Here is a 72,089-nt window from a genome sequence, read left to right as displayed (position 1 = left end):
TTTAGAGAGATTTTCGTAATTTTCTTCAATCTTTGTACAAATTCTTGCAAGACTCAATGGATTTCTTGAAGATTTTGCCACTTTATGAGTAGGTAAGTTCTTTTATCTTAGGGATTATTTTAGGTTAGCCAATTATTGAGATTTTTCTTTAAATATCTTCTTATAATTTGTTTTTCTTGAATGTTGTCAATAAATCTGATAAAAATGAGTTGACACGTCAATTTTGTTAGATTTTTGTATGCAAGCATAATTGTAATTACGTTGCAAGAACTAGTAATTTTGATGGAAAATTTGGACTTGTTTTCTTATTTTCTTGAAAAGATTTACTAGTTTAGAACATTCATATTAATCATGCTTGTTTTAGTCTTTTTAATTTCAAGAATGTCATAGTTGAGAAAACCCAAGAAATGCATGCAATTTATGAATTAAATGTGGAATGTATTTAGGAAACGTTTATGAACTAAATTAGGGTTAATTGACCCATTTGGTTAATTGGCTAATTAGGGTATTAATTCTTAGCCTTAATGAACTATGGAACAATTAAAATTTCTTGAAATCAATTAAGTCTATGATAGAATTAGGTTAATCTACATAAAACCCCCAAGATCCTTTTTCCATTGAATTTCTTACATAATTTCTTTCATACTCTCTCTCATTAATCTCATTATCAAAATTTCATATCAATTATTGTTTTACTTTTACTTTGTTTCTTAAAACCAACAAGCCCCCCTCAATTTGGATTTCAAAACTCAATTTTGCCGATTAATAGAGGTTCTTTGTGGATTGACCTCGTGCTTCTACTCTTACTATGTGTTAGTATTACTAGTTGTACACGTTTTAAAAATTTTATTTGTTTTGGGTTAAGTTGAACTAACGACATCATTTTTAGCTCGAACAATACCTCTGTGATTTATGCATTTTCCTTTGTTGAGTTTATAGATAAGTATCATTAAGTTAAATTGGCCACTTAGGTAAGCAATCTAGTAGAGTTTTAATATTGAGAAAGCTAGGATATAAATAGATATTCACATAGCCTTAGGAATAAGGGACACCACGGGATAAATAAATTGCATGTAATTAATCTAAGGTCTAGCTAACTATAGAAATATAGCCGTTAGCTGCTTAGCTCCTAAAGGAACTTGATACAAGACCGAATAGGAGGAGTTTTCTGTCCATGACTAAGTCAGTGTTCAGATATGATGTAGCTGCATTGCCCAATGCACACTACTTTTTTGGTTAAAACATAATTGAAGCCCTGTTCAACAGTAATCAATTTTCATGTTCCAAAATCAATTAATTAAACTCTCTTTAATCAATAAATTTTCATTCATTAACTATAAGTCACTCCATTATAGATCTATAGATGCACTCTTATGCATTGTGGAACAAGTTTTGTCCATGGATATAATCATTACAAGTAAATCGATCCTTCATGAGTTGTTTGTGATTATAGCTGGGTCAAATGTCCGTCGGTGTCTTACTATTGATACTACCTAGTAGTTGAAGTTCATGATCGAGATTATAAATGTCATTTGATTGCAAGGGCCCTCGATAAGTTCTTTCCATTAGAGAGCTTTCATATTTATACACTCTTTGCAACCTTTAAACTTCCAATGTAAGACAAAGGAAACTATCCCAAGTGTGAGCTTGCTACGGGCCATGGGCCTAGGCAGTTGACTTTCTAAAGGAAATATTTAGCTTATGCTTGAGGACAAGCATTGTTTAAATTTGGGGGTGTGATAACGGACAGAAATGCACGTTATTACAACGCAAAGTTATAAAACAATGCAGGATTGCATTGATAAAAATATACAATATTGCGTCCAAAAGCATTAAGTTCATAACATTGCGATCGCATGCGTCCATCTCATTAAAATAGCTAGCTTATGTATTTTTGTGCAGAAAATGCGTTGACGTAAGGCAGAAATGCGATCCAAAGAAATTAACGTCCGAGCGCATTAAGAGATTGCATTGACACAAGGCTATGTGATCATTTGCGCTTGCAAATATCTGCTCAAGAAAGTTGCCGCATAGAGCCGGCGCATCATGGTGGGCGCATCTGGTGAAAAGCATAATAAATCACGATGGGACAGAAAGCTGATGACGGTCGATTTCGAATTAAGTCGACAAACCGTTAATGATCTACTGGAGCAAGTACACTCAACTTTTCGGTGAAAAATATTCAGCGCATCAGATAGAGAATTAATGCCATCCCATTAGTGCAATCATAAGAGAGAAGAAGCCTTTCATCCCAAAGATCTATAAATACCAAAGGCCATCTTCAGTGAAGGAGTTCGTTCAGCTCGATAATTTTCCCTATAGATAGAAGTAGCCTTGTTCTTAGTTTTTTTATACTTAGAAGGCAGAGCGAGAGAAGGGAAGAGATGCCAGAAGGTCGCCCTGGTCAGCTCGAGAGAGAACCCAGGAGGCGTGGAAAAAAAGAGAGAGGGCCGACTCTTGTGAGAGCAAGATTATCTTCTGAGCAGAGTAGAGAAGAAAAGTGTAAAAGCCTTAGGAAGCAAGAAATTGCTACCAGGCTTTTTATTCTTATTCCGCATTGTCATTCTGTATTTCGATTATATATCTATAAAATGGAACTTGATTATCTACATATGTTCACTCTCTTTAAAGAGCGCATGAGTAGCTAAATCTATCGAATGGGTTGAGAAGAACTTAGCTAACATGACCTAGGATCTTCATTGCATGCGATCATCTTGTCTTATGTTGTGCCCAACACCCTTTAGAGCTACTCGAGAGAGAGTCTAAAGAAATAACCTAATACTTGAGAGAGCTAGATTAGAATCTACTCGAAGAATCTAGACTCGAGAGAGAAAGATTAGATGTGCATAAGCAAGAGATAGAGACTTAGAGATAAGCTCTGTTTGTCAACATGCATCGCATGCACCCTAGAGATAGGTTAAGGTATTATGCGGTCGCCTTGTATGTGTGTGTGTCCATCGCCATCGCATAGACAAGAATAGAGGCTTATGTGTAAGTCCTATAGACATCATCGCATATATCGCATGCGTTCTAAAACTAGAAGCCGTAGGATTTGCATTGAGAGATGATTTGCTATTGTATGCATGTAGCATGACCGCATAACATTAACGCAATCCTAGGAAGTATTAGTTAAACCACTTCTCAACCTGTTGCCCCCATATTCATTGCATCTTCCGTAACATTAACTCTTTTCTTAACTCCGCAGCATACATTTTATACTGTAAACAACAAACCAACCTACTCTTTGATTTATTGTTACCGCAAAGTGATCTAAAAATTACTACCGCATATTGTTTTTTTTGGTCCCTGAGTTGGACCCTGGGCTTACCAGGAAACTCAGTAGGATTTATACTTGGGTCTTGCTAAGAAAACTTGTTTGCACAACGCATTTTCCACCAACGAATTCCACACCATTATTTCATTGCATAAAATAATGCACCAAGTTTTTGGCATCGTTGCCAGGGATTTCGGCAATATAGTGTGCTAATGATAATTTTTCTGATTTCTTTGCAGCTTTCAATCTCTGGCGAATTACAACTCAAAGATTGAAAGAACGTTCCGATGAAGATTGAGAGATAGCCGCCAACAACAACAACAAGAGAAAGATAACATGGCGAAACAACCTGGAACTAGAGCACCAAATGAGAATAATATCATGGCGAATCCCATCCTATTGGCGAACGACCGCAATAGGCCCATTCGGGACTATGCATCGCCCAACCTCTACGATTGCTCCCCAGGAATCATGAGGCCCGCTCTTGATGGATCGAGATTCGAAATGAAGCCGGTGATGCTGCAGATGATCTAGACTGTCGGACAGTTTGGTGGAAGGCGTGGCGAGGACCCGCACGCCCACCTCTGGAGTTTCATAGAGATCTGCAACACTTTTGTGTTCCCAAATATCTCAATCGAGGAAGTTCAACTAACTTTGTTTCCATTGTCATTGTGTGACCAGGCACGAAAATGGGCATACTCTCTCGAACCAGGGGAGATTACTTTGTAGGAGCAAGTAGTAGAGAAGTTTATGAAGAAATACTTCCCTCCAACGGAAAATGCCAGAAGAAGGAAGTTGATAACCAATTTTGAACAAGATATTGACGAATCGCTTAGCGATACTTGGGCGAGGTTTAAGAGGCTGGTAAGAGATTGCCCGCTAACGGCTTACCAGACTGGTTATAGATGGAGATTTTTTATCACGGATTAAACCCTACTTTGCAGACCGCTGCCAATGCGGCAGCCATTGGAGGTCTGCTAGATAAAACTTGTGATGAGGCCAAAAACATCCTTGATCCCATTTCTAAAAACCATGAAGACTAGAGAGAAAGCGATCAAAGATTGAGAATCAAGGACAGTGACACGAACAAGGTGCCATCGCATCCCTTCAGAGTCAATTGATTGCGATGATGAACTTGATACAGGGAATCGCAATCAACAGCCCAACAACGCATAGTGGGCAAGTGAACGCAATCAACTAGACGACCGCAAGGTGTGCTACTTACAGTGAAGGACATGCAATGGAGGAATGCCTGCAAAACCCACAGTCAATTTATTTTGTGAAGAATAATCCGTTCTCTAACATGTACAACCCTGGGTGGAGAAACCACCCCAATTTTGCGTGGAAAAATTAGCAGCAAAATTTCCAATCAGTGGTGTAGAAAGAAGGGCCACTTAGATTTTTCACGCGAACCAACGGTCAAACGAGTTATCAAGCCAGCAGTTCGCAGACGCCGCAATCTTCCTCTTTGGAAAGTTTGTTGAGGAAATATATTGAAAAGAACGAAACTGTGCTTCAAAACCAAGCGACATCCATTCGTAATCTGGAAATTCAGATAGGCCAGATTGCAGGCGAACTTAAGAACAAACTGCAAGGGGCTCGACCGAGTTCAACAGAACTCCCACGCAACCCAGGGGGTATGGGTAAAGAGCAATGTCAAGTCGTGACGTTGTGGAGTGGAAAGACTGTGGCAGGGGAGAAAAAGGAGCCTAGCCGGACTACTTCAATTGCGCTGGAACCAGAGATTGCGGTGACTTGAGAAGAAGCAGGAGAAAAAGAGGCGATGGAGCCAGAAATTGCGTTCTCCTCAGAGCCAAAAGAACAGGGGACCGTAAGAATACAACTACCACCATTCCCAAGAGACTCAGAAAGAAGAAAAATGATGAGGTACAGTACCAACGTTTCATGACTATATTAAAACAATTGCATATTAATATTCCGTTCTCTAAAGCAATTGAGGAGATGCCTGCATATGTGAAGTTTCTAAAGGATATGGTGACAAAGAAGAGAGGCACTGGTAAGTTCGCCACAGTGGCTTTGACACAGAGTTCAAAATCTATAATCCCACTAAAAACTCGCGACCCTAGGAGTTTCACTATACCTTGCTCCATTGGAGGATTATACATCGGGCAAGCGCTATACGATCTCGGGGCCAGCATTAACTTGATGCCCCTATCAATTTTCAAGCAGTTGAATGTGGGGCAACTTGCACCCACAACAGTGACTCTCCAATTAGCAGATAGATCTCTGGTGCATCTAGAGGGGAAGGTGAAGGACGTACTGGTTACAATCGACAAATTTATATTACCAGCAGACTTCATCATCTTGGACTACGAAGCAGACAAAGATGTGACCATCATTCTGGGGCGGCCATTTTTATCGACCGATCGTGCCCAGATTGATGTGCATAAAGAAGAGATCACCTTGAGTGTGAATGGATAGAAGCTCAGGTTTGACATTATCCGAGCCATGAAATATCCTGATGAAGAAGAGCTTAATCAATCGACGATGAATAGAGTTTGAATAAAGAAGAGAAGCCTGAAGATGAAAACGAATATGAGGATGCGATCACATCCATTGTAGCATGCAATGCGATCACAGCAAAAAAACAAACAAGAAAGTAGGTGATCGCATCCCAAGAAGTTAATCTGATAGTGAATGAAGAAAGAAAAACAACAAAACCATTTTTAGAACAACCACCAACAATAGAGCTGAAGACCCTTCCTAACCACCTGAAGTATGCGTTTCTAAGGAAGAATGAAAAGCTACCGGTAATCATTTCCTCTACACTTAATGAAGACCAAGAAAATGCGCTGCTGAGCATTCTGAGTGGACACTCGTAGACATTAGAGGAATCGGCCCCGCATACTGTATGCATAGAATTCATCTCGAAGAGAATCACAAAGGATCGATCGAACTTTAGCGTAGACTTAACCGTATGATGAAGAAGGTTGTAAAGAAAGAGATAATCAAGTGGTTAGATGTGGGCATCATCTATCCAATAGCAGTCAGCACGTGGGTCAGCCCTGTGCAATGCGTGTTGAAGAAAGGAGGGATGATGGTAGTCCCTAACACAAATAATGAGCTGATACTGCAAAGGACCGTCACCGGATGGTAGATTTGCATAGACTACCGCAAACTAAATGTGGCAACAAAGAAGGATCATTTCCCTTTACCTTTTATTGACCAAATGTTGGATCGTCTAGCTGGAAATGACTTCTACTGCTTCTTGGATGGGCATGCCGGTTATAACCAAATCATGATCGCTCTTGAAGATCAAGGAAAAACCACATTCACCTGCCCGTATGGAACATTTGCATTTCGACGCATGCCGTTCGGTCTCTGCAATGTGCCGAGCACTTTCTAAAGGTGTTTGATGGCCATCTTTTCAAAATATCTTGAAGACTCTGTAGAAATATTCATGGACAACTTCTTTATATATGGGAAAACGTACGAAGTCTGTCTTAACAACTTGGAGAAGATAAAAAAGATGTGAGGAGACGAACCTTGTGCTTAATTGGGAAAAATGCCATTTCATGGTAAAGGAAGGCATTGTGCTTGGGCACAAGGTCTCTAGGGACGGGTTGGAGGTGGACAAGGCAAAAATTGAAGCAATTGAAAAGCTCCCACCTCCAACGAGTGTAAAGGCTGTCAGGAGCTTCTTTGGACATGCTGGATTTTATAGATGTTTTGTTAAAGACTTCTCAAGGATTGCACGACCGCTGAGTGCGTTGATGGAGGCAGATAGAAAGTTTGACTTTGATGAAAAATGCCTCAATGCATTCATGATTTTGAAGAATGCATTAACGATCGTGCCTGTGTTGATCGCACCAGATTGGACATTGCCCTTTGAATTAATGTGCGACGCGAGCAGCTATGCGATGGGAGCAGTGCTGACGCAGAAGAGAAAAACAATGATACATCCCATCGTATATGCGAGTAAGACTTTGAATCCTACTCAAACTAACTACACCACCACATAAAAAGAATTGCTTTCGGTAATATTTGTGTTGGAGAAATTCAGAGCATATTTGCTAGGAACAAAAGTACTCATCCACATTAATGACTCAGAGATAAAATATTTGATGACAAAGAAGGATGCGAAGCTGAGGTTGATTAGATGGGTTCTCCTCCTCCAGGAATTCGATATGGAAATAATTGATCACAAGGGGACGAAGAACCAACTTATGGATCATTTATCTAGATTAGAAAATCCAGAAGTTGACCGCAATCAGTCAGAGGTGAGCACAACGTTCCCAGATGAGCAGTTATTTCAGATTGAAGAATTTCCATGGTACACAGATGTGGTAAATTATCTGGTTTGCGAGTAATTTGCTTAAGATTATATCGACCACCAAAATAGGCAGCTTAGACATGAATACAGATCATATTATTGGGATGAGCCAAATCTTTATAAGAGGGGGTCAGACCAGATTCTGCGACTGTGTGTACCGGATGCTGCTCACTAATGCATATTATCACAATGTCATGACTCGCCTTAGTTCCTAGCCTTAGTCCCCAAGACTTGGAAGGGAGCGTGAGGGTACACCAGTAGTATTCCAAGATAACATTTAAATTTAACATTTCCCCCCTTATCAATTAAAGACTTCAACATGTTTACAACACTTTATCTAACTTTCATACACATAGTTCAATTTCCTATATTCTTTATTACATGATCCGAGCCGTGTCCTGAGAATTTACCAAGTCCTAGTGTGTTGGTGGTTAGTAGACTCCTTCCTGAACGCTCCGCTTTGCTACCATGGGGTGGGGGGATATAAGAAAACATTTGGAAGAGTGTGAGCTACTAAGCCCAGTGAGTGGTGCTTTTAAAATAATAATCACTTTGCAAAACATATTTTTGGGAAGTCAATCACATAATCACAATTCCAGTATAATTTATGCATGATCATTTGTACATTCATTCAATTATCATTCTCCAGTTCCATGCTATACGTGGCATGTTCATATCATGGACACATTATCAATCACAACAACTTTTTATGGAAACTTTCATATAACCCACTTTTCCCGCCAATGTGCACATCGACAATTCTTTCCCGCTAGTCATGCTTAGGTAACTTGAGTATATTTCCCGTCGGTCGTCATTGACTATTATTTTTCGCCGACTGAGGCTGACTATATTTTCCCGTCAAGCACCTTTTATTAAGCATGCTAACTTATGTAGTCCGGGTATAATCTCAGTTTCCATAGAAATTCCACAAACAATATCATGGTAACAACATAACATCATAAGCCTGCATTTTGCACTTACATATGCATTTATCCTCATATCAATGCATAAAACTACGTAAACACTCACCGCAAGCAAGTTTTTCCACTAAAATCACCTTGAGAATACCTTCCTGAGAATTCCTCCATATCAATGGAAATTCCTCAATTTATACTTGTTATATCAATACAAAATGTCAAAATAGCCAAAATACCATTATATAATGAAAATACCAGCTTACCCTACTCCAAGTTAGCCAAAATCCCAAAATTAGCCTATTTAGAGGTTATTTGGACCATGGTAGGCAGTTGGATGTTGAGCAGTAGGCAGGGTGGGCATGCTGTGCTGCACAGGGGGCTGGTGCATTTAGGCGTGCGTTGTGTTGCACAGTGGGGCTGCTGCGCTGGGCGTGATACGTCGCGGGGGGGGGGGGGGGCAGCTACGCTGGGCTAGCGCGCGGGATGCGTCGAGCGAGGCGCGCGGATGGGCGGACGCAGTGCTGCAAGACATGCGCGTAGGGTGTGGGCTGGCTGTGCGTCCGACTGACTCAATGCCTCACCAACGCAACCTTTGTTTCTTTTGATCTCCAATCAATTTGGCAGCCTAATAACTCAAACGTAACTCTCTAAATATGCTCTCAACACAAGATTTAGGTGATGGTATGAATAAATTACTCTTGCCCAACCCCTCTATTTATAGCCATTCCAAACTCACCCCCTTGTGACAACTCAACTCCCATTTGTCTCACTTTAGAGCTACCAACACTTAGTCTACTTAGCCTAGCCTTAAGCTATTCTCATCTTAGCATGCCAGCCAAAATCTCCTTTTTTGCATGAAATCTCCTTCACCCACCTCCTGCATGGGGTGATAAGACTTCCATTGCATGAAATCTCCTTTGTCCACCTCCTGCTAGAACTTTGTGTGATCCTCTTTTTGCCACCTAAATCACTTAAATACTTAACATATTTCTCTATTTAAATTGTTTAAGACTTATGCTTGTATACCATTGGCATCTTCCCTTGAAGTTTTCCACCAATTAGCCTTACCTTTTATCCTTAATGCATAGCAACTCACCTTTCCTTCATCAAAGTCCCACTTAGCCATCGCATGAGTCGGCCATCACCAACGCATAGGGTGGCCGCTCACCTTCGACGAATGGCTTGCTAGGTGTGCTTGCTCAGCCTACTAAGCATGGATGCATGGTGCTGACCATCGACGCATGGGCGTGCTGCCTAGGCGTTTGCGCACTTGCCGCATAAGCGCGCTCGGTCACATAGGCACGCTCGGCCGCGTGGGCGTGCCTCGCTGCATAGGCGTGCTCTTTGCATAAGGCATTGACGCATGGCTGCTCGGCAGACTTGACAGTGTTCGACGCATAGGATGGCTTGCCTGGCTTGCCTGTTCGATACATAGGCAGGGCGCTCGACATACACCATCGACGCATGGACTGCGCGCTTGACGCACGGTCTGTGCGCTTGTCCTTGATGCATGGGCTACGCGCTTGGTGCATGGCCTGTGTGCTTGGCTTCAATGCATGGCCTGCGCACCTAGCATGCTCACTCGACGCATGCTTTCTGCCCGTGTCCGCATGGCTCATGTATGCCTTTGCATTGGTTGTATGCAACCCTTAGCCATTTTCCAAGTCTTCTTGCTTCCATCCTCCATGCATTCTTACGTCCAACATGTTTAAGCCCTTCATAGGCGTTTGAACTTTTGGTCACCTTTTTGGATAATTTAAATGTTTTCCAAGTTTTGGCCATTTTCCAAGTTTGAACTTTTGATGCGTTATTTTATGTGATGAAATTATGGAAGGGAATGAGGTGATGGAAATGCGTTGAACAACAAGTTATCTTAGTGGAATCCAAGTATAAACCCTGCTGAATTTCCTGGTAAGTCCAGAGTCGAACTCAGGGACTAGGGAAAATGGTATGCGATGATAATTTTTCAGAAGACTTTGCGGTAAGTAGTAAATCAAATAGTTGTTTGAGTTGTTGTTTGCGGTATAAAATAAATGTATGCGACAGATTTGAGAAAAGATCGATTATACAGTAGATGCACTGAGTATGCGGTGGAATAGGTTGAGAAGGTCTTTAGCTAGCGTTTCCCGGGAATGCATCAAACTATACGATCATGCTACACTCATGCGACAACAAATCATTTTCCAATGCAAATGCAGTGCTCTTAGTTCTAGGACGTATGTGTTGAATGCAATAATGTCCATAGAGCTTATTCCTAAGTCTCTAATCTTTTCCTATGCGATGATGCAAGATGCATACAAAGACAAGGTGACCGCATACAATCATATCCTATCTCTAGGATGCATGCGATGCGTTAATAGCAAACAGTGCTTATTCCTAATCCCCTATCTCTTGATTATGCATTCTGATCTGTGACTTTCCCGAGCCTAGATTCTATCCTGACTTTTCCAAGCCTAGATTTTGTCCTTAGACTACCCTCCCGAGTATCCCTAATGGACGAATGATGCATACATAATACAAGATAATCACTTAGAGTGAAGATCCCCAGTTATGCTAGCTAAGTGCTTCTCAACCCATTCGATAGATTTAGCTATTCATGTGCAATAAACAGAGAATGAATAGATATAAAGAAGTAAATTCCATTTCTATAGATATGTTTAAGTACAAAATAACGATGGAAGATAAGGATAGGGAGCCTGGTAGCAATCCCTTGCTTCCCAAGGCTTTTACACTGTCAACTCTATTCTGTTTAAAAGATATTCCTACTTTCGCAGGAGCTGGCCCTCTCTTTGATCTTGACGCTTCTGGCACTCTTCCAAATTCACCGGAATGATCTCTCGGCACAATCTCGCTTCTCTCCCTTCTGCCTTAAATAAAAGAAAAACTAAGAACAAGGCTATTCTATCTAAGGGAAAATTCTCTAACTATCCGAACTCTTTTTCTAAAGGTTGCCTTCACTATTTATAGAGCTTCGAGGTGAAAAGCGTCTTCTCTCTTATGATCGCACTGATGGGATGACTTTAATTCTCTGTCTGATGCGTCAAATATTTGTCACCGAAAAGTTGAGTGTACTTGCTACAGTACATCATTAGCGGCTTGTCAACTTAATTCGGACTCGACCGTCATCAACTTTCTGTCCCATTGTGATTAATTATATTTTTCACCTAGATGCGCCCACCAAGTTGTGCCAGCTCTATGCGGCAATCCTTCTTGAGCAGATGTTTTCGAGCATAAATCACCGCAAGGCCTTGCTGTAACGTTGCGTTTGATGGTTGATTTCTTGTGATCGTATTTTACACTTTGCATCAATATATATTCTGCACAAAAATACAAAAGTTAACTGTTTTTATGTGAAGAACGCATGCGACTGCAATGTTACAAACTTAATGCTTTTTGGACACAATCTTATATATTTTATCAACGCAAACCTGCATTGTTTAATAATTTAGCACTGTAATAACGTGCAATTTTGCCCGTTATCAGCGACAACACAAATTTGGGGGGTGTATCTTTCCTTGACTTTATTCCAAATTTTGCACTATTGCATCGCATTTTAATTTTGAAAATTTGATCACTGCATCCTCTTTGGTTGGTGCAATCATTTAACATCGATCAATTTAGTAAGTCACCGCATGATTTCTCTTTGCCAATTATGATTTCAATGATGAAACACATGCTTCTATTTTTACGTATATACTAGAGTCAACTTAATTGTAGGACAGTCACCTCATGAAATATTTCTAGAAGTTAATGGTCTACTAGTTTTCTTTCAAACTGACCCTTTACGAGACTTCTTAAGAGTATCACATAACTTCTTTCAATCTTTTAGCAATGAGGACATTACCGCATTTTAAATTTGGGGGTGTGGTATTCATTTTTCGACCTTGCTATTTTTATCCTTATAAAAAAAGAATTCATAACGTTGCGATCGGATCCTACTTGTAGTTGGATGTCTGCATGACATACATGGGGGTAATCCAAAACGAAGGTAGGAATTGTGATCAACACATAAATAAATGATCGCAACTTTGCTGCCAAATAGGCATGAGTTTAGACTGAGAAAGAGCGCCTTGCTCGTAGTTGGATGTCCGCATGACACACGTGGGGACAAGCCAAAATGAAGGCTAGGCACTTGGATTAGCAAAAGGTCATAGAAAAAAATTTATTATATGTCTAAAATACGCAAGGATAAAAATCATTTGAAAACACCCTAGTAAAAATGTTTTTTTTATGAAATAAATCATGCGATGCCCTGGAATCTAGTAAAGTCTTTTTGAAGGTTAAAATTGCAGTCCCTAAATTTTAGAAATATTGTAAGAAGAGACATGGATGAGAATTAAGTAGATTTTGGTGTATAGGATTTGAATAAGGTATCCTTGAGAAATCTAGGAAAGAGAAGGCAATCGACTTTCTAAAGGAAATCCTTAGCTTATGCTTGAGGACAACATTGTTTAAATTTGGGGGTGTGATAACGGGTAGAAATGCACGTTATTACAGCCAAAGTTATAAAACAATGCAGGATTGCATTGATAAAAATATACAATATTGCGTCCAAAAGCATTAAGTTCACAACATTGTGATCGCATGCATCCATCGCATTAAAACAGCTAACTTATGTATTTTTGTGCAGAAAATGCGTTGACGCAAGGCAGAAATGCGATCCAAAGAAATTAACGTCCGAGCGCATTAAGAGATTGCGTTGACGCAAGGCTATGCGATCATTTGCGCTTGCGAATATTTGCTCAAGAAAGTTATCGCAAAGAGCCGGCGCATCATGGTGGGTGCATCTGATGAAAAGCGTAATAAATCACGATGGGATAGAAAGCTGATGACGGTCGATTTCGAATTAAGTTGACAAGCCGTTAACGATCTACTATAGCAAGTACACTCAACTTTTCGGTGAAAAATATTCGGCGCATTAGATAGAGAATTAATGCCATCTCATCAGTGCAATCATAAGAGAGAAGAAGCCTTTCACCCCAAAGCTCTATAAATACCAAAGGCCACCTTCAGTGAAGGAGTTCGTTCAGTTCGATAACTTTCTCGATAGATAGAAGTAGCCTTATTCTTAGTTTTTTTATACTTAGAAGGCGGAGCGAGAGAAGGGAAGAGAAGCCGGAAGATTGCCCTGGTTAGCTCGAGAGAGAACCCAGGAGGCGTGGAAAAAAAGAGAGAGGATCGACTCTTGCGAGAGAAAGATTATCTTTTGAGCAGAGTAGAGAAGAACAATGTAAAAGCCTTGGGTAGCAAGAAATTGCTACCAGGCTCTTTATTCTTATTCCGCATTGTCATTCTATATTTTGATTATATATCTATAAAATGGAACTTACTTATCTACATCTGTTCACTCTCTTTAAAGCACGCATGAGTAGCTAAATCTATCGAATGGGTTGAGAAGAACTTAGCTAACATGACCTAGGATCTTCATTGCATGCAATCATCTTGTCTTATGTTGTACCCAACACCCTTTAGAGCTACTCGAGAGAGAGTCTAAAGAAAGAACCTAAGACTTGAGAGAGCTAGGTTAGAATCTAGACTCGAGAGAGAAAGATTAGATCTGCATAAGCAAGAGATAGAGACTTAGAGATAAGCTCTGTTTGTCAACATGCATCGCATGCACCCTAGAGATAGGTTATGGTATTATGTGGTCGCCTTGTATGTGTGTGTGTCCATTGTCATTGCATAGATAAGAATAAAGGCTTATGTGTAAGTCCTATAGACATCATCGCATATATCGCGCGTTCTAAAACTTGAAGCCATAGCATTTGCATTGAAAGATGATTTGTTGTTGTATGCATGTAGCATGACCGCATAATATGAATGCAATCCTAGGAAGTGTTAGCTAAACCCCTTCTCAACCCGTTCCCCCGCATATTCATCGCGTCTTCCGTAATATTAACTCTTTTCTTAACTCTGCCTCATACATTTTATACTGTAGACAACAAACCAACCAACTCTTTGATTTATTGTTACCACAAAGTGATCTAAAAATTACTACCGCATATTGTTTTTCTTAGTCCCTGAGTTTGACCCTGGGTTTACCAGGAAACTCAGTAGGATTTATACTTGGATCCTACTGAGAAAACTTGTTTGCACAACGCATTTTCCACCAACGCATACCACACCATTATTTCATCGCATAAAATAACGCACCAGATGAATTTCCAAACTATCCATCAAGTTTATCACAATGGACCACCCAAATAAAAGAGCTATGGATCACAATAAGGGTTTAAGTCTCATACTTTTTGAAGATTCTAAAATTACTCTCCGTGTTAGGCCTTTGGTGAGAAGATCTATTAAATTCCTCTCATACCTCATATACTCGAAGAAGATTGATCAAATCGTAGAATGGTCATCTAAACCACTCTCCGATAATCAAATAAAATTTAATCCATCGAAACTTGCAAGAAAGAGTGGAAATTCAAAGAAAAGGGTGCCTTTTATACTACTGAGTAGCATAAGCAGCAAGTCCGTGGTTGAACCACTGAGAACCTATTATAGAACTTCTCTAAGTTAAATCGATATATGTAAAGCAGTAAAAATGGGGGGGGGGGGTTGTTGATGACGGGCAGAAATGCACGTCATTATAGGCCTTTTATTTAGAATTATGAGGGCTGTTAAGTAGAATATGTGGCAAATATGTTAGGAATTCATGAGAAAACGAGTTTGCACCTATTGGCATTAAGAATCTCGGCTAACTCACTATTATGCGTTATTATGTATTCAATTGTCTATCTTTGTAGCTAACGTAGGAAGCGGTCGTATACACAGAAGCCTGGCTATCGGAAAGACGACCGCATGCGGGAATCTCTCCATCGCAAAGGCGAGCACATACGTTCGACGCATGGATGTTGTGGCCATTAACCGCATGCATCCATCGCATAGAAGTTGCGGCCATCAAGCGAATGTGGTCATCGCAGAGAAGATTGTGGCTACAGAATAATAACAATAATAGAGGGATGAACGCAAGGTTGGTGGAATGCAAACATGAACGCATACCTTGGGAGTATCAAAAGATGACGTTGACATTTCACCTACCACACCGTTAGCAGCAGAGATTCAGAAAAGGACCATCATGCCGTGAGTGTCAGATTCAGAGTAGGTCCATTAATGTTGTCGATGATCAAGCTTTATAAATAGAAGCCATGGAGCAGAATTTCAAATTATCCAAGTTTCTACCTTCGGGTGGATCCTTGTGATCCAGACGAAAGCGTGAGAAGATAGCTTGAGAGTTCTTCATCTCCTTCATCCATTTCGAGTGACGATCGGAGCCTTCGCTGGAGTTAGAGCTCGAGAGAGTCTACTCCACCGCCCATCCATGGCACCACCTGTAGCCTTGACACACATCTGCTGAAAGCAAGACATTGCTTTCAGCTGGCCCTCCATTTCTCTTCTTTCTTTGTATTGTATTATATTTTGTTTTAAGGAATTAATACATTTTGTGATCAATGCATTTCTATATTTCCTTCGATTCCATCTCCATCTTCATTTACTTAGTATCCCTTACTTTCATTGCATCACTAAGTAATATTGTTAGAGTATCACATACTTAATCATGCGACATAGGAATATGAAGCATGTAGCAAACCACTGGGAGGTGTGCGTTGCGCGAGTGTTGTGAGAAAACCTTATTTGCTTAGTGTGAAGCTGTAGCAATGCTTGTTTATAAGCAGACACGATGCTTGTCTATGAGTAGAATCATCAGCAACCGACTGCCCGGGAGGGTAAGTAGTTGAACGCATTAAGCAATGTAAGTAAGTGTTCACTAGGGATAGGAATAATGTTACGTCAGTTAGATTTATGCGATTACCTTGTCTTATGAGCGCATCATTCATCATTTAGGCATACTTGGGAGAGTAGTCTAAAAACCAAATCTAAGTCTTGGGAGAGCGAATTGGATCCATAAGCAAGAATGGGGAACTTAGGAATAAGCTCTATTTGCTACTACACAGTGCATGCACCCTTTAAGTAGGATATGGTGGTATGCGGTCATCTCGCTTATGTGTGAGAGCACGTGAGCGGGAATATGGAGGCTTAGAAATAGGCTTCTAGACACTATCGCATATACATTGCATGCGTCTATGACAAGTGTGTATAGCATGATCGCATAGCTTGCATTGGCTGGGGTTGCCCTTGCGGTCAAGCTTAGTGTTGCAGTGAAGACACCCCACCTTTTCATCTATTCTTCCATGCATTTTACTACACTTTAACAGTTGCCATGTCTCTACCTCTCAGTCATACTTCCAATGCATTTTCTGTTAGATAGAAGTAGGAGTAGTGCTTAGCTTATCACCCTCGTCATTCTTTTATTCATTCGCTGCATACATTACACCGCATACCATTTAGCTATAAGTCCCTGCCTTAGACCTCGGATCATCCGAGAAACTTACGTTCTTGTTATACTTGGCGAGAGTGCAAGAAAACTTGTGACAAGAATGCATGGTAATTGCATATGAGATCAACGCATATATTTCATTCCAACGCATGACCACCAACGCATGAGAGCCAACGCATAACCTAAGACATGCATCGCGCAATATCGCGTTCCCAATTTTTCGTTACCAGTTGTGTTTTGGATTGAAAGGAAGTGAGAATGTAGATTGCGGAAAATTAAAGTGCAAGAAAGTAGAAGTGCAGGAAAAGTAATGAAACCCCTAGCTGAGAACTTAGGATCCACCTAATGTTAGATTGATCATAGGATTACTAAGGTAATTTGGATTCCAACGCCCATAGAAATCTTACATTTATCCTATTTACGACTCAATTAGTCTATAGACATTTAGCAAGTTATCACTAAGACAGACAATAAATGGAAAAAGACCTAGATACTAATCGATTGTATTCTTGAATAAAATGCAATGCCACAAAAATAATTGCTCTAGTCAATTTAGTATTTTTTTCCCTAATGTGATTCATACACAACGATGCATTCATCTCTAGCCTAACAAAAAAGATATGATAGGTGATCAATCCAATCATAAATCTAAGCATAGAAATTTAAATACATTCAAGATCCACAACAAATCAAAGAGAAACATAGATATAAATCAAAATCCTCACAATAGATCCATCGATTTTACCTAGACCTAATCTAGCTACATACCTTAGCCACAAAATCGATCCAAGATAAGGTTTACAATCATCAAATTTGTCTAAGAATGAAGAGTTACAGAGGAAAGGTGAAGAAAAGAGGAGAAAATTGTGTGGGGGCTGCCAAAAATCAGAAATCGGATCACACTTTTTGCCTTAAAAAACTGTCGTATTTATAGAATTTAGCCTAGCACAAAGGCATTAGGTAGGGCGTAGCAGCGCTCTTATCGTAGCGCTAGCCTCTAGTGCCGCTGCACTCACTGATGTACTCTCTCGATGCAAACGCCCGAGCGGGGAGCTACCTTTTCATTAATGTTTGGAACGTCACGGTGCTTCTTACTTTACATACTACTGCCTTAGCGCACCGAGCGTAGCATAACTGTTCTTTGTAAGGGGCAGATTGGGTCATTTTCCTTCTCCTTTTCATGGTTGATGCTTCGGAGCTTCGTTTTGACTCATTTTCGTCCCATTTCGGCTCTGATGGTCCGTATTGTCTCTTAGTTGCCCAATTGTTTATAAAATAGCATAATAAACACATAAAATCCCATAACGACCTTGAATTAAACTAAGAAAATCAGCACTTTTATGGTGCTATCAAACACCCTTGACTTAATTCTTGGTCGTCCTGAGCAAGGTAGAGATAGACAAATAGTCACCAAATAATATGTTTGCTTAGTTATGAGGCTCGTTACTCATGTTTTAACATTCTATCAAGATCATCCATGCAATCAACAATGTACTCCAAAGATAAACAATCAATTGAGACAATTTAGGAAAGCTCTCTTCAAACCTATTCATGCATAAGTGAGTTGAAAGCCATACTACCTAAGTCTAAGCAAAGACCGGACTAGGTTTATAAAACCTTCCGTTCGTTTTTCCCTACACTGGCTCGAAATATCATTTGGCAATGACATGTAATAAGGGAAACCAACTTCAGATCTTCCTTATCAATTTCTCTTCTTTGATTCTCTCTTTTTTTTTTTCTCAGCAATTAGAGAGGAAATCTAATCTAGAAAGACTGTGTTCATTTTGGCTTGTCCACCCGGGTTACGAGAATGACATCCAACTATGGGTCGAATTCCTTCAAAGGTGGCTAAGCTTGCTCATTTCTCAGGAAGCTCAGAGGGAAACTCTAGGTGTCATAGTCACCCCAGGTTAATCATGCTCCTAAAAAAATAGAGCAAACCTCTCCTTATTCTTTCTCCATTTTTTTTTTTAATTTTTTGTTTCTATTTTTTTAGATAAGTGGAAAAATTGGTTGGTTAGTTCCTTGTGCACGCATTATTAAATTGATGTTTAGGAGAGTTTAATCCTATCACTAAGGCCTTTTGGGGTGAAAACAAACATCTAGGTCATATAATGCTACTCTAAACATGCAAAAGACCTAGGATAGATAGGGAAAGAACTCGAGTGTGCATGAGAGATAGAAGATTTCTTTTAAAAAAAGGCTAAAAAATGATGCTTATTTTCTTCCTACATTATCTCATACATGCAATATCCTAAATGAGTGTATCATCAACGATCCTAATAATGTGTAGAAGCAACAAAGCAAACAAGCATATAAAATCACATAAGTTCGAGCTCAGATGCTCAAGGACTGCCATGCATCAACACAAAAGCAAGCAAAACCAACCCACTCCAACTTTCAGAACGTACATAATGTATAAAACAGTAAAAGCAAGGACAAAATAAAAGGAAAACAAAAAATGTTCCCTGAAAACTGATGCACACGAGATGGTGGTGTTGTATCTTCACCAAACCTTTTCCTTTTCCTTCTGATACCTAAGGAAGAGAAAACAAAAATCTAATTCACTACAAAAGCATAAATAACTAAACTAGAAATCAAGTAATTTAAAATCACGGTTACCTCCAGGTCGAAATTTTTTTAAGGTTTCTTGCTCGACCATATTCGCCTATCAGGGCACGTAAAATTGTCGTACTTCTCTAGACCTTTCTTTCTTGAGTTGATAAAGCCTTCAAATTCCAACAAGTGCTAATGCATTTGAAAGGCACCAAACAAGTCTTTTTGGATTTTTAATTTTTTAAAAGGAAAAGGAAATAAAATAAAAGACTCAAGGACAGACTGGGCTGAAAATAAAGACTCACTCATGTGAAAAAGAATAGAAATATTAAAAATAAAAGAGATGTTAGAGGGAAGAAAAGAACGAGGCTTTGTAGCATCTAACTCTTTCACCTGGGACTCCTTAAGATGAAGCATGGGGTCATACTTAACCTCACATACTTGTTCTTGGCATGGTAGGGTGTATGAAACCTCATCATCGCTTGACAAACATAACCCCTAAATAAACTCAATCTTAATAGTATAAGTGGTGGATGGCTTTGGTTGGTTCTCTAGTGTGGGCACAGAATCTACAAGCTAAGGGTCTGGGTCATCCTCAACTTGTAGGGGGGTTGGGTCTACATGTTAGACTCAATGGACTCCTGCTCATACTGAGAAGAACAATTAGCAAGTTCATACATTAAAGAATCCAACATCATACCTTGGTGTTCATCATTCGTGATGTGCGCTAGGAGTGTATTATAAATGAAGATGGAAGACAAGATTGATGTGAATGAAGATGAATGGTGAATTTCTTCTCTAAGTGAGAAGATTGGGTGATGCGTTTGTGGGATGCGTTACACTCTCTCTCTAATGGGTACAAGCTTTTCTTAAGTCAGATCCAAGTATAAATCTAATTCAAGTTCCTGGTATGTTCAGGGTTGAACATAAGGATTTAGCTAGACTAACGAAGACCTTGCGTTGCAGCAGATGCAGAAGGGATCTAAATAAATGTTGGAGTTTTATCTACACTAATTTTACTGCATGTATACAAGAAGGCACAAGAGTTCAAGTGAAATACAGGGTAATGAAATAATTGTGCTAAGTGATAGAGGTATGCGTTGATCCAAGTAAGATAAACACGTGTAAGAGTATGGGTAAAGATGAAGAGGAGAGATGCTTATTTACAATCCAAATGTATATATGCGTTAGGTTTCTGTTTATCTAATTAGTCAACATTTCTCAATCCGAATGTCACATGTTCCTATTTCTAGGGTGCATGTGTTGGTTACATAAAGCAGTGAAACACAAATATTTTTATCTTTAAAGTTACTGTGCGTTCTGACGCAATGCATTTCTAGCTATCCTATTCTCTCGAATGGTTTTAGCTGAGATAACTTCAACCAGATGATCAAAATGATTAAGCTTTAGAAATTAAGCATGCAGAAAGTCACAAATGCATTTAACACAATAGAATGTAAGCAGAAGAAAAAGTGATGGATCAAATGCACGATTTTATAATGAACGAAATTGTCTTTACAATGACAACACTTAATCGCGTGAGATGATAAATGAAAATGAAGTGAAAAGAAAAGAGTCAAGCCACAGAGTACAATCTCTTGTCCTCTTTGGCTTGATTTTAATGTGTGTACAACCAACTTGTTAAAGAAATGAAGAAGAATTCTCTCTCGAGCTGGTTCTTCTACAATTCTTCTTGATCAGCAATCGCAATGGTCTTTTCCTCCTGTGTTCTTCTTGCAGCAGTAGAAAAACTATAATCTAAGCTCTAAAATGCTCTATCTATGTTATGCTCCTCTTCTTCAGTTGCAAGTCTTCCTATTTATAGTTGTTTTTACTATGAAACTTGTAATATGACAACATTAATTTCCATGCCCTGGTCAGTCGCATGCCATTTCAGTTGCTTTTTAGACGCCGACATTCAAATACCCATACTTGCAACTGGTGATTTGACAGGAACAACACGAAGCAATGTATCTTCTCTGGATTGGAATCCCTTAGATGCATATCTTTGCATTGGCTGTTGCGACACTTAGCGAATTTTATTGAAATCCTGTGATAAGATGCATTAGTGACACAGTTTTATAAAAAAAAATGTTTTTGTAAAGGCTAGTAGTTTTTGAGGGATTCCATAAGTTTTCCTTTAAGACGAATAAGTTTTTATCATTAAGAATCCCAATTGTTCCAACTTTTGAGAGACAATAACTTATATTTCTACAAGTTATCACTTGGCCTAAAGTCTGAAGAATCAGCTACTTAACATGACGGTCGATGTTAGTTACCTCACTTCTACTCAACTTGGTAGTCTTAAAGAATGGTTGCAACAAGATCTCATTGTCTCCCAACTAATTCAGTCATCTGAACAACCAGGTCACTTAGACTCTAAAAATCTGTTCTAGGCTTAGATCCAGAATAGAGCTGTCTTACTGAAAGCTTGAGAACTCCTATTGCCTATGGAAGTTTTCATATGAAAACTCAAAAGATCGGTTAGAAAGCTCCCTAACTGTTCCTTTAGAGACTTACCTGAGTGGACAGAACGAGCATGCATCGATGTTGAGATCGGGCTAGGCAACTCTAAAGTGGGACAAGCATCACGCACAGGGCCATGCAGTAGCTGAAGACATGCTTCGTATCGATGACCTTGAAGTGAGAAAGCTTGGCATGTCTCCACAATATGCGAGCGCCTAGCAAACAAATCTAAAAAAGGAGAGGTTAGCTCAGATACTTGACTTCTAAGCTCACAAATTTCTCGTTGAGCTGCTTGCCCTGTAAGAAACGTGTTATGGACACTTCAATCATCTGCTATGATAAAACAAGTAGACACAAAGGAAAAGAAAAATCTTTTTGAGGTTTTTAAAGTTTACAAGACAAATTTAACAAAGATACATTGATTGGTTCCCTAGAAACGATGCCAATTTGACCAGACCAGAGAATGGGTGTTGTAAACCACTATCTAACAATCAAATAAAATTTATAACTCATTGAACCAACTACTTATACTATTGAGTAGCACAAGCAACAAGTTAGGGGTAAAACCATAGGGAGCTTAATATAGAACTTCTCTAAGTTAAATGTCTATGGAAAGCAGTAAAAATCGGGGGGGGGGGGGGGGGGTGTGGTTTGGATTGACAGAAAAATAAAATGCGAGAATGTAGATTGCAAAAAATTAAAGTGCAAGGAAGTAAAAGTGCAGGAAAAGTAAAGAATGAAGACATTGCCGGGTTCTTCTCTTCTTCATCTCCATAGGAAGGTAAGACCTAGCTCTCTAGTTTAGGGGTTTGGAATAATGTAATTTTTGGGAGTTCTATTTGAATTTAATTTATATATCCTTGTATATGGGTTTCAATCTCAATTTTGTTTTTATAATTGCATAATTTTATTATTGATTGACAACCAATAATTTGTTATGTAATTTGAATGCTTAGAGATTGGCTTATAATATGTGACATATAATTATAGTTTAATCTCAAAGGAAGCAATAGGTTAGTTAGGCTTGCAATTTATTGCCTAAAATGAATAGTGTTGCTCCTATCAACCTAGAGAGAAACCACATTGAATGTTTGATTAAACGTTGGAAGTCGAGCACTCATCCTAGCGTTATCCCTAAAACTTAATCCGATTTATCAATTTGTATGGAGCAAATTCATTTTCTATGCATTTCGATTAATTAGGTAATTAGGACCATTGATTGGTTGGGCTAGGCATAGTCAAGAAACTAAAATTGCATATAAATAGCTCGGTGAACAAGAATTTCATTGGTCCATTCCATTTCACTAAGCTAGAATGTCGTAGTTAATTACATTTCTATCTTTTAGTTTCATTACATTTTATTTGTTTTATGCATTTCTATTTATCCAATCCACACCAAGTCCCCCTATTTTACCACTTTAACTAAAAATGAGCTTTGATGAACTAATCTTCCGCACTTCCCTATGGTTTAACCCTGGACTTGTTGCTTGTATTACCAATTAGTATAAGTAGTTCGTTTGGTGATTTATAAATATTATTTGACTAGCAAGGGTTTATGGACAATGATAAATTCCGAGTTAGCAAATTGGCACCATTTCCGAGGAAGCCAATTAGTTCTTCTTAGTTAGTTTTTAGTTAAAGTTTCTTTTGCTTTGATTTGTTTTCTTTTTGTGTTAGTTAAGCATGATAGGATTTGCAAATCAATCTTGGACGTGCGAAAGCTGTGTTGCAGGTCTTCACGACGAGATAAATGGAACTGACCGCCACATTCTTGAGTCGACCACCTTGGTTGGCCACGTGATGGAGTGGAGTTCACAGCAAGTAGAGGCAGCAGGCCCGAGGTTGCAGTGGAGTCTAGTACTAGATGGTCATTCCGAGGAGGGGTATTATAATCATTTGGACTACGAGCCTCACCATTCTTGGTGGGAGGAGTCCATTGACCATAGATACTCAGGATGGCAGCAGAGCTTCGACAGTCGAGATTTCATAGTACCACACCAGTCGAATCATGCTCAGTCTTCAAGGTCAAGTAGGTATTTAGAGGCTTTGGTTATGAAGCTTGCTGATTGCACTTTTGAGCTTCAGCAGGACAACCTCCGTAGGCAGCATGAGTTCGAGCTCTTCTAGCAGAAGAGTCTTTGCCCCGAGGCAAAGGCTAAAACTAACTTGTAAAGTCTGAGTGACCTTGTTGCTCAACTTGCAACTTCAGTTGAGAGGATGGAAGAGCAGTTGCCAGACTATTCCTCGGATTTCCCAAAGGCTCAGAAGCATGAGGTAGTCTACGTTGATATGGTAGAGGGAGAGGAACCACTTCTTGGAGATTCGTGCCCAGGTATGACTTTGGAGTTCTTAAAATCTAAACTTGCTAATAGCTTTCTTCGGTTTCAGTAGGATGTTCAAGCTTAGCTGCAAAGCATGATCGACCATGTTGCCCAGCTGACAGAGATTGTGCAAAGATTGGAGAGCTTACCAGCAGCCCGTTGTCTATACCTTGGAGGCCGAATTTTTCATGGAGTGCTATTACTTCAGTGATGATGAGGATGTCACTTCATGCTTGCAAGTTTGTAAGACTAAGGAGGATTCCGAGTCTAAACCAGACAACATCTAGGTGATAGAGTTAGAGGTCGAAAGACCTCACCCTGTTCTAACTCCTGGTATTTTGTATATTTTTGAATTCTGCTCCCCTAGGCCCCACGAGTTTGTTGCGTCTTTTCTTTCTTTAGATTCTTTGGAGTCATTTGGTCATTTGATTTTTTCTTTTTTTCCCTTTTTTTTTCCATATACAAAAAAAAAAAAAATATATATATACAAATTGGATCTATCTGGTTCTCTTCAGAAGATGAAGAGTCTTATAGCCTTACCGGGTTATATTGACTCATTCAAGAAGAGACCAGAGAAATACGAGATTTTTTTTGTACCTTGACAAAGGATAGGTCATGTCGAGCAACCGATATTAAAAATTTGTCCTTTCTAGATGGAATCAAGTGAAAACATTTTACTATTTTCCTTTACTACTTTCCTAGCTTAGCTTATTATTTTTCTTTTGTAGGTTATCTTCCTTTTCCCTAAAAGAAGAAGAAGATCAATTTAACTGTAGCCCTCATACCACCATCCCGTGTGCAAAAAAGTCAGCAGGGGAGGTTTTTTGTTCCATTGAATCTTTTTTTTTTTTTTTTGTTTGTTTTTGAGCTTAGATTAGAGACACATTGGGGAAAATGTATCATTTTAAGTTGGGGGTGGGGTATGTTGTGATAGCTTGGGGTCCTTGAGCACTGTGCTCGGACAATGTATGATTGCTTGAATTGCTTGCTTGCTCTTTTGCTTGGTTTGTTATGATGAGTAGTTGATGACGTAACCTTTTTGTGATTAGATTTGCATGAAATTATGTTTGAAGAGCATGATCATGATTTTTAGCTTGTTTTTTTAAAGTTTTTTCTTATCTCTCATGCACACCTAAGTCCTTTGTCTAATGAAATTAGGTCTTACATGCTTCGAATTGTATTATGTGGCTTGTACATTTGTTGTCACCCCTGATGGAACTCGAGACATACGCAGCGGAATTACTCTAATTACACTCTAAGTGCTTTTAATTGAAGGAAAAAACCAGTAAATTAAAATGGATAGCATACAACCTTTGAAGCTCACGAAACCCGCTTTTCCTCATTCAATCTCGACCCAAACACGAACGGACTACCACTAGAGTTGACCTAGTGGATGAAGAAAACCGAGAGAGAGAAAGAGATGGAAAAAGAAATGGATCCTTGGGTTGGGTTTTGGGTTATGAATTTTCTTAAAAAAAAAAGTCTTTTTTCAGCCCAAATTTGAAAAACAATTTTTGTAAAATGGGCAAAAGTTTTTTCATTCAAAATGAAAGCCCATTTTATAGAAAAAAACCATGCAACAATTGCATGAACCAAATCCATAAACCCATGGATTTATGACATTTAGCATCTTACTAACCAACTTAACCTGTGCTTAAACCTGAACAGTTACACAATAATCCTTTAGTACATTTAATTTCCATTCAGCATATTCCATATTACGATATCCACAAACAAGTTTCATAAACTTTCTATCTCCTGTTATATACAAACCATGAACAAAGTTTAGACACAACCGAAACACTTTCAGACATTACACAACAAAACAACTCCTCTTATCCCATATGTCTCCACTATAAGCCAACACCTAGCCCACTATTTTGTTAGTGGAATTATCCAACAAAAGTTTGGATTTTCCCACTAACTATAGTCAAAGGGCAAAATAGTCATTTGGTCAAAGTCAAACTTTGACCAAAAAGTCAACATTTTGACCTTTTATGATTTTTTATGTGCTGTCTAATTTTGACCTCCCGAGCATGAATCCGCATTCATTTTCTCGAAATTCAAATCACATTTGAATATAAGGTCGGTCAAAGTTTAACTTTTTAAAGTCAAAAGTCAACTCTTTGACTTTTTACATCTTTGTCCATTTCCATTATTTTCGAGCTTCCGAATATGAACATATTCATATTCTTGATATTTAAATCACATTTAAAAATTAAAGTTGTATGTCTAAACTAAAAATTCGACCACTATATCACATATACTTGTCGGTTTCTCTCTCTTCACCTAATTCGAACAATTCAAATTATTCAATCATACTGTTCTAAGTTTATTCCATATGAGCTAGTAGGGGAACCTAATGGACCTATAGATCATGGGCTCCAACGATCCGAGATTAGCTGCCTAAACTCTTTAGACGAAGCTAATCAACATTCGTTAACTAACGGATCATTCCACTAGAGTTCCGTAGTTACGCTTCCCTCACTATAGATATATTTGTGTCCATTTGATATAACCATGATTAGTAAGCTAATCCTTCACAGGTTGTTCGTAATCTCGGCTGGGTCATAAAAACCGTTTTACCCCCGAGACTACGTCTTATTCCTTAAGTTCCACTGATCCTCTAATGAACAATTGGTTTAAGGTCCAACCTATAAACCGAATCCCTCTCGGGCCAAGGAGTGGGTGGGGCCTCTTGTTCAAGACCTGGATTTAGTACTAAAAGGAACAACCTATCTACTATCCCTATAACGAGTAGGAGTGAATTCCGTCTTGCACCCTATGTTCCTAGCTATCCATCTGATCTTACCCCTGAAATGGGAAGCTTATTGGTCCAATGATGATGAGCTGCCCTCACCTATGCAGATCTAAGGATAATTCCGAGTGAATAGGAGTTCATAGTTAGCTCAGGATTAAGATTAAGTCATCTAGGTCATCAATTAATGAAATAGTCAGTTTTATACATAAAACGACATTTAGAACGTAAAAAGTGACAATTTCATGGTTCAGTCTTATGCAAACTCATTGCATAGGATGCCCTCACTTATATATCTCTATATGAACGATTCAGGATCACATCGTTTGCACTAACTACAAAGTGGGCCACATCCATAGTGTCCCCAGAATAAGGCGCTCAACCTTATTCATATACTATAGACCATTTTGGCTATATATTTGAACTTGATCCACATTTATGTCACTACATAAAGTTCAAAATACATTAAATAGCCTCAAGACCTTAGCTTATTGGATTCAAGATTACAATTTCAATAACAACTTTATCGAAAAACAAAACAGAATATATTTATTAATTTACAAACTACGAGTTTTAGAACATAAAATCCAACAATGCCTACTCCTTCTTTCTTCTCCTTCATGATCGTTGGTCCTTTTTTTTGACATAACATTCTCGGCTGCCTCCGGTCCTGCATCATAGGTAAGGCAAAATGCTTTCTTTTAAGAATGCATCTGGTTCCATCTTTCTTTTGTTAGTTAACCCACCTTTTTCTAAAAGGAATTATAGCAATTATGGTTTTATACGACTTGGAAAAGGCCTAGATGATAGGTGTTAAGTGACTAAAAGCTCAACCTAGTAATGCATGCCTAATTTTTTTTTTTTTTTTTTTTGTGTGGCTAAACTCTTGTTTTGTATTGTAAAACCAAGTGTAGAGTAAATAAAAATAAAGTTTGTAAAAGGAAAAAAATGTTGTAAAGTAAAAGAAAGTTTGTATGTTATTTTTGAAGGGGATTACTCTTATTTCTTAGGATTATGATTAACTTAAGGTGGCTATGAAACTCCTAGTTTCCTTCTGAGCTAAAGTACCCCGATGAATGAGTAAGCTTCGACATCTTATTAGAAGATGTTGCTCGTAGTTGGATGTTTTTCATGTAACCCGTGTGGACAAGCCAAAATGAAGGTGATGTGTCTAGATAAGGGTTCCTCTTTTGTGTAAAGTAAGAAAATGAGAAAAACAAAAAAATAGAATACAATTTTGGTTTCCTTACGTGTGTCATTGCATTGTTAAGTCTAGGAAGCTTAGCTCTTCAACCTTTGACCTAGAGGGAAAACGAGTTGAGAGTCTTATAAAACCATTACGGATTTTTTGGGCTTAACTAGTTAGGGCTTTGGACTCACTCATGCATGAATAGGTTTAGAACCATTTTTAAAATATGCTTCATTGATTGATTGTAATCAAGTTTCATTTTTGATTGCAAATTTTATCCTTATAGACTGTTGAGACTAGAGTAACGACTTTTGTGATTGAGCAAGCATAATTTTTTGTATGATTCTACCTCGCTCGAGGACGATCAAGAATTAAGTTGGGGGTGTTTGATAGCACAAAAAATGTGCTATTTTCCTTTTCTTAATTCTATGTCGTTACTATGTTTAATGTGTTTATTTAATGATTTTATAGGTATCGAGCATCTTTGAGGTGGAATTAAGTGTTACAAGCTATTTGGGGTTAATTTGGAGCAGTTAGAAGCTAATTTAAGTAACCAGGCTTAAAAGGATGTGAAATGATGAAAATGCCCTTGGACGGAGCATTGTGATACTACAAGGCAGTAGTGACTTGACACTGGAAAATAGGGCAGCATTGCAACGCTCCAATTTTTTACGGAGGTGCACGTGAAGCAATGCTGTGCTAGTAGTTTATAAGCTTCCTTCTTCATTTTAGGCAAAAAGAAGAATGGAATAATCACCTCCCAATCGGTTCATATGCCAGTTTTCTCCTCTTCTCACCTCCCCACTTGTATTTTTCTTCATTTTCTCCCCATCTTATGTAATTAGTGAAGACATTGCCGTGTTCTTCTCTTCTTCATCTCCATGGGAAGGTAAGACCTAGCTCTCTAGTTTAGGGATTTGGAATAATGTAATTTTTGGGAGTTTTGTATGAATGTAATTTATATATTCTCGTCTATGGGTTTCAATATGAATTTTATGTTTATGAATTGCATAATTTTATTATAGTTTGACAACCAATAATTTATTGTGTAATTTGAATGCTAAGAGATTGGCTTGTAATATGTGACATATAATGATAGGTTAATCTCAAAGGAAGCAATAGGTTAGTTAGGCTTGCAATTCATTGCCTAAAATGAATAGTATTGCTCCTATCAACCTAGAGAGAAAGGATTGAATCTATCCTAGAGGGTACCTTAATTTGTTGGCTTGATTCAAAGATCTTGTTACTATTTTCCAGCTTGTTTTCTTTTAGTTCTTTGTTCTTATTCTTATTCAATGTCTATCTTTATCCCATTTTGAAACATTGTACTCATGACATTTTATTTAATGAAGTTTGTTGATTCTTTTCTACTTATGAGCTAATTTTCTGAAGGGATTTAGTCATGTGGATACCCTAAGAATAATATGGCTTAAGCCATTGCAAACACATTAAATTGCATCGCCCTCACCTTCTATTTCTCTTGCTGCATCTTATACTATCTTGTTAATTTGAATTTGATCACTTAAACTAGCATGCTGTTTAAGCCTTATGCTATCTTGTTAATTTGAATATTTCAAATTCTCTCAACACACTATTCTAAGGTTTAATCCTTTTACGAGCTAGTAGAGGGAACTAATGGACCTATAGATCATGGCTTCAACGATTTAAGATTAATTGGCTAAATTCTTTAAATCTAATTAATCACCATTTGTTAACTACTGAATCATATCACTATAGCTCAGTCATTGCACTCTCCTCACTGTAGATATATTTATGTCTATTTGATTTAATCATAAACAGTAAATTGATCATTCACAGGTTGTTCGTATTTACAACTAGGTCAAAAATACTGTTTTACCCCTGTAATACATCTTGCTCCTTAAGTCTCCAATGATCGTCTATTGAACAATTTGTTTATGGTCCAACTAATAAACCAAATCCCTCTCTGCCATGAAAGGGTAGGGCCCCTTTGTTCAAGACTAGGAATTAGTACTCAAGGGAACAACCTATCTACTATCCCTTAGTTGGGTAGGAGTGAATTCCGTTTTGCAAAACTATGTCCCCAACTATCTATCCGGTCTTACCCCTAAAATGGGAGGCTTATTGAACGGTGATATTGAACCACTCTCACCTATGTAGATTAAAGGATAATACCAAATAGACAAAAGTTCATAGTTAGCTCAAGATTAAGTCGAGTTACCTTAGGTCATCAAATTTGAAATAGTCAGTTTTTAATAGTAAATAGTTATTTATAAAGAAAAGTCACTATTTCATGGTCTAGTCTTATGTAAATGTCTTTTGTATAGGATGCGCCACTCGCATGTCTCTACATGAACGATTTTGAGATCAGATCGTTTGTATCAATATACAAAGAGGGCCGCATCTATATTGTCCCCAGGATAAGGTACCCAACCCATTCCATATACTTATAGATCTTTTAGGCTATATACGAAAACTTGATCGTCTTTTATGTCTTTACATAAAGTTTAAGTATTCATATTATAGGCATAGATTAGTTTATTGGATTTAATAAAAGAATGCAATTCAATAACACCTTTATTGATAGAAATTTCAATAATAACTTTATTGTGAATAGAATATGTTTAATGCTTACAAACTATGAGTTTTAAGTCATTCCCAACAACTTGATCTTGATATATTGTGAAAATATATGCATAGCATGGAAAACAAGTTTGTTTTTCTTTTAAATTCACATGCTACAACATCAAAATATGTGCTTTTTTACATAAATAAAAATTTCACTATCACCTATTTAGCAAGATTTACTATGTTTGAATGCTTTATAGATTCAGATGTTTTAGTTAGTTTTGTTAATGGATGAGATAGATTTTGGATTTATGAATTCTATTTTTCTTTAACTTTGAACATATATTTTATGATTTGTGTTCATAAGAAATGAAAATTAAGTATAAGGATGGATTTTGGGTAGGATTGTATGTAATTTTGAATGTTTATATTGAACTAATAATTTCAAGTTTGTTGGAAACTAAAGGAACATAACTTTAAAGACCAAACTTACATTTTGTACCCTTTATAGTATTTGTTTTAAAGTGTGATTTATTTTAGAATTTGTGGTTATTTCTTGGCAAATAGGGCAATACCGATCTTTTAATCTTAAAAGAATATTAAAAAAAGCAGGAAGCAAACGTTATGGAGAACAATAAAGGCAAGTGTAAACATTACTACTTATTCATTATATTATGTAGACATCTAGTGCATAGGATTACTTCATTATTAACTATTGGTTCTTTTACTGTAGTGTCCTTTCCAAGTTAGGAGCACTAAATGTGGATACTATGTCATCAGGTATATGAGGGATCTTGTGACCAAAATAAGCATGGCCATCTCAAATTCGATATGTTATCAAACAAGTTTGACATTTCAAATAATGTAGGAAATGTAGAATTCATTATAATATTTAGCTTTTATGTTTATAGATTGATACAGGGAACTTGTACTCAGAAATTGAGTTAGATGTGGTGGGAGTCGAGTTGGCTGAATTTCGGAGTTGCTACATATGATAGTAGGTATTCGTACAATTTGGTCCTATGATAGTGCGATTTGGTCATTTTGTCTCTCTATGTTCATAGCGTAACTCCTCTTTCTCATAGCATAGTTTCCCTCAATCTCATAGCATAGCTTCCAAGATGTCTTCCATGCATCCAAGGTGACTTCCTTCCCCTTATAATTCTTCAAGTTGTCCAACTAGGGTTTTCTTGGAAGTTTCCTATGTGCCCAACTTGCCCCATGCGTCCAACACTATGCACCCAAGATAGTGTTCCTATACTACGAGTTGAACTTCTTAGTCTATGCTATGAGTTGATGCTATTATGCTATGACATTACTTGCTGTACTTTAAATCTTTCGACCATGCTATGATTTTTCCACCTATGCTATGGCATACTTCTCTAACTGTGCTATAAGTTGAGTACCTCTAATAACACCTTAGCCAAAATTCTAGTTTCCTTAACTGAGCCCACAAGTCCTTCTTAATTCTATGGCCCAAGTATTGGCTTGGCTTACTTTTTAGTTTAGATTGAAGGTTTATAATGGATGCGACCCACTTTCTATTTGATACAAACGATGTGATCGTGAATCGTTCATGTGAAGACATGCGAGTGGAGGCATTCTACGCAATGAGTTTACATAAAATCGGACCACGAAATAGTCACTTTTACTTTATAATGCCGTTTACTTATAAGATTGACTATTTCAATTCGATGACCTAGGTAACTCGATCTTAATCCTGAGCTAACTATGAACCTCTATTTATTTGGGATTATCCTTTAATCTGCATAAGCGAGAGTGGCTCAACATCATCATCTCAATATGCCTTCCATTTTAGGGGGAAGACTGGGTAGATAGCTGAGGACATAGTCCTGTAAGATGGAACTCGCTGCTACCCGATTCTAAAGATAGTAGATAGGTTGTTCCTTTAAGTGTTGACTCCGGATCTTAAACAAGAGGCCCTACCCTCTCATTGGCTCAAGAGGGACTCGGTTTGGTGGTTGGACCACAAACCAATTGTGTTGGGAATGTCCTAAAACTCGCAGTTCGTATTAAACATTCTATTTATCAATAATAATGATTTGTTCATTTTGCATCTTATTATGAAAATCCAATAAACATATCCATGGCTATACATTGAATACTGTAACTTTATGTAGTGACATAAACAGGATCAAGTTGATGGTATATAGCCTAAATGGTCTAATAAGTATATGGATGAAATTGGGTATCTCATCTTGGTAACACTATTGGATGCGGCCCACTCTGTAGTTGTTACAAGAAGTTGTAAAGTGCTACAAATGATGTGATCCACAAATCGTTCATGTTGAGACATGTGAGTGGGGGCATCCTATGCAATGAGTTTGCATATAGACTGGACCACGAAAATAGTCACTTTTCTTTATAACAACCGTTTACTGTTAAAACTGACTATTTCATTTATCAAATAACCTAGGTGAACTCGATCTTAATCATGAGCTAGCTATGAACTTCTGTTTTTTGGGATTATCCTTTGATCTGAAAATGGTGACAGTAGTCCAACAACATTGCTTACAACACTGCTCAATAAGCTTCCTAATTTAGGGATAAGTCCGGATGAATAACTGGGGACATAGCCTTACAAGATGGAATTCACTCTTACCCTATTTAAGGTTAGCAGATAGGTTGTTCTCTTAAGTATTGATTTCAGGTCTTAAACAATCGGGGCCCCGCCTTCTCATGATAGAGAAAGGATTTGATTCATAGAGATTATGAATCAGAATTGTTCATTAGAGGGTTAGTAGGAACTTAAGGAACAAGATGTATTCACAGGGGTAAAATGGTAATTTTGACCTAGCTGTGATTACGAACAACTTGTGAAGGATTGACTTATTGATTATGTTTATAAAGTGGACATAATATATCTACAATGAGGGGAGTTCAACTATGGGCTATAGTGGAGTGTCCCATTAGTTAACGAATGGGGGTTAGATCGGACTAATGAGTTTAGCCGATTAATCTCGAATCATTGAATTCCATGATCTGTAGGTCCGCGAGGTCCCCCTACTAGCTCGTAAATGGTTAAGCTAAAGAGTAGCTTGAGAAATTAATTTGAAATGTTCAAATTAAACGGAATAGGAGAATATATTTTTTAAATATGATTTAAATATATGAAGATGATTATTGTGCAAAAATTAATTTAATATTTGATATTAAATTAATTTATGAAATTAATTTTAGAAAATGATTTTTCAGTTATTAAAATCAAAATTGAATTTTGAAATCAAGATTTTGGTTTTAAAGAAAAATTGGAAAAATCGATTTGCATGCACAAAATGGAGTGAATTGAAGCCCACTTGATTTTCCAATATCATCTTCTTCATGCTCACACAAAGCCCACTTCCTCCTCTTCATTAAAGCTCCAAGCATGAGCTACAAGCCATGCATATCTCTTCTTTACATTGTTCATCTGCAATAAATAAAGAAGATTGGAGTGAATTGAAGGCATGCATAATACAGAAATTTTAAGAGAAAATTTTAGTGGGAAGAAAGGGTTCTTCGAAGTGTGCTGCTGTGAGCTTTTCTCCGTTCTTCATCACTTCAAGCTGTTCTTGAGTCCCACAACTTGGTCTAAAGCTCCAAGAGGATAGTGAGAAAGATCTTGAGGTGGTTCACGGTGATCTTTGGTGAAGACTGCTGTTGATGATCAAGTTCTTGAAGAGTTCTACAAAGGTATGATCTTAAACGCTCTTATTTAGATGAGCATGCTTTAGTTTCTACCAAAATTAGTGAATTTGAATGCTTATGAATCCTTGATACTTTCGCTGCATGTTTTCTTACTCTAACAATTGGTACCAGAGCATCATATAAGCATTAAATTCAGTTTAATTGTGTTGTGGTGGGTGTTTTTCATGAGATATATGAAACTGATGCACTGATATGGTTTTCTGAGTTTTGGCATTTTAATTCTCTTTAATTTCTCAATTAAATTTGTAATTGGCTCTTGTTTCATGAGCTTATATGTGTTAGCAAGAGTTTGTAATTTATTTGGAGTCATTAGAGTTGAAATTAAGATGTAATTGAAGAAACAAGTGAAGGAGGCCGAGTTGGTCTTCCAGTTTTTCAGCTTCTGCTCAAAATCGTTGTTAAGGTTCAGTTGCTAAGCGCTTGTCTAGTCCCAGGCGTTACACGATGTGGAGAAAAGCTAGACGATCATATAGCAATGGGCGCTGGTTGTTGTGATGTTGAACGCTAAACGATCGTGTACCTGCGGGAGCTAAAAGATACGTTGGATTTGCTTTTGCACAGGAACTAAAAGATACGTTGGATTTGCTAAACAATGGCACTACACGATCGTTTAGCTACGACGCACGCTAAGCGATGCGATGAAGTGCTACGCGATAGTGTTAAGTGATCGTTTAGATGCGACACTAAGCGATCGTGTAGATGTGGTGCTAAGCGATGCATTGAAGTTTCTATGCGATGGAACTAAATGATCATTTAGTTATGATGCTGAATGACACAATGATGTTCTATACGATAGAGCTAAGCGATCGTTTAGCTGTGGTGGACACTAAATGATGACATGAAGCACTGGGCGATGGTGTTAAGCGATCGTCTAGTTCTATACGATAGAGCTAAGCGATCGTTTAGCTGCGACAGACACTAAGCAAACGTGTACCTCTTCTCCGTACAAGGCGATGGTGCTAGATGGTTGCCTTCAGTGCTACACGATTGGCCTTAGCAAGACTTTGAGGTTGGATTGAGAGCAGTCGGTTCAACCGGTTTTCTCAAGGTCCAATCTGGTTCAGCCTCAAAAGGTTCTTGGCTAGTCTGGTTTAGACTTTGTTGGTCCGGTTCAGACTCATCCAGTCCAGTTAAAGGTGCTCGGGGTCGGTTTGGAGCGGTTCGAGTAGTTCAAAGACAGTTGTGAAGCTATTTGTAATAGTTAGGCATCTGTTTGTTTGTTTATGCCAAAACGAAAACCATATCAATTAGTATTTAATTGTTTATGCATGAGATGTATGTAATAATTAAATAATTCATGTATATGCATACAGTATGCCATGTAGATTTAAAAACCCACCGTAGGAAGCATGTTACATGCATTGAAAGTATGTTATAATTGTTATAATATATAGTATGCATGTTTGGGTTATGTTTAATATAATGGTTATATTAGATGCCTTTTTTGAATGTTGTGGATGTTAAGCATGTCTAAAATTTTGTAAGTTGTTATAAAATTGGTTAGACGTTTAAAATCCATAACAAAGAATAGTTGAATGCTCACTTAGGCTCACTTTGTTAAATAGATTGTTACCTTATAAAATACAGTTACAAACTCATATCGGTTCATAAACCTACCTAAGGCTGGGGGTACTTAAGTTGATGGTTTACGGAACACCTTCTACCTAGGGATTATGATCGAACTATTGAGAGTTGTTAACTGATTTTATGAGCTTGCGTGAGCGATGTGAGGTAATAGAATGGTTTATCACCTAGATATTGTAGGTTAAATCCAATTATAAGAATTATACTTGGATAAACCGCTTAGACTTAGGTTGTATGAAATTAGCCGTCATGCTTAAGTAAAACACCCAAACATTTAGAACACTTCAGTGGGAGATAACAATATATTTGATATATAATTATTAGCTCTCACGTCCTCAAGAGTTCACACCGTGAGATCCATGCTTAGCTTTGTGTCGATCTTACCTCGACTTCTCCATACGAAAAGTGTTTGCATGGGTCAATAACAAGGTGAATGAAGGAGGTAGTTCATAATAAGTGGGTGAAGGAACTGTGTCAACATTGTCCTACGGTCTCCTCCATTAGTTTGAACTGTGAGATTCCTATGTTGCACTTACTGTTGTTTTTATGTGGCACTAGCTAGTCGTTAAGCGCGGCGATCCCTACGGAGGGTTGTCACATAGGATTCGGAACAACCCAGGCTTTAGTAAAATGAATAGGGTCTTATAGTTCCGTCTTGGATGTTGTCTTCTATCTCGAAGGCATATTCATACGGTTCTATAAGATCTGAAAATGGCGGGTCACACTTATAAGAATTACTAATCGTTAGCAAAGATCTTGGCCAAAAACGATAACCAAAAGATCTATTGGAATATGAGTTATTCTGGAAATAGTATTTGGTCAAGAACTGTCTTGCTTCTGTGAAGGAATTCTTGACTGCCCCACAGTAGCATTTGTTTTAAATCACTTAAGTATCGTTGCAAATAAATAAAGATTTATTGGGTACTTTATTAGTTTTGCTAAAAATGGATTTAGATGCATATTTAATAGAGTTTGTTTAAAATGTTTCAGCAATGTGGAACTCAATCATACAATTGTTTGCTTCTTATAAATTTAATGGAGAGGGTTATTCGAACTGGAAGTCAAACATCAATACGATATTAGTAGTAGACGATCGGAGATTTGTGTTGGCAGAGGAATCTCCTCCAGTTCCTAGTTGAACAGCCACCCGAATTGTTCAGGACGTCTATGATAGATGGGTGAGAGCGAACGAGAAAGCTCGGGCCTATATCTTGGCAAGTATATCTGATGTACTTGACAAGAAGCATGAGGTCATGCCCACAGCTCGTGAGATTATGGCATCATTATAGGAGATGTTCAGACAACCGTCCTCTTCTATTAGACATGAAGCCATCAAATATGTTTATGTAACACGCATGAAAGATGGAACCAATGTAAGAGAACACGTTCTCGACATGATGGTTCATTTCAATATTGTGGAGGCTCATGGGGCGATGATAGATGAGATAAGTCAAGTGAGCATGATACTGGAATCTCTCTCAGAGAGTTATCTACCGTTCAGGACAAACGCTGTGATGAACAAAATCACTTATAACTTAACGACCCTATTGAATGAGTTGCAAACTTATCAATCAATGATGAAACTGAGGGAAAAAGTTATAAATGTTATTTCGAAACCAAAAATTTTTTATAAGGGGTCCACGTCAGGTACGAAACCCACTGATGATAAGAAAGTTGATCCTTCTTCTTCTAAGGATAAAACTGTACAAATGAAGAAGAAAGAAAAAGGGAAAAAGAAAGCCACTGCAAAGAAAAACAAAAACAAAACTCCCAAAGGAAAATGTTTCCATTGTGGAGAAGTTGGGCATTGCAAACGAAACAGCCTAAAATATCTGGCTGAAAAGAAAGTAGAAAAGGCTAAACAAGGTAAATCTGTTTTACTAGTTGTTGAAACATGTATAGTGGAAAATTCTCACCTTACCTGGATATTGGATGTAGCTGGGAGTTTGATGTACGCTATGTTGTGTACATGCCTTAACATATGTTTTGCAGTTGGAATCACTAACAGGTTCCAATCAATTCTAGGACACAGGCATTGGACTGTTGTAAAAAATATCCTCAAGTATCTAAGGAGAACGAGGAACTATATGCTTGTGTATGGACCTAAGGATTTGATCCTTACAGGATACACTGATTTTGATTTTCAGACTGACGTAGATTCCAGGAAATCTACCTCAGGATCAGTTTTCACTCTTAACAGAGGAGCTATAGTTTGGAGAAGCATCAAGCAAAGTTGCATCCCTGACTCCATAATGGAAGTGGAATAGGTGGTTGCATGCGAAGCTGCTAAAGATGTAGTATGGCTACGCAAATTCTTGGCTGATTTGGAAGTCGTTCCAAATATGCACTTGCCTATCACACTGTATTGTGACAATAATGGTGTTGTTGCCAACTCAAAGGAACCCAAGAGTCAGAAACGTGGAAAACACATTGAAAGAAAGTATCATCTCATCCGGGAGATAGTATACAGAGGAGATGTGATTGTCACAAAGACTGCCTCTGAAGACAACCTTGCTGATCCATTCACAAAGGCCCTCTCGGCTAAAGTATTTAAGGGCCACCTAGTTGGATTAGGACTCTGAGTAGTGTAACCTAGGCAAGTGGGAGAATGTCTATGGTATTAGAGATACCCTAGTTTATTATATTTTTCCCATTATGTTTCTCAACATTATATTGTATATATTTATTCACACTGGAGTTTTAGTCCAAGTGGGAGATTGTTGGGTATGTCCTAGAACTTGCAGTTCGTGTTAAACATTCTATTTATCAATAATAACGATTTGTTGATTTTGCATCTTATTATGAAAATCCAATAAACATATCCATGGCTTTAGTCTGAATACTGTAACTTTATGTAGTGACATAAATAGGATCAAGTTGACAGTATATAGCCTAAATGGTCTAATAAATATATGGATGAAATTGGGTATCTCATCCTGGTAACACTATTGGATGCGGCCCACTTTGTAGTTGTTACAAGAAGTTGTAAAGTGCTACAAACGATGTGATCCATAAATCGTTCAAGTTGAGACATGTGAGTGGGGGCATCCTATGCAATGAGTTTGCATATATACTGGACCACGAAAATAGTCACTTTTCTTTATAACGACCGTTTACTGTTAAAACTGAGTATTTCATTATTTAGTAACCTAGGTTAACTCGATCTTAATCTTTAGCTAGCTATGAACTTCTGTTTGTTCGGGATTATCCTTTGATCTGCAAATGGTGAGAGTAGTCCAATAGCATTGGTTAATAAGCTTAACATTTTGGGGATAAAACTGGATAAATAGCTGGGGACATAGCCTTGCAAGATGGAATTCACTCCTACCCTATTTAGGGTTAGCAGATAGGTTGTTCTCTTAAGTATTGATTTCAGCTCTCAAACAATCGGGGCCCCGCCTTCTCATGATAGAGAAAGGATTTGATTAATAGAGATTATGAATCAGAATTGTTCATTAGAGGGTCAGTAGGAACTTAAGGAACAAGATGTATTCATGGGGGTAAAATGGTAATTTTGTGCTAGTAGTGATTACGAACAACCTGTGAAGGATCGACTTACTGATTATGGTTATAAAGTGGACATAATATATCTACAGTGAGGGGAATTCAACTATGGGCTATAGTGGAGTGTCCCATTAGTTAACGAATGGGGGTTAGATTGGATTAATGAGTTTAGCTGATTAATCTCGAATCATTAGAGCCCATGATCTGTAGGTCCGCGAGGTCCCCCTACTAGCTTGTAAATGGTTAAGCTTTAGAGTAGCTTGAGAAAATTTGAAATGTTCAAATTAAACGGAATAAGAGAATATATATTTAAATATGATTAAAATATATGAAGATGATTATTGTGCAAAAATTAATTTTATGAAATTAATTTTAGAAAATGGTTTTTTAGTTATTAAAATCAAAATTGAATTTTGAAATCAAGATTTTGGATTTAAAGAAAAATTGGAAAAATCGATTTGCATGTCCAAAATGGAAAAACTTGATTTTCTTATATCATCTTCTTCATGCTCACACAAAGCCCACTTCCTCCTCTTCATTAAAGCTCCAAGCATAAGCTGCAAGCCATGTATATCTCTTCTTTACATGTTCATTTGCAATAAATAAAGAAGATTGGAGTGAATTGAAGGCATGCATAACACAGAAATTTTGAGAGAAAATTTCAGTGGGAAGAAAGGATTCTTCGAAGTGTGCTGCTATGAGCTTTTCTCTCTTCTTCATCACTTTAAGTTGTTCTTGAGTCTCACAACTCGGTCTAAAGATCCAAGAGGATAATGGGGAAGATCTTGAGGTCACGGTGGTTTTTGGTGAACATACTTTAGTTTCTGCCAAAGTTAGTGAATTGGAATGCTTATGGATCCTTGATACTTCCGCTATATGTTTTCTTACTCTAACAAATTGTTTATTAGAGGATCAGTGGGACTTAAGGAGCAAGATGTCTTTTTAGGGGTAAACGATAATTTTGACCTAGCTATAATTACAAACAACCTATGAAGGACCGACTTACTAATCATGGTTAAATCAAGTGGACAGAAATATATCTACAATGAGAAGAGTGCAGCTATTGGGCTTTAGTGGAATGTCTCGGTATTTAATGAATGTTAGTTAATTAGGCTGAAGACTTTAGCTGGTTAATCTTAGATCGTTGGAGTTCATGATCTGTAAGTCCATTAGGTCCCTCTGCTATCTCATATTGGACTAAACCTTAGGACAAGGACAGTGTGATGAGAGAATTTGAAATGTTCAAATTCAGATTTGGGGATAAAGTATTAATTATATACGATATAATTAAATGTTTAATTGTCAAATTAAACAAATTAGAGAGTTAGAAAATATTTAATTATGATTTAGATATTATACATAAATAGAGATTCATATTCGGAATTGGTGTTTATTATTAATTTAATATTTGATATTAAATTAATTATTAGAATTAATTTTGTTTAAAATTATTTTTAGAAAGAAATTACTTTATTTAATATTAATTATTTGAATTAATGTTATTTAAAATTAAAATTCATTTTAATTTATTTTATTAAAATCAATTATTGAAAAGAATATTTGGGATAGTGGGTGTATCCCACATTTCCCATTTTCTTAAACCCTCACATTCCCACTCAAAATTAAGGTTGATTTGGTGTGAACATGAGTTTAATTCTTTTTGCATGGATTTCTTCTATAAGTAGAAAAAAATTTAGCTAAGGAAAACTTCTTTTTGTTGCTGAATTTAAGGAGAAAACTCTTCACACCAATCTCCCTAAGATTATAAAATTCCCTTCAAATTTCATCACAATTAGATCCCATAATCCGTTCTAAGGCCAAAAAATACTAAGGAAGACTCTAGCGGTGGTACATGAAGTGTTTGTGATCAAAATTCATCAAAGGATTGTACCAGTTTGGAGATTCTTCAAAGGTTGTATTTCTGAAACTCTATTTTCCTCCTTTGAACATGCATATTTCTTTCCTAAAATGAATGAAATTAGAGTGCTTAAGATCCAAATTACTTCCGCATGTGCGCTGTATTCTCTTACACCTAGGTCATCCTATTGAAATAGAAACCTGACTAGTTAATAGTATTACATCTAGTGGTTACTATTTCGTGGTCTGGTCTTATGCAAACTCATTACATAGGATACCCCCACTCACATGTCACCTACACGAACGTGTTGGATCATTGTGTTTGTATAAAATACAAAGTGGGTCGTACCCATATTGTCATCAAGATAAGGTACCTAACCTTATACCTATACTATAGACCCTTTAAGTTGTATCTTGAACATTGATCTCTGTATGTCTCCACATACTATTCAAGACTCATAAGACAACCTTGGATGTTAGTTTAGTGGATTTGGGATTATTAAGACAAAACAGAATACAACACAATCCATAACGTTTATTGAAATGACATCAATAACTCTTTATTGATGACGTAACACAATCAATAACGTTTATTGAAATAATATCGATAACTCTTTATTGATGCTGGTCAATTAATTACATTTACTATCTACAAGTTTTAGGGCATAAAACCCAACATGTGTGTGTTTCTAAATTAAATCTTGATTTGTATCCAAGAAATTTCTTGACACTTAAATGCATCTTTTGGGTGTGGCGTTATTAGCATTATACATGAAGAAGTCATTCCCACTTGTAACGTGTTTGGTTGGCTGATAATATTTTATTTTATTTTGTTGGATATTTTGTCTCTAACCTGATGTAGGTATTCTTTCCTTATTGGTGGAAGATTTACTGGGGTGATCTTTTCCTTGTTTGATTTATTGCTATTGGTGGTCTCTTGCCTTATGAGGCTTGATTTTATTTGTGATTTTGGTGTGGTTTTAGGGCAAGCCCTATTCTTGTTAGTGTGGATTGATTCATCGTAATTCAGAAGGATTTTGTGTGTTCGGTGTTGCTACTTAATCAGAGTAAGAAGCATGGCGGTTCTTTAAAGCTTGGGCTGACTAAGTAGTTTTGCTGTAGTAGACTGCTGGTTGAGCATTCCTTCAACTAGCAGGTGAAAAGGGTGTGAACTCATTGTTGTGGTATCAAATTTAAGGGGAGCCTAAATCTACAGGCTCATCTAAGAAGTATAAGTGTTAGAGTAAGCGTAACTTTCTCGCTAGTATTTAGTTATGAGTAAACTGATATTATGTAATCTTAGTTGAAGTGTATGTTTTAAAAACTAAGTTACATTTTAGTAGATTTCTTTCACCTAGGTAGAAATCCTCCCAAACATATGTGTGATTTCACCGAACTGGGTTTACAAGTCTCTGTGTGCATCTCTCTTACTCTTCACTTCTGTCTATTTACCCATACTGTTGTTAATAGCCTTTTTTACTAGCTTATGGTATTATTGTGATTCACTCTTTTTCATTTGGTCAGAGAGGGTTGACTTCTTGCTCAATGAGTCCTTAATTGAGTCGATCAGGGAAGGTGGATCTGCTACACATCCACTAGTTCTGGATGGGACAAACTACTCCTACTGGAACACCTGAATTGTTGGGTTTTATGTCCTAAAACTTGTGGTTTGTAAAAAACAAACTTATTTTGTTATCAATAAAAATTTTATTGGGGTTTTATTCAATAAATTTGTTATTGAATGTATGAATTGCTCATTTCGTTTTAGAAAGAAGAATAAATCCAATAAACTAAAGATCCATGGTTATTATATGAATACATGAACTTTGTGTAGAGATATAAGAGTGGATCAAGTTCAGTAAATACCCAAAATGGTCTATAGTATACGAATAAGGCTGGGTACCTTATTCTGGTAACACTATCGGATGCGACCCACTTTGTAGTTGTTACAATTTGTTGTAAAGTGCTACAAACGAAGTGATCCTGATTCGTTCATGTATTGACATAAAGAGCGGGGGCGTCCTATGTAATGAGTTTGGTCCGATCTTATGCAATGAGTTTGCATGAGATCGGACCAAGAAATAAGTTACTCTTACTTTATAATGTTGTTTACTGTTTAAGACTGACTATTTCAAAGCGATGACCTAAGTAACTTGACCTTAATTCTAAGCTAACTATAACTCATGTTTATTCAGGATTATCCTTAGATTTTCATGGGTGAGGGTTGGCTCAACAACACCAGCTCAATAAGCCTCCCATTTCAGGGGTAAGATCAGGTAGATAGCTGGGGACATAAGATGCAAGACGGAATTCACTTCTACCAACTTTTAGGGATAGTAGAGAGGTTGTTCCCTTAAGTTCTAACTTTGGGTCTTGAACAAGGGGTCGCACCCTCTCATTGGCCTAAGAGGGACTCGGTTTAGTGATTGGATCACAAACCAATTGTTCATTAGAGGATTAGTGGGACTTAAGGAGCAAGATGTAATCTCGGGAGTAAAACAACTTTTGATCCAACCGTTATTACAAACAACTTGTGAAGGCTTGACTTACTAATAATAGTTATATCGAGTGGACATAATATATCAACAGTGAGGGGAGTGCAACTACGGTGCTTTAGTGGAGTGACTCGATAGTTAATGAATGGTGGTTAATTAGGTTAAAGAGTTTGACCGATTAATCTCAAATCATTAGAGCCCATGATCTGTAGGTTCATAAGGTCCCCCTACTAGCTCATATCGGACTAAACCTTAGAACAGTATCGAACAAATTTGAAGAGTTCAAATTCGATTTTTGGAGCACAGTGTTAAATATATACGATATATTTAACCTAATGTTTAATAGTAAGGTAAACATAAAGAGAGAAAATAGGAGATATTTAAATAAGATTTAAATATCAAGATTATGAATAGGGATTCATATTCATTGGGGTTATTGTTGGATTTAATATTAAATCAAATTAATTAATTTTTTTAATTATTTATTTAATATTAATTTAATTTTAAAATTTATTATTAGAATTAATCTTGAAATTAAATCATATGACAAGTGGACAAGGCAAATGAAAAAGCCAGAGTCTACATTCTTGCCAGCATATATGATGTTTTGGCTAAGAAACATGATCGCATGCATACCGCTAAAGAGATTATGGAATCTTTGCGGGGGGATGTTCGGACAACCGTCCTTCTCCCTTAGACATGATGCTATCAAGTATGTTTACAACTATCGTATGAAAGAAGGGTTTCTATTAGAGAATATGTCCTGGACATAATGGTCCATTTTAATGTGGCAGAAGTAAACAGGGATGTCATAAATGAGAAGAGTCGGGCCAGTTTTATTATAGAGTCTCTTCTGAAGAGCTTCTAATTCCGCACAAATGCAATGATGAACAAGATAGTATATAACTTGACTATTCTTCTCAAATAGCTTCAGACTTATCAGTCCCTCTTGAATTCCATGGGACTGGAAGCGGAGGTAAATGTTGCCACCACGAATAAGGTCAACAGAGGATTGTCCTCTAGGACAAAGTCTGGCCCTTCTTCTTTTAAGAACAATAGTGTTCCGAATGAAAAAGTGTAAGGGGAAAGGGAAGACTCTTACTGACCGCAAAGGTAAGGCTAAAGTTGCAGATATATGAAAATATTTCTACTGCAACAAGGTTGGGCACTGGAAAAAAAACTGCCCAAAGTACCTTGCGAAGAAGAAAGCGGAGAAAGAAAAACAAGGAAATTAGTTCTTGAAGATTGCTTGCAGAAAAAGGGATAATTCTCCAAGTTTTGAACATGAGAGATTATCTCAGAAAAATCAGTGGGAGTTTCTTAAGCTATTATCCAGAGATAGATTCATTATATTAGATGATGTACTTTTTGTTTTTGAAATGAAAAGAAATCTTATATCTATCTCTTACTAGAACAATTAAAAGTATCTCTTACTAGAAAACAACTTTTATGTTAAAATCAACCAAAGCATAGGCCTTTTTTTTAATATAGAGATGTTTAAAACGGAATTCACTAAATTAACCACCATTCGTTAACTAATGGGTCACTCCACTAAAGCCCATATTTGGACTCCCCTCACTGTAGATATATTATGTCCACTTGATATAACCATAATCAGTAAGTCGATCCTTTACAGGTTGTTCGTAATCACAGCTGGGTCAAGATCACCGTTTTAACCCTATGAATACATCTTGTTCCTTAAGTTCCTACTGACCCTCTAATGAAAAATTTTGATTCAGAATACCTATAAATCCAGTCCTTTATCTATCAAGAGAAGGCGGGAACCTGATTGTTCAAGACCTGGAATCAGTACTTAAGAGAACAACCTATTTGCTAACCCCAAATCGGGTAGGAGTGAATTCTGTCTTGCAGGGCTATATGTAACTATAAAATGTATGCGATTCTTAGATGGGATGCAAACTCATGTTGCCATAAACTTGATGATGTAAAAATGGAGATGGAATGTGGATGCTTTGTTATCGCTTATGCACACTACTTCTAAATATATGCGTTGTTAATAATATACTTGTAGTATGCTATGGAGTAAGGCGTTGTCACAAGTTTCCTTGCGCTGAAACCAAGCATAATTCCAACGCAAGTTTCTCAGAGTAATCCGAGGTCGAACAAAGGGATTGTTTTCGTTAATGTGTTACTTTTGTGATACATGCGACCGATTTTTACAATTAATAAAGAATTGGTTTGTACATGAATTTAAATTGCGATGAAAATAAAGTTGCGTTGATAAAATAAAAGTGTGATAAAAAGTAAATCCTAAGCTATTATGATACAAGATACAAGCTACACGATACATGATACTAAGTTCGAGACTGACTGTGAAATTATACAAAGGATCGTGGTATGTGATGGTAAGTCTTTATGTATGAATCAAAAAGAGAGAGAATAATTAGTAAAACATCGCAAGTTTGTTAATTGCATTAAAAATGTAACTAAGGTTCCACTTTCCCTTGGCATACACCTCTCGATGATCGGTCGTGAACCCATATCTCTATGGTGAAATAGGGATGAATGTGATGAATGCAAGGTTGCTTCAATCTCTGGAAGTACTTCTCGCTTTAGTTAACGCATTCTTCCAACCCTCTCTCGATAGGCAGAATAGCATCTTTACTTCTGCTCTCACAGGTGAAGACGCCGTCTAGCATGCTTTAGCTAAATATAATTATTTCCTTAACACAGATTAATGTACTTGTTTAATTATTACTAATTACCCAGGGAATTAAGAAAACATCATGGAGAAAATGAATCGTGGATGAACGAAAATAGACAGAGAAATGATAATGGAAATGATCATTACAATTAATACTAAGATTAAGCGTATGATACATGGTGTGAATGATAGAGTAAAGAAGATGAGTACAAGTGATGGAAAAGAGATAGAAACAAATACAGAAGAGTGTTAACGTCTTGACACAGATCTGAATGAAGGTTTTGCTTGCCGGCGTGTGGAATGGATGAAGAGGAGAGCTTCCCTCTCAGGATTGCTCTTCTTGTAGAAGTGGCCTTCGTATAGAGCTTCAATAATGGGGATTGAAAGGATTCTTTACACGGAGACGTACCTCTCGACCTTGTCTCTTGATTCTTTTCAGATCTTCTCTAGAAATTGCTTTAGACCAGTCTCTCTCTCAGCTCAATATATACACGTTTCTGTGTATTCCAGAATATACAAGTATCAAGTCTCTCGTATCGAGTATTTCTTTTCAATGGAATTGCAGAAGCTATTTATAGGCAAAGCTTTGACTCTTGGCATTGTGGTCCCCACTTTATTGTTAAGGAAGTTCCTGAAATGGTGGAGTGAATATTCCTTCTGTTATGCAATCAATCCCGTCAGAAATGCACAACTGACAACTGTACACATGTCTGAATCCTCCATAATTACGTTGCTCTTTTACATCTTCGATCTATCTCTCGCATACGGTGTTGTTTTTTATTATTGCATGTAGTTGAAGTTAAGCTCTTGATCGATTGTCGCATGTGTCGTCATTGCGTTGATCGTCTCTTCATTCTTGATTGACGGGCGCAATGTGACGTAGATGCGTTGTTCATTTCATCTTTGAGCCACGAACACATGCGATGACTTGATTTCCTACAAAATAGAACTGGAACATTCTTTTCTACCATCGCAATGGTGTTAGTTTGTATATTGACGACAATTTATAATTCTCGCATTTTTTAGCCAATTTCTATACAATCGACGCAACTTTTCTTTCTTTTAGCCTTAATATCTAAATAAAACAATATAAATAACTTGTATTTCTACAAGTTATCACACCCCCAAATTTAGATATATGCTTGTCCTCAAGCATATCTTCTACTAAAGCAATATTGCTCAATTCTTATCCTAAACTTTGCATCGATTGGTTGCTCCAAATGCTCCACCTAGGAAACATTACTTAACAATGCAATTTCCTTCTATCCTTGATAATTCATAACAAAGCCCTACTTTATTCTTCTATACCACAACTTTCTGCTCAAAAATCCCTTTCTAGTTTTAAAAAGAATGTTTACCTCTTCTTGTACAAACAACTCGATGAGTCTGGATGGGGTGGTCAAATTTGCGTCATTTATTAAAGACCGTGTATCATGGTTACACCCTTCGTTTTGGCTTATTCCCGCGGCTGTCATGCGAACATCCAACTACGGTTGTGTGCCAATCTAAACTTTAACTCTTTATTTTCAGCTAAGTTTAACTTTTGCTGGCCAGAGGAGTTTTCCCTTATGCTCTTATTTTTCTTTTTCTCATTTTTTTCTCTTTTCATATTGCGTCGTTCTTGGAAACCCACCTTCGTTTTGGCTTGCTCCCACGGGTGTCATGCGAACATCCAACTACGAGCAGGTTTCTTTCATGACTAGCTCTTATCAGGTTGGGATTGTTTTGGGATTTCCCTTGCACTGACATTGGAGTTTTGTATGAAAATTATATTATTATTTTTTTTATGATGATAATGAACGCATTTTCTTAATGACTGCATCACTTGATCTCATATGCTCAGATCTTCCCCACCCCCAAATTTAGAGATGCGCAAGGTTCTCATTGTGTTGTTTGGACAGAATAGACAAACACTTAGACAAAATTTTGAAAAGAAGGTTTGAGCAGAATTTTAAAGGATAAAAGGTAAAGCAGTGCTATTGCTACGAATTATCTAAGTGCTAGGCAGAAAATACAAAGTGTGGGAAATGTTACTAAGTATATGCATATACCTCGTCATGGCAGTGCAATGAATAACGCAAAATAAAAGATCCAAGAATATTGCAAAAATTGACAAAGGATGATAAAGAAGAGGCTAATGCATGTGGAAGGAATTGCTACTCAGTTGTATTAAAAATTAACTAAGTATACAAGGAACTACAATTAACGCAATACAAAATTTTTGCATGTACAAAGAATCAAAGAATTAGCTTCTATACATAGAAAAATAATGAAATGAAATTATCTTTTGTATTTGATTCAGACGGGTGCTCGATTAAAAATTAACACCAAGCTTCCATTAACGCAAATGCATATTTGTAGAGGACGGGCAACAACACATGTATCATCGCAGCACACCCCTCAACTCAACACATTTCTGGAGGACGAGTGCATGTTATTTCTACTGGCGCAACACTACCTCAACATAGTACGTTTCTGCTAAGGATGGGCGAAAAATACATACACGCGCAACACACCCCTCAGCGCAATGCATTTGGGTCGGATGGATGCAAAGTGTATCGTGTTATCACGAGATGCACCCATCATCGCATTGCATACTAATTTTTATTTTTCTTTTTAATTCATCAATAACGCAAGTCGAAAAGACTTTGCGGTGTTCTCGTTTTATTCAGTCATTCACAAAAATTATAAGAACAACGCTACTAATGCATACAAATTAAAGAAATTAAACATGACATGGAAATACACAAATGAATTAAATTGAAGGTAAATACATAAAGCATTAAAGGCTAATTCTAATAAGTAGTAAATATACAATTTAGAAAGTAGTAACTGAAAGCTGTAAAGAAAGCAATTAAACATAGATATAGGGATGCCTAAGTCGATGGTCTCCATGCGTCGATCCACATCACCCCCAAAGTAGGCCTTAATTCGTTCACCATTGACTTTAAATGCATTACTCCCATCTTCGGTTGTCAGTTCCACTGCACCGTGGGGAAAGATGGTCTTGATGCGGAATGGCCCAGACTAGCGGGACTTCAACTTCCCTGGAAACAATTGCAAATGCACGTTAAACAGTAGTGCCTTTTGACCTTCGCAAATGTCCCATTGCTTATGTGGTCGTCATGCCACTTCTTGGTTCTCTCCTTATAGAGCTTGGCATTTTCGTAAGCATCCCTTCACCACTCGACCAGCTGGTTCAATTGTAACTTCCAGACTTTCCCCGCACTTGCTAGATCAAAGTTCAGCTTCTTGCATGCCCACATTGCCTTGTGTTCCAACTCGAGAGGTAGATGACAAGATTTTCCAAAGACCAGAGCATATGGGGACATGCCAATTGGAGTTTTAAAGGTCGTCCTATATGCCCACAACGCTTCATCGAGCTTGGGTGACCAATCCTTCCTGGAGGTACTGACTACCTTCTCCAAGATAGTTTTGATCTCTCTATTAGAAATCTCTGCCTACCCATTAGTTTGTGGGTAGTATGCCGTTGCTACTCTGTGGCTGACATTAAACTTGGTCAATAGGTTGGTGATTATGCAGTTGATGAAATGTGAGCCCTCATCGCTGATTAAGGCCCGGGGCATCCCATATCAAGCAAAGATATTCTTCTTGAGAAATTTTGCCACCGTGGCTGCATCGTTCTTAGCACATGCGATGGCCTCAACCCACTTTGATACATAGTCAACCGCGATCGGGATGTATTGATGACCTTCTGACGGCGGAAATGGGCCCATAACGTCGATTCCCCATACATCAAATAATTCAATCTCCAAGATTGACGTCAAAGAAATTTCATTTCTTCTAGACATGTTCCGCGTTCTCTAGCATCTATCGCACTGCACATCATGGGCATGGGCGTCCTTGAATAGTGTTGGCCAGAAATAGCCACTCTGTAGGACTTTCGCGGTGGTCGTTGCCCCCTAAAATGTCCTCTATAAGGGGACTCATGACAAAGCTCCAAAATGTGCTTGACCTCATGATCAGAAACGCATCGACATAAAATATGATCAGGTCCAAGTCGATACAGGAAGGGGTCATCCCAGAAATAAAACTTGACATCATGTCTCAGCTTTTTCTTCTGCTGGTATGTATCATCTTCTGGTACTTGGCCACAAACGATGAAGTTTACAATGTCTACATACGAGGGAACATTAACGCATACCGACATCAGCAGTTCGTCAAGAAATCTTTCTTCAATGTATTTTTCTTTCTTCTGAACCTCGCAATTTTCTAATCTTGATAGATGATCAAAGACTTGGTTCTCAGTGCCCTTTCGATCCTTAATTTCTAGGTCAAATTCTTGCAGGAGCAACACTCACTATATCAGTCTCGGTTTCGCATCCTTCTTTGTCATAATATATTTGATCGTAGAATGATCAATATACAGCACAACATTTGTTCCAATCAAATATTGTCAAAATTTCTCCAGCGTGAATACCACTGCGAGCATTGCTTTTTCCGTGGTTGTATAATTTTCCTGCGCATCATTCAACATTTTGCTAGCAGAATAGATAGGATGGAATACCTTGTCCTTACTCTGACTCAAGACTGTGCCCACTGCATATCCACTAGCATCACACATCAACGTAAATGGTTGTGTCCAATCCGGCGCAATCAGAATGGGTGCGGTGATGAGCGCATTCTTCAATGTGTGGAATGCTTTAGTGCACGCATCATCAAAATCATATTCACGATCAGCCTCAAGGAGCACACTTAGGGGCCTTACGATCTGAGAAAAGTTGCGGATAAATCTTCGATAAAACCCCGCATGTCCCAGAAAACTCCTAAGTGTTTTCACATTTACTGGTGGTGGTAGCTTGGAAATTGCATCGTCGCTTGGTCAACTTCCAATCCTGCTTCGATATTTTGTGACCTAGTACAATTCCTTCTTCAACCATAAAGTGGCATTTCTCCCAATTCAGAACAAGATTAGTTTCCACACATCTCTTCAATACTTTCTTAAGATTAGATAAACAGGAGTCATAAGTATTGCCAAAAACTGAAAAATCATCCATAAATACCTCTACTGACTCCTCTAAGAAATCTGAAAATATTGCGATCATACATCGTTGGAAAGTACCTGGTGCATTGCAGAGTCTAAACGGTATGCGATAGAATGCAAATGTGCCGAATGTGCATGTGAAGGTTGTCTTATCTTGATCCTCCGGTGCAATCACAATTTGGTTGTACCCTGAGTAGCCATCAAGAAAACAGAAGAATTCATTCCCAACAAGTCGGTCTAACATCTGATCATAAACGGGATTGGAAAGTGGTCCTTTTTAGTGGCCAGATTTAATTTGAGGTAATCCATAAAGATTCTCCACCCTGTAGTTGTCCTTTTAGGAATTAACTCATTCTTACTATTGGTGACGACTGTCATTCCCCCTTTCTTTGGGACACAGTGCACTGGGCTTACCCAACTGCTATCTGATATAGGGTAAATGACACCTACATCAAGCCACTTCACTATCTTCTTCTTCACAACCTCCCTCATGGCAGCGTTCAATCGATGTTGTCTTTCTATAGATCCTATTTTTCCTTCCTCAAGACGAATCTTGTGCATGCAATACGAAGGAATGATCCCTCGAATATCCTCTAAGGTCCATCCTAAGGCTTTTGTGTTGTTTTTCAAGATTTGAATCAGTGCTTCCTCCTTCTTTTTGCTCAGTGAGGCAGATATAATAACAGGTAAAGTGTTATTGCCTCCTAAATATGCATATTTGAGGTGCATTAGAAACGACTTCAACTATAACACGGGTGGTTCTTCTAAGGATGGCTTCGTGCGTTGCGTTGTTCGTTGAGATAACTTGATTGTTTCGAAATTTGATTCAATTTGAATTGTGGCGCAATTCTCCTCCCATATTGCGCCGATCCCAAAATCTTCTTCTTCTAACTCTTCTGAGGGCTCATGCCAAGGTTCTTCATGTAATTCCTCAACATATTGACAATTCTTCATATCACTCCGGTATTTCAACGCATCGAGAATGCTAAACTTAACTTGCTGATCGTCGACCCTGATGGTAAGTTCTCCCTTCTGTACATCGATCAGTGCTCACCCTGTTGCAAGAAATGGGCGACCCAAGATGATAGGCACTTCTCTATCAGCTTCATAATCTAATATGATAAAGTCAGTAGGGAAGATAAACTTATCTACTTGCACAAGTACATCCTCTATTTTGCCTTCAGAATGCGTTATTGATCTATCGGCCAACTGCAATGTAATTGTGGTTGGTCTTGCGTTACCGATATTCAACTTTTTGAAGATTGAAAAGGGCATTAGGTTTATACTCGCCCCCAAATCACACAGCGCATTTCTAACCTTCTTTCCCCCTATTGAGCAGGGCAATGTGAAACTCTCGGGATCTTTCATTTTGGTGGGGACGTTGATTTGAAATAGCGCATTGCACTCATATGTTAATGCAACTATTTCATTCTCCCTAATCTTTCTTTTATTAGCAACTATGTCCTTGAGGAATTTCACATAGCTCGGCATTTGCTCCAAAGCTTCTATTAAGGGAATATTGATGTGTAGTTGTCAGAGGACATCCAGAAACCTCTGAAATTGCTCACTATCATCTTTCTTCTTCAGCCTAGATGGGAAAGGTGGAGGATCCCGCCGTATTTCCTATTCAATTGGTTGTTCCTTGAGGTCCAATGCTTGTTGTGTTTTAGGAACTGGAGGTTGTGGTGATTTTGAATTTGTCTTACTGAGATCCATTCCTTGTAGATGTACTTTCTTCTGAACTGATAATTTTTTCATTTATGGTTGATTGGTCATCGTTGATGGTTAAATCTACTGGTCTTGTTACTGAGTCTGGTATAGGGGGCACAGGGGTTGTTGTCTTGCCACTTCTCAATGTCACTGCTTGACATTGCTCTTTACCACGTGACCCCGATGCTCCCGAACTGCTGGGTAGCATACCAGGCGTTTTATTCTTAAGTTCTATCGCAAGCTGTTCAATCTGCTCCTCCAAATTTCTTAAGGAAGAAGCTTGTGATTGCTTAATTGCTTCGCTCTTCTTAATATAATGTTTCAATAATGTTTCCAGAGACGAGGTACTACAAGAGGTGTCAGAAAAGAACGGTTGGTCGTAGGGTTGTACAAACTACCTAGACTTTGATCCTGATTAATGAAGACCGGAGGGTTGCCTCGATTCTCATGATAACTGCTCTGATGATTACTGTGGCTCCCCTGGTTGTGATTCCCATCCCATCTAAAAGTGGGTGATTCCGCCAACCAGGGTTGTAGGTGTTGTTGAACGGTTCATTGTAGACAGAGTATACGGATTGTTGATTCCACGGGCAGACTTCCACTGAATGTCCCTCTCCACATTGAACGTAATTTATTGCGGCCACGTGTCAATGCATTGGCTTGCGCTGAACTTTGAGAGAGATGTCCTTGCTGAATAGCCATAGTCTGAAGAAGCGAGGTCATTATAGTCATTTGGTCTACAAGGGTGCTCATTGTATCGGCTGGCACAATGGCACCTTCTACTCTTCTCTACTCTGAACCTTTTTCCTCATACCCGTTATCTAACCATTCATCTGTATTCGCGAAATGCGATCTAAGATGATCTTCGCTTCCGTATACGTCTTGTCTATTAATCCTCCTGCCGTGGAGGCATCAGCTACTGCTTGCGTTGATCGATCCAAGCCATTATAAAACGTCTCCATCAGAACGTAATCGAGGATCCTAATGTGTCGACAATTCTTCACTAATTTCCTGAATTGCACCCAGGTGGAGCTCAAAGTTTCATTACCCTTCTGTTCAAAATTCAACACATCCCTTCGTCTTCTTGCGTTGACGGCTGGAGGGAAGAATCTATTCATAAACCTTTCGACCAACTGATCCTATGCGTTGATTTCATGTGGCTGTAATGACTGAGCCCACCTCCTTTCCTCATCCCTCAAGGTGTAAGGGAAGAGATACAATCTAAGTCCTTCTGAAGTCACACCAGGTATGGAGAAGGCGCTGCACATGTCTACAAAGCTAGTCAAATGAGCATGCGGGTCTTTTTCTTGTAGACCTCCTAATTGTCCCGCATTTTGGATCATTTGAAGCATAATCGACCTTATCTCAAAACTTACATTCTCCTCAACCGTGGGTCTTGAAATTCCAGGCGAGAAGTTATAAAAATTCAGCGTCGCATAGTTCCTCATTGGGATGTTGCGATCAGCAGCAAGAAATACAGGTTCTTGCATTGGCCAATTTTCCCCTTGATTCACTTCGGGTGCCTCGTTATTATCTGCCATGTTTTCTCTTCGCCTAATTTGGTTCTGATGTGCTCTTGCGCAAAAAATACACCTGATCTCTGGGTCAGCTTAGAATTTCTAGATCACTTCAGTACTCATAAACTGTCAGATTGCTCTTCGCGATAAACACCCAGTACAAAGAGATCTGTCCTGCAAAATATCACAAACATATTCAACACTAACCGTTACCAATCCTCGGCAACGGTGCCATAATCTTGTAACGATAAAATATATGCGATGCTTAGATGGGATGCAAGCTCATGTTGCCATAAACTTGATGACGTAAAAATGGAGATGGAATGTGGATGCTGTGTTATCGTTTATGCACACTACTTCTAAATATATGCGTTGTTAATAATATACTTGTAGTATGCTATGTACTAATGCGTTGTCACAAGTTTCCTTGCACTAAAACCAAGCATAATTCCAAACGCAAGTTTCTCAAAGTAATCCGAGGTCGAACACAGGGATTGTTTTCGCTAATGTGTTACTTTTGTGATACATGCAACCGATTTTTACAATTAATAAAGAATTGGTCTGTACATGAATTTAAATTGTGATGAAAATAAAGTTGCGTTGATAAAATAAAAGTGTGATAAAAAGTAAATCCTAAACTATTATGATACAAGATACAAGCTACATGATACATGATACTAAGTTCGAGACTGACTGTGAAGTTATACAAAGATCGTGGTATGCGATGGAAAGTCTTTATGTATGAATCAAAAAGAGAAAGAATAATTAGTAAAACATCGCAAGTTTGTTAATTGCGTTAAAGATGTAACTAAGGTTCCTCTTTCCCTTGGTGTACACCTCTCGGTGATCGGCCGCGTTTCCATATCTCTATGGTGAAACAGGGATGAACGTGATGAATGGAAGGTTGCTTCCATCTTTGGAAGTACTTCTCGCTTTAGTTAATGCATTATTCCAACCCTCTTTCGATAGGCGGAATAGCATCTTCACTTCTGCTCTCACAGGTGAAGATGCCGTCTAGCATGCTTTAGCTAAACTTAACTATTTCCTTAACACAGATTAATGTACTTACTTAATTCTTACTAATTACCCAGGCAATTAAGAAAACATCATGGAGAAAGTGAATCATGGATGAACGGAAATAGACAGAGAGATGATAATGGAAATGATCATAACAATTAATACTAAGATTAAGCGTCTGATTCATGGTGTGAATGATAGAGTAAAAAAGATGAGTACAAGTGATGAAAAAGAGATTGAAACAAATACAGAAGAGTGTCAATGTCTTGACACAGATCTGAATGGAGGTTTTGCTTGCCGGCATGTTGAATGGATGAAGAGGAGAGCTTCCCTCTCAGGCTTGCTCTTCTAGTGAAGTGACATTCGTATAGAGCTTAAACGACAAGGATTGAAAGGATTCTTTGCCCGGAGACTCACTTTTCGACCTTGTCTTTTGATTCTTCCCAGACCTTCTCTGGAAATCGCTTCAGACTAGTCTCTCTCTTAGCTCAGTATATACACGTTTCTGTGTATTCCAGAATATACAAGTATCAAGTCTCCCGTATCGAGTATCTCTTTTCAATGGAATTGCAGAAGCTATTTATAGGCGAAGCTTTGACTCTTGGCATTGTGGTCCCCACTTTATTGTTAAGGTAGTTCCTGAAATGGTGGAGTGAATATTCCTTCTATTACGCAATCAATCCCGTCAGAAATGCACAACTGACAGCTGTACATGCGTCTGAATCCTCTGCAATTGCGTTGCTCTTTTACATCTTCGATCTATCTCCCGCATGCGGTGTTGTTTTTTATTACCGCATGCGGTTGAAGTTAAGCTCTTGATCGATTGTCGCATGCACCATCATTGCATTGATCGTCTCTTCATTCTTGATTGACGGGCGTAGTGCGATGTAGATGTGTTGTTCATTTCATCTTTGGGCCATGAACGCATGCGGTGACTTGATTTCCTGCAAAACAGAACTGAAACATTCTTTTCTACCATCGCAAGGGTGTTAGTGGGTGTATTGATGAATATTTATGATTCTCGCATTTCTTAGACAATTTCTATACAATCGACGCAACTTTTCTTTCTTTTAGCCGTAATCTCTAAATAAAACAGTATAAATAACTTGTATTTCTACAAGTTATCACTATGTCCCCAGCTATTCATCCAATCTTATCCCCAAAATGGAAGGCTAATTGAGCAGTGTTGTTGGACTAGTCTCACCCATGCAGATCAAAGGATAATCTCGAACAAATAGAAGTTCATAGCTAGCTCAGGATTAAGATTGAGTTAACCTAGGTTAGTAAATAATGAAATAGTCAGTTTTAACAGTAAACGGTCGTTATAAAGAAAAGTGACTATTTTCGTGGTCCAGTCTATACACAAACTCATTGCATTGGATGCCTCCACTCACATGTCTCTACATGAATGATCTATGGATCACATCATTTGTACTACCTACAAAATGAGCCGCATCCAATAGTGTTACCAGGATGAGATACCCAATTTCATCCATATACTTATTAGACCATTTAGGCTATATACTATTAGCTTGATCTTGTTTATGTCACCACATAAAGTTAAAGTATTCACATTATAGCCATGGATATGTTTATTGGATTTTCATAATAGAATACAAAATCAACAACTTTATTGGATAAATTACTCAATAACATTTTATTGATAAATAGAATGTTTAACATGAACTGTGAGTTCTAGGACATTTCCAACAACTTTGACCTTTGACCAAGTTAGTGGAATGATCTAACAATTGTGAGTGGGAAATGCCAATTTTTTGCATTGCTAAGTGTTGTCTTCATTTGAAGACACTTGCCCCACTAATCCCACTTTGAGTTACTGGATTTTTTGGTGTCAAATTCTCATCAAACTCAAAGTTGCATGTTTTGCATGAAATGACCTTTAAAAGGAAGAGTTTAATGATTTTTTTTCTTTGCCAAGTGGAAATTTATGAGATTATGTGATAATCTCATAATTATTTTCTCTCAAAGACTTAACCTTTTCCTTTCCAAATTAGTCACTCACCAGATCCCACCATGCCGTTTCTAAGGCCAAAGAATAGTCAGGAAGACTCTCATAGTGGTCTATGAACCGTTCGTGAGGAGATTGGAGCTATTTTGGAGAAGATTCATGTCTACAAAGGTTGTATTTCTTCTATCCCTTTTTAGTTGTTTTAATTGCTTGCTTATTCTTTAAAATTAACCTAATTAGAATACTTTAGATCCTTTTTTCTTTCATTGCGCATGTGTTCGTTCCATCATGAATATCTGCCTTCCTTAAATCTATTGATAGCAAGTCTTGGAAGGCGATTTTTATTGGTTGGTCACATCCTACAATTATTGACAAAGATGGGGTTGTCAGTCAAAAGCCTGAAAAAGACTGGACTGAAGAGGAAGATGAAACCTCACTTGGAAACTCACAAGCCTTAAATGCCATCTTCAATGGTGTCAATCAAAATATTTTCAGGTTAATCATTAAATGTGTTACTGCTAAAGATGTGTGGGAGATTGTTGTTGTGGCCCATGAAGGAACATCAAAAGTAAAGATGTAAAGGTTACAACTCTTGACAACCTAATTTGAATCTCTTAAAATGCATTTAATGTTGTGGCCCATGAAGGAACATCAAAAGCAAAACAAATTTGAATACCTTTTCTGAAAATGAACGCTTCATTAACTTCAAAAGATATTTTATACATTTGTTCCATAATACAAGCGATAGATATTAAATTCCTCTTCATAAGAGGTGCATACAAAACATCTTTAAGTATGATATATCTATTGTTGAAAAAAAACTTCAAGTCTCCCACTGTTTCGGCCAAGACAATCTCTCCTGTTCCAACCTTGAGGGTGATCTCGCCTTTTTCAATCTTTTTTCAGGAACTAGTTTTCTAAAAAGAAAATCAAATATGTGTAGTGGCTCCTGAATCTAATATCCAGGTTGAGGTATCATCCTCCACTAAACATGTCTCAGTAACTAGTAAATCATAATTACCTTGTGCTTCTTTCGAGGCAGGGGCCTGAGGACATTCCCCAGTTAAGACAAATCTCAAGTCCTCTATTACTAGAGTTGAATTCATATTGTTTTTCCATGTTGAGTAATTATCGCCGTTTAGTTTCTCAGAAGCTAAGAGTTGATCTAAAGAGCTAGTCATGCTGAAAAGAAAAACATATCCTTTTTCGTAAAAACATTAATCTGTTAAATCCAATCAAGTTTAGCAAAAAAACTAATAATGTACCCTTCATTATTATATTTTGCAACGATATTTCAATGGTTTAGAATAACCTCCACCGAGGGGTGATCGACTATTCATCCGTTGAACCAAGACTATCTTGACTAGATACTATCACTAGAATAACTCTTATTCCTATAGTAACTCAGTTATCGCTACTTTGGTCAAGAATTTCCTAACACTTAGTAATTCTCGTAAGTGTAACCCTCTATTTTCAGACCTCAAAGATCGGAATCATTATGCTCCCGAAGTTGGAAAGACAAGAATGAAAACGAACCTGAGAGACCCTATCTATTTCTAGAGTTCGCGGAGTTCTGAATCCTATAATACAGCCCTCCGATTGGTAAGGTCGCTCCAGGGCGGACATGCAGGCGCATTATAGGAATCTCACGGTGCGACCTAATGGAAGAGACCGTAGGATGTGTTGACACACTTTCTTCTCTCACTTACTATGAACAATTTCCCCAATTCACCTTGGTATTGACTCATGCAAACACTCTCCGAATGGAGTCTGCTCCCAGGGCGGCCTAAAGCCAAGCATGAATCTCACGGTGTGAACTCTTAGAGACGCTAGAGCTAAAAGTACATTACTTCTCTCCAGCTGAAGTGTTCTACACGGTTAAGGTATAAAATACTTAGCGATACATTTCGGCTAACTAAACATATCCTAAGTTTAGGTGATTCATCCGAGTATAACTTTTATACTAGATTTTTAACCTATGATGTCTACGTGATAAACAAATTTTATTACCTCACACCACTCACGCATGCTCATAAAACTGGTTTAACCTAACTCAGACGCCGGCTTGATCTCCAGGTAGTAGGTGTTCCGTGAACCGTCAACTTAAAAACCTTCAACCTTTGTCATCTTATTTTACTTTTTTCCAAGATCTTGTCGGGTGAGTTTTCTTGTAACTTCGGTTTTACAAGATATCGACCTATTTTCTATGAAAATTAGGATTGCTCGATGGTTAACCCTAAATGAGCATGCATCTTATCTTTGTTATAGATTTTAGAAGTCTAGGTTATTTTATAACAATTATAAAATAAATTATCACAATTATAACCCTAGAGCATTCATCTATAACATGCTTCCTTCAATCAAACATGCTTTAATATAACACTTATATTAAAACTAAGCATGCATAGTATCTATTTTATAACACTTATAAGATATAACAAATGCATGTCACATGCTTTTCCTATGGTGGGCTTTTAAAACTATATGGCATACTATATGCACACATAATCAAACAACATTATACATCACATGCATAATAAGTAAACAACACTAAAGTGGACCGATTTTGGCATTAAAAACAAACAAATAACTAATTTATTACAAAATTAAGCAACCAGCATCTCTGAACTGGCTTTAAACACTTTCAACCATCAGGAATCACTCAGAAATCACTCGAACCGGCCCGAAAACAACAAAAACCAAGCTGAACCGGTCAAACCGGCTCAACCAGGTTAAACGAACCGATCCAGACCATCTGGACCGGTTGGTCAACGCACGCTGGGGCAGTCAACGGAGGCGTGGGCGCGCGGGTCTCGGGCAGACGAGCGAACGGGCGCGCGAGACTGCATGAAGCGGAGCGGACGAGCGGGTGGATCCGGGCGGGCAGACGTGCGAAGCTAGGTGCGCGTGCGAGCTACTTCGAACCGGGTTGGGTCTGGGCAGCGTGTCGGGTCTGGGAGCTTGCTCTCGGGTCTGGAAGCTAATTCGAGTCTGTAAGCCATTTTTTTCTCCATTTTTGCTGCTATTTTCTCTCCCGGAATCAAGAAATTACAGCCTAATTTCAACTCTAATGACTCCAACAAATTTACAGACCCTTTTTCACACATTAATGCTCATAAACAAGTGAGAAATTACAAATTTCCACAAGAAATTTAAAGAGAAAAAATGCCAAAATCAAAATAAACCCACTTTAGTCCCCATTTCATTCAACACTTGAATAGATAGGAAAAAAAACACCCATCAAAAGCAATTGAGAGTAATTTTAGCATGCTCTGATACCACATGATGGAATACGAGACATATGCAGCGGAATTGGGACCTAATTACACTCTAATTGCTTCTAAATTAAAAGAAAATAGCATGCAATTGAAGGAAAAATAGTGAATTAAAAGTGTAGAGATGCTACCTTTGAAGCTCCTGAACAACGCTTTTTCTCATCGAATCTCGAGCCGAACACGAACGGACCACCACTAGAGTTGACCTACTATCCTCTGGACTCAGAACTGAGTTGTGGGACCCGGTGGATGAAGAGAACCGAGAGAGAGAGAAAAGAGATGAAAATAAGGTATGGAATTTTAAGTAGGTTTGGGTGTTTCCTTTTTTTTTCACAAAGTTGTAATTTTCCAGCCCAAATATCAAAAAACTAATTTTCAAAATGGCAAAAGTCTTTTAACTAATTAAAAAGCCCAATTTATAGAAAAAAGGCATGCAACAATTGCATGAAAAAACTTCACAAAAAAAACACCTAGAATCCACTCACTTAGTGAGCTTAATGTCTCCACTATAAGCCAACACCTAGCCCACTATTTTATTTGTGAAATTATCCAACAAAAGTTTGGATTTTCCCACTAACTATAGTCAAAGGGCAAAATAGTCATTTGGTCAAAGTCAAACTTTGACCAAAAAGTCAACATTTGGACTTTTTATGATTTTTTCCGTGTTGACTAATTTTGACCTCCCGAGCATGAATCCGCATTCATTTTCTCGAAATCCAAATCACATTTGAATATAAATTCGGTCAAAATTTTGACTTTTCAAAGTCAAAAGTCAACTCTTTGACTTTTTACAACTTTGACCATTTCCATCATTTTCGAGCTTTTGAATATGAACGTATTCATATTCTTGATATTTAAATCACATTTAACTATTAAAGTTGTATCTCTAAGCTAAAAAAAATCCGACCACCATATCACATATACTTGTCGGTTTCTCTCTCTCTACCTAATTCGAACAATTCAAATTATTCTATCATACTGTTTTAAGTTTATTCCATATGAGCTAGTAGGGGAACCTAATGAACCTATAGATCATGGACTCCAACGATCCAAGATTAGCTAGCTAAACTCTTTAGACGGAGCTAATCAACATTCGTTAACTAACGGGTCATTCCACTAAAGTCCCATAGTTGCACTCCCCTCACTTTAGATATATTTGTGTCCATTTGATATAACCATGATGAGTAAGTTAATCCTTCACAGGTTGTTCATAATCTCGGCTGGGTCATAAAAACCGTTTTACCCCCAAGACTACATCTTATTCCTTAAGTTCCACTGATCCTCTAATGAACAATTGGTTTAAGGTCCAACCTATAAACCGAATCCCTCTCGGGCCAAGAAGAGGGTGGGGCCCCTTGTTCAATACCTGGATTCAGTACTAAAGGGAACAACCTATCTACTATCCCTATAATGGGTAGGAGTGAATTTCGTCTTGTACCCTATGTTCCTAGCTATCCACCCGATCTTACCCCTAAAATAGGAGGCTTATTGGGCCAACGATATTGAGCTGCCCTCACCTATGCAGTTCTAAGAATAATTTTGAGTGAACAGGAGTTCATAATTAGCTCAGGATTAAGATTAAGTTACCAAGGTCATCAATTAACGAAATAGTCAGTTTTATACATAAAACGACATTTAGAACGTAAAAAGTGACTATTTCATGGTTCAGTCTTCTGTAAACTCTTTACATAGGATACCCCCACTCACATATCTCTATATGAACAATTCAGGATCACATCGTTTGTACTATCTACAAAGTGGGCCGCATCCATAGTGTCCCCATAATAAGGCGCCCAACCTTATTCATATACTATAGACCATTTTGGCTATATATTTGAACTTGATCCACATTTATGTTACTACATAAAGTTCAAATTACATTAAATAGCCTCGGAACCTTAGTGTACTGGATTCAAGATTACAATTTCGATAACAACTTTATCGAAAAACAAAACAGAATATATTTATTATTTTACAAACTATGAGTTTTAGGACATAAAATCCAACACGACCAAGAGAGGCTGGGCACATAGGGACAAGGGTTGGGTGCATACTTTGAAGTGAGAAGAGGTAAAGTGGATGTATAGTTATACTATGAACAAACAAGAGAGAGCTAGGCTATAAGAAGGAGATGAAAACCAAGGAAGAAAGAAGTTGGGGAAGAGTTTGATGCATAAAGGAAGAATTGAGCACATGGGAATGTTATGGTGAGAATTGGGATAAGTGTTAAATAACATATGACACTACAAGTAGAGGAAACCCTAGGGGTTAGAATGTTGGGCACATAAAGGATAAAGGGGCTTATAGGGGCCCATGTGGACGCATAGAAGAGCTTAAGGAGGAGTAAAAGTATGTTATAAACTCTCATGAGAGTAAACCATGCTATGAAAAGGAAAGAAGAGTCAAGGAAGGACGACTTAGGAAGGGTTGGATGCATGGTGAAGCAACCATGCACCCAACATGAAGATACTATGCGTTGAACTAGGTTTGTTGGACATTTAGGATCACTTTGACAACTAAGTGATGTACATGGTGTTGGGATTGGTGTCCTAATTCTCCCGGAGTCTCGTTGTTTGTAATCTATACACATTGTTATGAATAAAGTAAGAGTTATTTCATTATGACATTTACTCATATCCAATAAACAAAGCTCTGTGGTTATTGTATGTAAACTTAAGCATATATATGAGATATACAAGTGGATCATGCCTTAAGTGATAACCTAAATAGGTCTGTAATAAAAGGATTAAGGAGGGATTCCTGATCCTGGTGACACTACAGATACTGCCCACTTTGTAGAGTTTTGCATGTGTTGTGAACTACTACGATGGTAGATCTTGACCATTCATGTTGAGACATGCGAGTGGGGGTTTCCTATACAAAGAGTTTGTATAAGATCGAACCATGAGATGATTCATCTCTGTATATAATGCCGTTGATACTGGAGACTTACATCTCACCTAAATGACCATAGGTGACATGACCTCAATCTTGAGTGTTTTGAGAACTTCTGCCTTTTAGGGCGGTTCTTTGATTAGTATGGGTGAGAATGACCAGATTGCCAACTCAACATGCCTACCTTTTTGAGGACTTGTCTGACTTGGGAGCTGGGAACTCAGTTACACAAGATAGAATTCACTCCTTCACCGAAGCAGGGGTAAGTAGATAGATTGCTCCCTTAAAGGCTGATTCTGGGGCTTGAACATAGTGGCCACAACTTCTCTTTAGAAGGGAGGACTCAGTCATAGTAGGACTATGACTTATGTTCATTAGAGGGATCAGTGGTACCTAAGGAGTTAGATCTAACTACAGGGGCATAACGGTTATTGGCCTAGCTGTACTTACGAGCGATCTGTGATGGGTTATTGCAATGTTGATTAGTTAATAGATGGTGGATCCCTTGACTAAAGAGTTTTGTCAGTTATTCACGTACCGTTGGAGCTTTGAGCTACAGGTCCAAAAGGTCCCTTTGGTGGCTCAATGGATTAAAGTTGAGAATCAGTTCTTGGTGTTGATTTGAAGTGTTCAAATTGACAAGAGGTAATTCGATTATATATGATATGATCGGTGTGATGTATGAGATACATCAAGTGGAAGATTAATGAAAATGAGATTTACATTAAGTGCCATGGAATAGAAAAAGTGTTATGGTTTATATATTTCATGAGATAAAATATTAAAACTATAGGTTATAAATATAGTATGGTAAGTTGTTTATCATATATATATTTATAATAATATTGATTATTGGATAATTATCTCTTTTTCTCTAATAACCATTTGAGTGGGAGGTTATTGGTGGTTTCATGGTATCTGTGAGATAAAAGGAAAAATGTTTTCCTAAATTTAGTAGTTATTGAATTGAGATTTCTATTCTCGAAAATTTCTCACAGTGACTGTCATGTGAATTAGATTTGCTAAACGACAGCTTGGAAAGACTAGACAATCGTGGAGTGTTTCTATACGATAGATACTCAGCTGGCGGATTAGCTAAACGATCGTGTATCTTTTGCTAAACAATCACATAGATTTTGTTAAACGACTGGGCATCGTCTATACGATAGACTTCGACATCTCCCACTTGCTCAATCGTTTACACGATTGTTCTTCCTCCAGTCTCGTCCTCTAAGCAAGTCCACACAGAGCCCACACTTCTGAATTCTCACACCGAGACTACCAAGGTAGCCATTGTGGTGGTGTCATACTCAACTCGACATAGTCAAGGTTATTTGGAGGTCGTTCGAGATGTTCGTGTGGAGTCCGCTGTGTTCGGGATCTTGGAGATCGCAGTGTTCATGTTCTTTGTTGATCGTGCAGTGTTGCGGTCGTGGTGAACGAGCATTCGTGTGTTGCAATCTTGGAGTCTGTTCGAGCATTCGTGATCAAGGGTGTTGAAGATGAGCCTTCAAAGGTATATGAATTCTATCCCTTGATTGTATAGTAAAGCATGCTATAATGTTGTATGTTGCATAGCCTGTATGTTTCTGTTTGTGATTGTAATTGTTAATGTTCATATACGATTGAAATTTGGAACGATCCTTCCACTGCTCATGGAAATCTTCAGTTCCGATTTTCTTCACGCGGCTCGGCCAAATGAAGTCTTGGACTAAGCCAAGGATGAGGTGGATGCATGGGGGGACATGCAAAGGGTTGGAGTGCCACCTCAAAGGCCTATGCATGGTGAAGACACTTAAGCCTTGCATGAAAGGAGAAGGTGTCAAAGGTGATGTGTTGGACTTTGCATGTTGTTGACACATAGACTTACTATGCAATTGAGGTGTCATGCATTAAGACCATAGGGAGAATGACAAGGACCCCCTTGGATTCTTATAAATATTTCGAGGAGACCTCATTTAATTTCACAACTCAAAGTTTCATGAAGAAAACTTAAAGAGAGAGCATTGGAGAAAATTGAGGTGTTCAGGGAGGGGCCTATGCGTTGAGGTGGGGACACCTTGCATCGAGCATGCCTACCTTGTGTTGAAGAGGAGTACCATACACCCAACTAATCTACAGAAAAGCAACCTTTATACCCATAGATGTCTTGGTTTGTTCTAAGGTCTAGATTAGCGTCTGTTGGGGTTGGTAACGAAGACCAGGAAGGTATTCTAAAATTGTTTTAGCCCTAAATTTAGGATTCTAAGTTGATTTTTGAACTATCGTAGGTTCGGGATCAGAGAGGAACTTGGAAAGTGAGAAAAGCTCAGGAAAGAGAAACTTCCATTGTTGAACTGTGAGTGGTTTATTTTCAAATGTTTTGGTTGTATATACATATATGATATTGTACATATATGTATGGTTTGGTAAAGTTGGCATGATCGGAAAATGTGTCTTCTTGGATTAAATCACTGGTTTTCCATTGTCTTACTTGAATGACTATTTAACCTTGCTTTTTCTTGATAGCATGTTTATAAGAAGTTGACTGGAAACTAAGATTGTACCCTGGGAAAATGTTAGTGTGTCTCAAACACGTGTAATGAGATTTTATCAACATGTGCACATTTGCATCTTGGGTTGGACTTGATTACCCAGAAAACACATGATCATGCCAATATTATCTTAGTTACCATGTTGGGATGGTTATGTTTTATATTCTAACATTGTTTGTGGTTGGTTTCCCGTGAAATTGTTTTCAAAATGGATTTCAAAAGCAAAACCTAGTTTTTATAAAACCATACCACTCACTAAGCTTCCAGCTCACTTTTTCCAATGTTTTGTTACCCCCACCCCCAGATAGCGAAAGAAGATGTTCTGGAGGTGCCACTCGAGGTTAGGATCTACCACTCTAGCAAAGCAAAACCCTGGATCTTACTACTATAGGGAATCATTAGGGTTTAGAAAGAATCGATAATGTGTTTGTAAACTTATTTAATATAGAAATTTTTAGTTGTAATCAAATTAACTTGAAACTAGACATATTTGTTTTATAAGAGTTACCAAGTAAACAGGGATGAGTAAACAGTAGATATCACAAGAGGGTTGTGTCTACCATCTGCATCCTCTTTTTGGGCTTGAGGAGTAAGAATGAAAAAGAGGAAGGGGGGGGGGGGGGGGCACAACTACTACTCAACATACTCCTGTAAACCTATTTCCTCAGCATCTGATAAACAATTTATATCTCTTTACAGTTTAATATCCTATCTAGCAACAACTTAACACATAACAAAAATATTCACATCCAACACATATAGTACCAAAAAACACAGGTGTTCATATTTACAGAGTTTACTCGAAGTTCCACCCTGAACCCTCTAATATGTACAGACAACACTAGGGTTTAAAAGAACATAGTGGACCACCTAAACTTCGAGTTCTTGAAAATCCTGAGTAGTGACTGGCTAGCAGATTTGCTAGGCTTCGAGGCGTCGACTGAAACCTGGGGAAGGAAAACATTTAAAAGAGTGAGCTGAAAATGCCCAATGAGTGACTACTTTAAAGAAACATGCTTTCATACATGAATAACATAAACATACTTATCATAAAACCTTTGCATACTCATTTTTAGGGTTTGGCAATAAAACTAAAAAACATGAAAACATAGCATATGGAAACCTTGAAATAAAATTCATCATGATTTCTTGTAAAGCACATCTACTCCTCTGCCTAAACATGTGGGAGAGCCTTTTTTCTCAATCCCTAATAACCTTAGTTGAGAGAGAGTAATTTTGCTCGATTTGATCAACGTCATTAACATAGATCATACATGCACGAAGAACTGAATAAGACCCTGACCAACTTACCATACCTTCGGTATCCCTTACCATACCTTTGGTATCAGGGATCCATAACAGAACTAAGAATCTGGATGCCTTACCATACCTTTGGTACCAATATTGAAGTAGGGCTTGTACAAGGCACAAAACATTCAAACATTTCATAAACATAAAACAATATTCTCATGTAAAATGATCAAACTTCAAAACTTACATGTCATCGCATGGTGCCTTACTGAAAATTCCTTTCTAGAAAATCATCGTATTTCATAACATGGGCATAAGCTTACTAAAAATTCATGCTAATGCTCATATAAAATTTCTCTTTAAAACTATGGATCATGCGATCAACATATATTAAAAGCATGCATTGAGGAAATCACAATATAAAATAACATGTTATACTAGCTATGCACCAAAAATCATTTATAAAACTATTCATTTGAAATTATTGGTAAAACATGTCACTCACTGTCTTAAGCTACTTATCCAGGGGTCTATAAACTTAAACTTTTGGTTAATATAATGAGCTCCCATTTTGACCTTAACATATAAACTTAACTTCATCGCATACTAGTAATTTCATCACATTATGACTAAGCTCATTGTATCGCTTATAATTAGCAAATTTATCTTCTACTTGATTTTAGATAGGTGATAATGGGCAGAAATACATGTTATAATAGTGCTAAGTTCTTAAACAATGTTGGATTATGTTGATAAAACATGTTAAATTGCGTCCATCAAGCATCAATTTCATAATATTGCGGTCGTATGCATTCATCGCATACGAAAAGTTGATTTTTGTGTTTTTATGCAGAATATGCGTTGATGCAATGCAAGAATTGTGATCATAGGAAATCATTGGTCGAGTGCAATTTCACTGCAAGGCTTCACGATGATTGTGTTTGCAAATATTCGCCCGAGAAGGATTTGGTCAGTGCAACATGGTGGGCGCATCTGGGTGAAAGGCTAATTAATCGCGATGGGACAGAAAGCTGATGATAGTCAAATCCGAATTAAGTTGACAACCGCTAACGATACAAGTACATTCAGCTTTTTGGTGACAAATATTCGGCACATCGATCAGGGGAATTAAAGCCGTCCCATCTGTGCAATCATGAGAGAGAAGCTGCCGGTCACCTTGGATGTTCTATAAATACCAGAGGCATCCTTCAGAAAAGGGGTTGAGCTATCTTTTGTTCCATAAGTTCATGAGTCTGTTCATGGTCTTCCTTTCATTTTAAGGCGGAGCAAGAGAAGAGTGGTGACACCGGAGATCGCTCAGGGCAACTCGAGAGAGAACCTTGGGGCGTAGAAGCAGAGAGCGGGCCGACTCTCGCGAGAGTGAGATTATCTTTTGAACACAAGTAGAAAACAGTGAAAAAGCCTGGGCAGCAAGAGATTTCTACCAGACCCTTTATCTTATACTTGCATTGTTATTTTGTACTTCATCTTTATATTTATACAATGGAAGTTTTATTTATACATCTGTTCACTCTCTTAGCACGCATGAGTAGCTAAACTAGTCGAATGGGTTGAGAAGAACTAAGCTAACATGACCTAGGAAGTTCATTGCTTGTGATTGTCTTATTTTATGCTATGCAAAATACCCTTTAGAGCTACTCGAGAGAGAGTCTAAAGAAAGAACCTAATGACTCGAGAGAGCTAGGTTAGAATCTAGACTCGAGAGAGAAATACTAGAACTGCATAAACAAGAGATAGGGACTTAGAGATAAGCTTTGTTTGTCAACCTGCATCGCATGATCCTAGAGATGGGAATGACATTATGTGGTCGCCTTATTTGTGTGTGTGTCAGTTTGTCATCGCATAAATAAGAATAGAGGCTTATGTGTAGGTCCTATAGACTTAACACATATATCGCATGCGTTCTAGCCTTGGAAACTGTGGCATTCGCACCGAGAGGTGGTTTACTTGTGAACCCCGAATCCTAATTTCTCTACTTGAGTACATTCCCTATTGAGATCAGTGTGATGAGTAGGTTGATGTGGAAGTTAGTGTGGAATGATAGAGAAAAGGATGGAGACTTGAAGAAAAGAGGAAATTTGGAAGCTTAACTTTTGGGGGAAAAATTTGGAAATTTTGGCTAAGTATAAATTTTGTGTGTTGATGCGTTGGAAGGGTGGTGTTGATGCATTGGAAGAGTGGTTGGGGATGGCATGCGGCTGAAGGTAGAAAGATGGAGGTGATGCGTTGGAAGGTAGCCCATGTGTCGAGTAGCCTCGGCCAGACGCCCTACCCATGCATCGAGTAACCTCAGCCAGACACCTCTGTCGTGCGTCAAGCGGCCATGCCCATGCATTGAGTGCACTACCGGGTGACCATGCTCGTGCGTTGAGTGCACTGCTAAGCGGCCATGCCCGTGCGTTGAGTGCACTACCGAGCGGCCACACCCATGCATTCAGATCCCTGCTGAGCAGCCATGTCGTGCATCGAGGTGCCCTACCATGCCGTCAAGTGCGCAGCCCATGTGACCAAGCACGCCCAAGCAGCCGAGCGAGCGAGCGATGGTCAACATACACCGCACGCCCATGTGTCGAAGCAGCATGCCCATGCATCGAGTGGCCAACCCATGCAGCACGCCTATGCATTGGTAGCCAGCACCATGCGCCCATGCCAAGCAAGCCATGCGCGCCTACCTAGTGAGCCATGCGTCGAGGATGAGTGGCCACCCTATGCATTGGTGATGGCTAGCTCTTATGATGGCTAAGTTGGATTTCAATGATAGTAAGTGGCTTGCTACGTGTTGAGTAGAGGCTATGCGTTGGTTGTGGACTAGGCATTGAGCATCCAAGAGTTGGATGCATACAAAGGGTGAGGTCACATAGAAAACGTCATCAAACCATGTGTCTTCTTGGGAGGAAGCCTTAAGACTTAAGAATTTGAGGTGGTTGCATCTAAGGACATGAAATTTGAGGCTCATGCATTGGCTTCATAGGAGGAAGACACTGAGATTTGCGTTGATCAAAAGATGTGTTGGTAGTGTGAGGAGGAACCACTTGGACATGCAACCAAGTAGGAGGTGTCGAATTGGGAGGAGGTTTGGATTCCTATAAATAGGACCAAAGACTTCATTCTTCAGATCACAACTCAAATTACATTAGAAAAGAGTGGGGAAGTTGAGCAAACCTTGCGTTGAGAGCAAAATCCATGCATTGGTCATAGAATTTCAAAGAGGACGCATTGGACAGTGAAGTCTGGGAAGCAACATGAACTTGGGACGTGATGTTCTCCTAATTTACTCGTGTGTTTGGAGTGATTTCAAAGCCAGCTGAAATCTCTTGAAGTCTAGTTTTCAGGGTTGGGCTTCCGGAGGAAAATCTCGAAGGGATCGGGCTGGAAATTGAGAAGAAGACAGAAGAGTCAGGCTGTCGGATAAGCTTGGACCAGCCTTGGAGATTCTATGACTCCGGCCAAACTACGAGGATTTCTGAGCTCAAATCTTAGGGTAAGCTTCCTGAGACATTTTAGAATATGTTTGTAGAAGGAAGTATCTCAAAATAAGATCTAGAACTTTGAGTAATCTGAGCTGTAATTTGAATCTGAATTCTAGGGGTGAAAAGGGAGCCCGAGGTAGAAAAGAAACTACTAGAGTGAAAAGTTCCTAAGCGATCGAGGTGAGTAACTAAAAAGTTTGGCTAAAACATTTGCTTAAAATGTTTGATTTACAACGTGTTATAGAAGGCATGTTTTAGAGAAGATTATTCTCATGCCAGCTAGTTTTACAAAGTAATTTCCAAGCAAACTATGATTTATGTTTTAAACGCATGCATGTGAGGGAAGTTTGTTGAAAAGCTATTTATATGTGTTAAATATACCCAGTATGTGTTAGTATCTTTAAAGCTATGTTTTTATATGTGTTATACTTTACATGCTTTAAAGAGAGTCATTTATGACTAGTTTTACTTAAAACGCGATACCGAAGGACGTTTGAGAAGGTATCTGCCCAACTAGATACTGAAGGACATTTGAGAAGGTATCTATTCGTACTGAAGGACGTTTGAGAAGGTACCAAACCAACCGGATACTGAAGGACATTTGAGAAGGTATCCTAGTAGCTCGATACTGAAGAACATTTGAGAAGGTATCTGAGCGGAAGTACCTAAGGTAGAATGGTACTTAGTATGGCCACGTGCACGTAGGTAGTTAGAGTCAGAGATTGAGCAAAAGGGTTCTCTCTTGACTAGTAGTTGGTGTCGGGATTAGTTTTACCCATAGTGGGGTTACTTTCAATTGAGAAACAGTTTTACTGTTTTATGATTAAAACAACTTTATATGCTTTATGCTTGGAAAATGTTTACACTGCAATACAAGTACTGTAGAAGCTTATATTTCAGTTTGAACTCTTTATTGAGATTTTGCATGAGAATCAATTACCTTTCTTAAGTC

At 38.1% G+C, this 72,089-nt stretch overlaps 1 pseudogene; it reads right to left on the bottom strand.

Annotated features, from left to right (window-relative positions):
- Positions 1-52,222: 52,222 nt before the first annotated feature.
- Positions 52,223-53,396, bottom strand: LOC120073630 (uncharacterized; annotated as a pseudogene).
- Positions 53,397-72,089: the final 18,693 nt, after the last annotated feature.

The sequence above is a fragment of the Benincasa hispida genome, chromosome 3 (assembly GCF_027475165.1).
Source record: "Benincasa hispida cultivar pf3 chromosome 3, pf3_genome.v1.1, whole genome shotgun sequence".
In the NCBI taxonomy this organism is placed as follows: domain Eukaryota; kingdom Viridiplantae; phylum Streptophyta; class Magnoliopsida; order Cucurbitales; family Cucurbitaceae; genus Benincasa; species Benincasa hispida.
This window is presented reverse-complemented; position numbering and strand designations above follow the sequence as displayed.